The sequence below is a fragment of the Megalobrama amblycephala genome, linkage group LG19 (genome assembly GCF_018812025.1).
Source record: "Megalobrama amblycephala isolate DHTTF-2021 linkage group LG19, ASM1881202v1, whole genome shotgun sequence".
Taxonomy (NCBI): Eukaryota; Metazoa; Chordata; class Actinopteri; order Cypriniformes; family Xenocyprididae; genus Megalobrama; species Megalobrama amblycephala.
The window spans coordinates 9,191,363-9,248,438 of NC_063062.1; the positions used below are offsets into that span (position 1 = coordinate 9,191,363).

General features: G+C 37.2%; 2 protein-coding genes across 9 annotated transcripts; both read right to left on the minus strand.

Moving 5' to 3' along the window:
- Positions 1-10,053: 10,053 nt before the first annotated feature.
- On the minus strand, positions 10,054-41,105 carry mtss1la (MTSS I-BAR domain containing 2a). 8 transcript variants are annotated; one of them, XM_048168537.1, is made up of 16 exons: positions 40,583-41,105; positions 35,585-35,646; positions 35,089-35,162; positions 19,863-19,947; positions 18,090-18,181; positions 17,925-17,999; positions 17,420-17,428; positions 16,243-16,400; positions 15,491-15,598; positions 15,290-15,387; positions 14,782-14,914; positions 14,609-14,683; positions 14,085-14,234; positions 13,633-13,794; positions 13,366-13,534; positions 10,054-11,407 (listed from the first exon to the last, which is right to left on the minus strand). In XM_048168537.1, the coding sequence occupies exons 1-16, from the start codon at positions 40,652-40,654 to the stop codon at positions 10,638-10,640; spliced, it is 2,292 nt and encodes a 763-aa protein (XP_048024494.1). In that variant the 5' UTR covers positions 40,655-41,105; the 3' UTR covers positions 10,054-10,637. The 8 variants fall into 8 exon arrangements, with proteins under 8 accessions (XP_048024494.1, XP_048024492.1, XP_048024491.1 ...); XM_048168535.1 differs by having other exon boundaries at positions 13,633-13,791; positions 16,243-16,424; XM_048168534.1 differs by having other exon boundaries at positions 16,243-16,424.
- Positions 41,106-49,478: 8,373 nt separating this feature from the next.
- Positions 49,479-55,288, minus strand: mapk12a (mitogen-activated protein kinase 12a). Its single transcript, XM_048168476.1, has 12 exons — positions 55,026-55,288; positions 53,572-53,701; positions 53,395-53,453; positions 53,167-53,278; positions 53,060-53,089; positions 52,926-52,973; positions 52,717-52,831; positions 52,456-52,527; positions 52,250-52,329; positions 52,048-52,126; positions 51,262-51,435; positions 49,479-50,073 (listed from the first exon to the last, which is right to left on the minus strand). Exons 1-12 carry the CDS (start codon positions 55,142-55,144, stop codon positions 50,000-50,002), a joined length of 1,092 nt encoding a protein of 363 aa, XP_048024433.1. The 5' UTR covers positions 55,145-55,288; the 3' UTR covers positions 49,479-49,999.
- Positions 55,289-57,076: the final 1,788 nt, after the last annotated feature.

A 57,076-nucleotide genomic window follows, 5' to 3' on the forward strand; every position in this document is an offset into this window, starting at 1 on the left:
AGAGCCACATTGGGGAAAAGCCTTAAAGGGTTAGTTCACCCAAAAATTAAAATAATGTCATTTATTACTCTCATGTCGTTCTACACCCGTAAGGCCTTCGTTCTTCTTCAGAACACAAATTAAAGGGATAGTTCACCCAAAAATGAAAATTTGATGTTTATCTGCTTACCCCCAGGGCATCCAAGATGTAGGTGACTTTGTTTCTTCAGTAGAACACAAATGATGATTTTTAACACTGGATGTGGAGGGCAGTTGGACATAGTGGTGTTTTAGAGGTAAAAAATTATATAAATACGGTTGGGTTTCTCGCACAAACCGATCGTTTCGTGTCTTAGGACATCAATGTGCCGTCAGGAGCCGCGGTGTTTAATTTGGATTTGTCTGTGCATGTTTTTTTTTACTCTTATAGACAAAGTTCCCATTGACACGCATTATACGACTGACAGACCGCAACGGTTGGAGTTAAAAATCATCATTTGTGTTCTACTGAAGAAACAAAGTCACCTACATCTTGGATGCCCTGGGGGTAAGCAGATAAACATCGAATTTTCATTTTTGGGTGAACTATCCCTTTAAGTTATTTTTGATGAAATCCAATGGCTCAGTGAGGCCTTTATAGACATTAATGCCATTTAACTTCTCAAGATCCAGAAAGGTACTCAAAACATATTTAAAACAGTTCAAACTTAATATTATAAAGCGACGAGAAAACTTTTTGTGCGCCAAAAAAACAAAATAACGACTTTTAATGATATCTAGTGATGGCTGATTTCAAAACCAGTGGTTTGGAGCACCAAAGTCAGCAGTTTGGCATTTTGACACACGATCCGAATCACTGATTAGAAACAAAAGATTCGAAGCAGTGTTTTAAAAATTGCCATCACTAGATATCGTTGAAAAGTCATTATTTTGTTATTTTTTTTGGTGCACAAAAAGTTTTCTTGTCGCTTTATAATATTAAGATTGAACCACTGAACTCACATGAAATGTTTTGAGTACCTTTCTGGATCTTGAGAAGTTCAATGGCATTGCTGTCTATGCAGGCCTCACTGAGCCATCAGATTTCATCAAAAATAACTTAATTTGTGTTCCAAAGATGAACGAAGGCCTTACGGGTGTAGAACGACATGAGGGTGAGAAATAAATGACATTATTTTAATTTTTGGGTGAACTAACCCTTTAACCTTGCCATTTGATCGGAATGGAACGATATTATTTTGCAACGAGAATCGCTTGATGCTTGATGATGATTTTTTTTCTAAGTAATAACAGTGGAAATGTTCAAGAGACTTTTGGAAGCCAATACTTTTAAGGTTCCTATAGATATAAAATAAATATTCAGTAAAAAGTGTAACAATATGCCCCGGTCTCACAAGACATTTAATTAATGCAGTTATCACTGAGAAATCACCACGTTCACATCCACTAATCCAACTTCCTCTCTAGGATGACAGCAGAGGCTCGGTCATAGGCCGCTCTGAATAGATAATTAAGTCTTGATCTTAAAATATAAATGTACAGATGGGGCTTATGACAAAAATGGAAATTTTTCACCTTTAACCACCATTAGTTTGACAGTGACGCAGTTTCCCCTTAGCTCGAGAATACAGTGGGCCGAGTTCAGTCAGGTGAGAGGTGACAGGGCCGTATGGTGGATCTCCTGCCAGTGACAGGCTGTCATTTGGAGATGTGTGCCATGTGGCTGTCTCTCAGCCTGTCTTTGAGCTGAAGGATGACCCCTCCTGCTCACTGGGGCTTCACCGGCCATGCCATTCCTGTCTCTCAGCTTACACGTCTGACAGGAGACATGACGTCCGAGACACATCGACTCCATCTTCAGGTAGGCCTGTCCTGCGTTTTCTCTGATAGTTCAGGCAGGGAGAGAAAATGAGAGAAAGTGTATGTGTGTCTCATTCTTCCTGTAAGTAGCCTATAAAAGAGGTTATATAAAATGGCATTATTCTTAGAAATGTACAGGTATTGTATGTCTTTAAAACCCGGCTGAAGATTGAGAGAAGGCTCAAGGTTGAGTGTTTTGATTGAGGTGAAAGGTGTACTTATTATGATTTGGAGGGTATTTTCACCAAAAATACATCATCTCTGACATAAATGCATTTTTGCAATTAACTGTCCTTCCTGATGGAGTAATTTAACTTGATTTGTGGCTGTCGGGAGGAGGACAAAATGGGTATCAATTCTCCAATAACAAACAAATGCATCACAAACATCATTTGCTCACACACAGTTGAGCAAACCCTAAAAAGCAGGGCCAAGGACACGCATGGACATCTTTTTTTTTTATCATAATTACATGTAATGTACACTCTTAGAACAAAGGTTTAATGGGGTTCTATATAAAACAATAGGGTTCTTGACTCAATTTTAAAGAACAACTTAAGCCAAAAAGGTACAAGGAGAAATGTATTAAATGATTGCATACTACTTTCATGTTTAATGGTTTATCTTTTCTAGTGATAATGTATGTTTACAAGCTGTTTAATTCATAAAATTTAATCAAAACAAAAAATAAATTAAAACTAAATCCATAAAATGACCCCCTGAAGGGTTATATAAGTGTCTGACTGAACCCTTTCTATATAGAACCGTTTATTCTAAGAATGTATACTTGGGCATATGACTTGGCATATACTTGGGTATTGGTCAATACAATAGAACATAATAATAAAAGATTGGAAAGATTCAAGTGACATTCCAAGTTACCTATCTTCGAATAAATAGGCCTACCCATATCAAACTCAATCTACCCGCCCAGTAATTGAGAACTTCCTGAGAGCATTCTGACCTGCTGCATCACAGTCTGGTATGACAGCTGCACATCCTCAGACCGGAAAGCCCTTCAGCGGGTAGTCAAAACTGCCCAGCGCGTCACTGGACTCGGCTACTTGCCATCGAAGACCTCAACAACCGTCGCTGCCGGCAAAGAGCTCTCCAGATCATCAGGGATTCCATCCACCGCAGCTACAGTCTGTTTTCTTCCCTGCCATCTGGAAGCCACATAGACACATACAAAACACAGACCACAAGGCTAAAGAACATTTTCTTCCCTTGAGGTGTTGCATAAGCTAAACTCTGATCTCTCTTTCATTGTCATCTGACTTGCACTACAAATCCCCCATACAAACCCAATATCAAACTGCTGAATACAAATGATTTATTTCACTACTATTGCAAAACTAAAGTTTTTATACTGTGTGTTGGCTGTATAACTGATATTGTCATGAGACCGAACCCTTGAATTTTCTATAGAGTGTACTTGCAAGGGTTAAAAGTAAAGAAATAACAAAGAGTTTTTGTTGGGAAAAAAAAATTGTTGCTAAATGCTTTTGAAATGGAATTAATCATTTTAGTGACAAAAGTGGATCTGTTTTTGCTTTGCATATGGCCCTAGAGCAACAGCCATTTTACAGCAATGAAAAAACTGAGGAAGTGCTCTTCATTGGATAATCTGTCTCTAAAATGAAGTGCTTTTTAAACTATGTTCTAGACTATATTCATTGATGACAGACACAAAAGCAAATGGGTTAAGAAGGGTAATAATAAACAGGAAAAGAAGATCATACAGGAAATGTCAGCCTGTAAGCCTACAAATTAGCCTAACAATCACTGTTACAAAGTGCAATGCAATAGAATTATATTCTATACTATATATCTATCTATATATATATATATATCCTAATAACATACATGAAGCACTATATACATGAAGCACATGGTAAATTAAACTTTAATGAGACAAATTATTAATCATCATGAACAAAATTAATGCAGAGTGAGATAGTCTAACAGGGTGTCTTTTTTTTAAAGATGTAAGCACATTGTCCTCCCCTGCTGCAATATCAGAGTGTAGCTGGACATATTTGCATGCTCAGCGCTGTGTGTCTGCAGTAATTCATCATTGGTCTCTGAGGTATTGAAAGCATCAGCATCCGTCAGCAAGCTTATGTCAATGGCTTTGTTTTTAAAAGAACAAAAGAATTATTTCTCATCAGTAGACCACTTATTTTTAAATAGCTTGTGTTATGTGTGTCCAAAAATATCAACTGCAGTAGAGAAAAAAAAAGCCACACCTAATGGCCTGTATCACAATATTGACAAAATAATTAGAAAATTAATCAATGGCTAAACTGTGAAACTGTTTAATGAGATTGTAGCCTATGTCCGGTACAGCAATAAATAAATAAATAAATTAAATAAAACCTACAAAACATCTGCTCTCCTAACCATAATACAATCAAAATATTATAGAAATAAATAAACTGATGCCAATGCCAATTATATACACTGCACTTATAATGTATAGGCTTCAAGGCTGCATAATATATGCTCTACAACCCTAACCAAAGAGTTATAAATATAAACAAACATTCTAATATCAATGCATGTTTCAGCCAGTCATTGTATATAAATGACAACTGTATCTGCTTAAAAGCCTGCAAATCAGTTTTAAAGGCTACAAGCGCACTGAAACAGCATGTACTGTTACTGTAGTAGGCCTAGATACTGCTATCTTATAGGATTAGTTCACCCAAAAATGAAAATTGTCATTTATTACTAATGACATTCGTTCCTATTCGAACACAAATTAAGATCTTTTTGATGAAGTCTGAGAGGTTTCTGTCCCTCCATAGAGATCCAACACAACTACCACTCCAAGGTCCAGAAAGGTAGGAAAGACATCATTAAAGCACTCCATGTGACTCCAGTGGTTCAAAACATAATTTACCACTATACTTACAAAAATATTGATCTGCAACGCGCGTTCACAAGTTTCATGAGGCATGTATGCTGTGTTCAGACTTGCGCGTCAACTCAACAACATGCGTTTTGTGTTCACAAGAGCATCACAACGCATGTTTTTTGTGTTCACGCAAGAGCTGACATTGTTAAAAATTGAGTTTAAGCCACTGGAGTCATATGGAGTACTTTAATGATGTTTTTCCTACCTTTCTGGATCTTGGAGTGGTAGTTGCGTTGGATCTCTATGTATGCTATACAATTCATAATACCAAAGAGTTATAGGCCTATATAGTATAAACATGTTCACACGTTCATGTTCACAAATGTTCTTAATGTTCCTCTCGGGCAACTGATTTTTTTGGCGCCTATAGAGCAGTCAACTAACTTCAACTGTTCAGTGAACTTCATTTTGTTGTGGCTATGACATAATAACTCGTGGGAACGTGATAATGTGTCGAGTTTGAGGTAATGACATCCTTATGTTGTGGCCAAGCGATGTGAAGTCGTGGCCTTGAGATCCCATGTTGAGGAAACGACATCTATTTCTCATACAATGCATGTATACATGTATACAATTTGTGTGTGTGTGTGGATTAAGTGATGTGTAAGAGATGTTGATTTTTGTAAACATAGAAACATACTGTTATGCAAGAAAAATTTCAGACTGGTTCTGACAATAAAGTATCATATCATATCACTTTCAAATTAAATTTCCTGCTAATTTACTCACCCCTATGTCATCCAAGATGTTCATGTCTTTCTTTCTTCAGTCGAAAAGAAATTAAGGTTTTTGATGAAAACTTTCCAGGATTTTTCTCCATATAGTGGACTTCAATGGCCTCCAAACAGTTGAAGGTCAAAATTACAGTTTCATTGCAGCTTCAAAGTGTTCTACACGATCCCAGACGAGAAATAAGGGTCTTATCTAGAGAAACCATCGCTCATTTTCGAAAATATAAATTATATACGTTTTAACCATAAATGCTCATCTTGAACTAGCTCTCTTCTTCTTCTCTATTAGAATTCAGGCAGTATAGACACTGCTAAGTGTATTACTGCCCTCCTCAGGTCAATGTTTGAACTAATTGTTATATACTTGCACTAGCAAATTGTATATAATATTTAGTTCAAATTTTGACCTGTGGAGGGCAGTAATACACTTAACAGTGTCTACACTGCTGGAATTCTAATAGAGAAGAAGAAGAGAGCTAGTTCAAGATGAGCATTTGTGGTTAAAATGTTTAAAATTTTAATTTTTTTTAGAAAATGAGTGATGGTTTCTCTATATAAGACCCTTATTTCTCGTCTGGTATCGTTTAAAGCCTTTTGAAGCTGCACTGAAACTGTAATTTTGACCTTCATCTGTTTGGGCTCCACTGAAGTCCACTATAAGGAGAATAATCCTGGAATGTTTTCATCAAAAACCTTAATTTCTTTTCGACTGAAGAAAGAAAGACATGAACATCTTGGATGACATGGGGGTGAGTAAATTATCAGGAAATTTTCATTTGAAAGTGAACTAATCCTTTAAGCACTGTCCCAATCACCCAAAATCATGCTGTGTTTGGGTGGATGGGACAAAATAAAAACAACCTAATTCTGAAAAAAAAAATGTGACATTAACACATTTTTGACTGATTTTGTTGCTGTAGTACATTATATTCATATTTCCATCAAAGGTTTGTGGAAGCTATGACGATTTTATATAACCTTTTTCTCAGTTCATGCATTTCAGGGTCAACTTCCTGTCTAATGATTGCACCGCCCACCTACATGACGTTACACCAATGATGGCATCCAATTTTGATTAAGAGGTCTCTCAGCTAGAGCTCAGCAAAAAGTTTTTGATTTTCACTCATCAGGCGAATAAATAAACTCTGTATAGGCTAGTAATACTGTTCCATTTGACCTTACGTCCCAATCAATCACCCTTAATTAACTTTCTGTATTATCTAATAGTCATAAGTAGGCCTATAGGCTGTTTTGGCCATGTCGTGGCCATGACCGCCCCTCCCCCCTTATGTAAATATAATACTACCATAAATATATACACCCTGTGCAATCACTGTGCATTTCTAAAACCATAATTATAATTATAATATAGTCTAGCTATACATAAATTCTCATCCCAAAAGTTTTGCAGATAAGGGAAAACAAACAAACAAAGCTTTTAGTGTCCCTGTGCGCAAGTGCTTTCCTCTGCTGTCCCTGTCTAAACACCCCCCTATACTCCAGATCAGATCGCATTGCTCAAGATGTGTTTATTTCTGCTGCGCTGTCTTGTTTGCGACGTGGCTCCATCAGTATACAGTCATGTCTCGCATTTGCAGCGGAGGAACGTGGATAGGCAGACGAGCGCGTCTGTCAGTGAAAATGACACGCGTGCCACTTTGCTGCGCGACTGACGGCGGGATGCGCACCAGTGTCACATCCCTGTATGTGTAGCCCGGAGCGGAGTGTGGGGGTCCCGTCCATCAGGAAGAGGGGATGACGCGGCGACGGGGATGTGATGAGTGAGTGAGTGAATGAGTGACTGGAGCCGAGGCTTTTGCATCTCCTCATTCTCACGATCTCCAGCTGCCACATCAAACGCCTCCTTCAGCCCACGTCCGGCTCTTTATCCCATCAATTAGATTTAATCGCAGGGATGGGTCACATAAAGCCCACATACGGGTAATCTCGGGCCCTGCTGAACAAAGTACAAAAGATCAAAAGAGCCATCATAATCTGTAAAAGAGTAAATGAGATCACACACCTTACCATACTTGGGCCAGTTCTGACATAAAAGTAAGTGTTCATTGTTAATGAACTAAGTACAGGTACAGTACACTGAAAGTACAGTACACTTAAAACAAAGTAGCTTACTGTGGTAGTAACAGTACTTATACCACAGTGCTATGATTTGCATATTCATATTCACTGGTATTACATGGAATTCCAAAGCAAGGAATACTATGCTATCATCATGGTAATGCATAAAAATGATAAACGATATGACATTTGTTATGGCACTGTATGATTGTACCAATTGTATTTACATGGTACTCCACTGGCCTTCAAACACTCTAAAAAATGGTGTTAAAAATAACCCAAATTGGGTTGAAAATGGACAAACCCAGCGAATGGGTTAAATGTTTGCCCAGCCTGCTGGGTAGTTTTATTTAACTCAACTAATGTTTAAAAATTACTGTATTGCTTGCTTAAAATGAACCCAAAATATGTTGGAAATTAACATTTATTAATATGTTTAATAAATGAATATTTATTAATAAGTTTAATGAATAATTAAACAATAAACATTTATTAAATTGCTTACTAATAAATGTTCACCTTTTTATTATTATTGTTGCCTCTAATAATTATGTCTGTTTTTTAATTTCCAACCTATTTTGGGTTCATTTTAAGATAGCCATATAGTAATTTTTTAACAATATTTGGGTTAAATAAAACTGCCCAGCACATTAGGCAAACATTTAACCCAACCGCTGAGTTTGTCCATTTTCAACCAACTTGGGCTGAATTACAGCCCAGCATTTTTTAGAATCAAGCATACCAAAGTATCACTCAAAAACTGCATCCAAAAAACATGGTAATATGATACTTTGATATATATCATAGTATGTATGACTGCATATTTATATTAAATAATATTTACATGGCACTCTAATCATTGTAATGTCCAACAAATATTCCAGTACCATGATACAGTGTGCAAAACAAACATGGTATTTATCATGTTTGCTAAATAAGTCCTGAGCACATCTGCTAGGAACTCACACCACCTGCTGGACAATTCCTATAAAAAAATGGATGGCACATTTCTAAAATGTATTTAAAGGATTAGTTTGCCCAAAAATTAAAATAATGTCATTTATTACTCACCCTCATGTCGTTCCACACCCGTAAGACCTTCATTCATCTTCGGAACACAAATTAAGATATTTTGATTGAATCCGATGGCTCAGAGTTAGTGAGGCCTGCATTCACAGCAATGACATTTCCTCTCTCAAGATCCATAAAGGTACTAAAAACATGTTTAAAACAGGTCATGCGAGTTCAGTAGTTCTACCTTAATATTATAAAGCGACAAGAATATTTTTGTGCGCCAAAAAAACAAAATAAGGACTTTTCAACAATAAGGTGATGGCCGATTTCAAAACACTGCATCGGAGTTTTGCGAATCGAATCAGACTCGGAGCGCCAAAGTCACGTGATTTCATCAGTTTAGCGGTTTGATAGGCGATCAGAGTCTCTGATTCGATTCGTAAAGCTCCGAAGCAGTGTTATGAAATCGGCCCATCACTATATTGTTGAAAAGTCGTTATTTTGTTTTTTTTGGCAAAAATATTCTCGTCGCTTTGTAATATAGAGTGCCCCAGGGATTTTTGTAGGCAAAACCCGGAAGCGAGTTAGCATTTTAGGACTTCCGGTTCCAATGCCGTAAAGTCTATGGGTTTTTGCTAAATCGCCTGAAATAAGGTCTGTGGTTAACAAAGCCTCTAAATACTTTCACGTTTTGATCTATGACATAAAACACACCAGTTATAACCTGCTTGTGATTTTTTAAACTTTTACTGTGTCTTAAAATCGGCGGTTGCTAACAAAATTATTATTATTATTATTATTTTTTGCAGAACTTTATTGAACAAAGAATTTGCGGTTGCTAACAAATTGCTAAAAGGGACTACTTCCTTTGGCGCGGACTTTAGACGTCATCGTGACAAACAGGACCTTTGGACAGCATTTGTCATGAAAAAGTGGATAAGTATTCATACACAGAGCAGATCATAATCAGTGAGCATGTTTTTAAATAGAGTTGTTTTCTATATACAGTTTGAGGAAGCTTGATGATGACGACGTTGATCCGCGACCATGGTGTGCTGTAGTCCGTTTATAGCCTGCTGTTAGCCTTTTATATCTGACGACTTTATTTAGGCTTCAAAATCTATAAATGTTGTTTTCACTTGTAAAGAGTATCTTGATAGACAAAACGTGTAAGTGTCATAACCCTTTGTTAAACACAGAGCTTATTTTCTGCGATTTTCCAAAAGTCTATGGGAAAAAATGAATAGGCTTTCAGTCGAGGGAACCCGTGCGCCGCTAACTTCCGGGTTGGCCTACAAAAACGCGTCATCCCTGGGGCACTCTGAACTCATGAACTGTTTTAAATATGTTTTTAGTACCTTTATGGATCTTGAGAGAGGAAATTTTCACTTTTGGGTGAACTAACCCTTTGAACTGTTTTTTTGTTCATCAACATCAACAACAACAACAACAACAATCTTTACTCTGGTCTAGTACAACAGATGTGCTTTATTTGGCAGTTTACAGCATGTGCGGTGATTCGATTGTGTGGTCCATCTGAGACTGGGCTGCGGTAGAAGCCGTTTTGTGCAGCTTTTCAGTTGAAAACAAGACTTTGGCTTTTTACAATAGTTACTTGTGGGAAGAGAAATGTATTTTTTTTTTTAAACATAGCATTTACATAGAAGTAACATGAAGAACATAGTCATTACAAATTGTGACTCCAAAAAGGAACAACCGACATAACTAGTATGTTAATACACATTTTAAACATTACATTCTCATCCTTCAGGCCATATTATGTCCATCATAATAATATGCCTGTCAAAGAGATATTAGTCCAAATCTGGTCAATATAACTACAGCAATAGTCCAGATGAGTATTGTGTCAATACACAATCAACATGTAACATTGATACTGGCCTATTAGTTGTTAGATGCCAGATTATAACACTGATTTCTTTTTTTTTCTTCCTTTTTTTAAATCGCCATCTTCTCATATCTCACAAAATATACTGTTCCTCTTCATTTGGAGAGTCTATAGCAATAGACTTGGCAGGATACACAGTACTGGACTATCGCATGATCCTTGGTGCTGATCTGTCATTGCAGGCTGCTTTTCTGAGACGCACCCCTCTACGGATTGTCTTCAACATATCTTCTCCATCCTTCTCATGCTCTTGATCCTGCTGGTGGCTGGCCTGAGGGTCTGTGGGGAACGGGAACTGGCCCTCACCGAGAGCATGAGCATTAGCGACCAGCTCTCCAATCTTCTCCACCAGACTGTGGCGATTGGCGGCAAGCATCTGGTCTTCTTCTGAAGCGAAGCCTGCAGCTCCAGGTTGCTGGGCATAGACAGTTCCACCACCAGCTCCTCCCCACGATGGCAGGCTCATTCGCTTGGGAGAGGCTTTGTAGTCTAAAATTTCCAACGTTTCATCATTGTACAGACTTTCCTCACTTCCATTGTGCTCAGGAGGGGGGCTGGGGAATCCAGGTGAGTCTGGGACAGTGGGGGTCTTTACAGGGACGATAGGTGGTCGGATAGGGATCGGACCCACACTAGACGGGGTGCGTCTCACGTTTGTTTTAGAAGAAGGGGTTCTACGAATGGTGGCTGTTCCTGAGGCTATGACACCACTTCCTTTCCCATTGGTTGTTGGGGCTCCCTGGGCACCCAGTGCTCCGTGCAGTCCTGCGGTGCTGGCGGGCCTCTTGGTCTGGATCATACGGCGGTAGTTCTGAGCCAGGTTGCTGTGGCGAGGGACAGTGGAGGACTTGTCGAAGTCTGTCTGTGTGTCGTTGTCACCATCGCCATTCATGGAATAACAATCATATTCAGATCCTGCAAAGAGAAAATGGCAGAGAAGATGTTATTGAACTCTCTTAGCCTAAACAAACATCAAACTGACTTCAAGCAATGAATCATATTTGTCTTTTTGGTCTGTTAGCAAAAGGTTTATAATCAAATACAGTTTATTAAATACAGTTTATCATTAGATTATGAGAACAAATTCGTTAAATTATGAGAAAAAAATCGTTAAATTACGTGAACAAATTCGTTACGAATTTTTTCTCATAATCTAACGACTTTTTTCTCGTAATTTAATGACTTTATTCTCATCATTTTATCTCGACTTTTTTCTTGAAATTTAACGATTTTTTTCTCGTAATTTAATGAGTTTATTCTCAACATTTTATCTCGACTTTTTTCTTGAAATTTAACAAGTTTTTTCTCAACATTTTATCTCGACCTTTTTCTCGAAATTTAACGAGTTTTTTCTCGTAATTTAATGAGTTTATTCTCAACATTTTATCTCGACTTTTTCCTCGAAATTTAACAAGTTTTTTCTCGTAATTTAACGAGTTTTTTCTCAACATTTTATCTCGACTTTTTTCTCGAAATTTAACGAGTTTTTTCTCGTAATTTAATGAGTTTATTCTCAACATTTTATTTAGACTTTTTTCTCGAAATTTATCGAGTTTTTTCTCGAAATTTTATGAGTTTATTCTCAACATTTTATCTCGACTTTTTCCTTGAAATTTAACAAGTTTTTTCTCGTAATTTAACGAGTTTATTCTCAACATTTTATCTCGACTTTTTTCTCGAAATTTAATGAGTTTATTCTCAACATTTTATTTCGACTTTTTTCTCGAAATTTAACGAGTTTTTTCTCGTAATTTAATGAGTTTATTCTCAACATTTTATTTCGACTTTTTTCTCGAAATTTAACGATTTTTTTCTCGAAATTTAATGACTTTATTCTCAACATTTTATCTCGAATTTTTCCTCGAAATTTAACGAGTTTTTTCTCGTAATTTAACGAGTTTATTCTCAACATTTTATCTCGACTTTTTCCTCGAAATTTAACGAGTTTTTTCTCGAAATTTAACAACTTTAACTCGAGATGGTTTTATTTTTTTATTATTGCTTGGCCCTATTCCTCTTCCATAAATATTACTGTAATTTATAATAATTTAAAATAACGCTTTTCTATTTTAACATATTTTAAAACTCCTGTGATGGAAAAGCTGAATTTTCAGCATCATTACTCCAGTCTTCAGTGTCACATGATCCTTCAGAAATCATTCTAATATGTTGATATGGTGCTCAAGAAACATGTATTATTATTATTAAAAACAGTTGCTGCTTAATATTTTTGTTAAACCCGTTGTAAAAAAAAAAAAAAAAAAAATCAGGATTCTTTGATAAGTAGAAAGTTCAAAAGAACAGCATTTATTTGAAATGGAAATCTTTTGTAACATTATACATTTCGTTGCTGTCACTTTTGATCAGTTCAGTGCATCCTTGGTGAATAAAAGTATTCATTTATTTAAATAAAGTACCAAACTCAAACTTTTAGTGTACAAATGATAGTGTACTTACATAAATTTGTAGTTCATTCAACTCAGAAAATTAACAATAGAAACTATTACATCTGTTTATTTTATTTATATTGGTTACATCATTTCTACATTATACTATTTCTATGCATTTTAAGTTCAGTTTCGTTAGCTTAGCAAGAGTCTGTTGAGTCTACAATTCGCATCCAGTGAAGGACATTATTTGCAAGCTGCACTGAATTGTTGCCTTTGTAAAGCAATCCAAATTGGTCGTTTTTGTTATTGTTTTACAGGTAGCTACCTATGCAAAACAGCATAGGTACTTACTAGTTTTCGAAAAAGACTTGTCAATCTTTGCGTGTGTAAATACATACTATTCTCTGAATGAAAAGTTTTAAAGGCTGTACCAACTGTACATGTGCACTTGTACTAAAGTTTATGTTTGTCTGTGTATATTACCCTGGGAAGGGATAGTGTCCTCTGAACATGATGGTGTAGTGTTCTGTGTGCTGTATCCACTGGAGTACTGCAGAGAGTCACAGCTGCTCTTCTGCTGCTGTTCTATACTAAGCCCCCGAGTCAGAACCATAGCCAGCTCACTAGCGGCGGATGACATCGGCCTACCATGCTATGAGAAAAGGAAAAGGAGAGAAAATTATATATCTCTCTCTCTATCTTTATAAAATCATTAGTTTCCAGTTTTATTAAAAAATAAATTCTCAGAACCTTGGCAGCGACATCTTTAGAATTCATCCTAGCTAGCCTATAAGGATCCTCAGGGTGAATTATTCCATTTCCTCCCAGTCCACTAGAGGGCTCTGCAGCCTCAGTCCTGCGCTGTTGGGTTACAGCCGTCTGCTCATAGTGACTTGCCTTTGACCAGTCCTGCTGCAAGAGGAAATTGTTTTCAGGGTCATGGAAATATAACCAGAATAGGACAGGACCTGTGCATGGGTCTGCAATTTCATTTGACTTATTTAGTGGATGTTCATTTTAATCAACAAAAATAGCCAGAAAGCCTGAGCCGGATGTTGGTTAATAATGAAAAGCTGATGATAAAGAAATTAAATGGGATGAGATAAAGGTGAAAACAAATTAAAACTAATATTGATTTGCAAAGAATAACAGAACATAAAAGCAAACAATGGCCGACCGAATGGTCAAAATGAAAAACAAACCTTCCAGTAAGGAACCTTTGATGTGGGTGAAGGGGAGTTTGATCCTGGGGACTGATTATAGGAAGGGGACGCAGGAAGTATGTAAGAGTGAGGCCTGATGGAGTCATTAAAACAGTGAGCAGGGCGAAAGGTAGCAAAGGATGAGCCGAACTGTGGAAACGGAATGACAGGATGGCCCAATCAAATACGGAGAACAACACAATAGTGAATACCCCACACCAAATAACAGCGTAATAATATACAAATATAATTCTAATTGCTAGCTTAACCCTCATCAAATATATACAAACAGTTACAACTGGTTTGAATGCTTTTTAACAGGGCGGGGGGTGGGGGTGGGATTATCCATTAGGATTTTTTTAGCCCTCATATAGTTTATGGGCAATGTGCTTGAAAGTTTTAAATCAAAGAAACATGATAACTTAAGAAAATAAACAAATAATCACAACAGAATTCTGTCAATTAAAAGAAATTTAAGTGTAAGGTGCTAGATGCTAAATTCCCAGACATAAAATAATACTTACTATTGTGGGAGAGCCGCACTCACTGACTGACTGACAGGTTTCTGAAGCCTCTGAGGACGCAGAACTGGATGACTTCTGTTTGCCAGAGATAGATAAAGATAGGTCAGTGAAATAGATTAAACAGCATTAAACATAACAGACGAAAACAAGACACCAGATGAACTGGTAAAGACCTGGCTAGTGATGTCAGACGGCATGGGGGAGGGTGGTTTGGAGTGCATATTTGCATCTTGAGAGACAAATCCAGAATCATGAGAGGAGACGCTGCTCAGGCGGTGGGCGCCACCTGGTGGCAGATGCACCAAACTGAGAGGAACACAGAGAAATCATTAATGTTATTCCCAAAACTAGCAAATAACCTAATAAGAATATCTAAATGCAACTGAGAATGGTTCAGACATATACACTATTAAAAATAAAAATTCTTTATTTTCATCTATGGTTCCATGAAAAATCTTTAACATTTATGGAACCTTTTCATTCTACAAAAGTAAGGAAAAATTCTTCTTTTAAGAGCTGTTCACTGAAAGGTTCTTTGGGGAACCAAAAATGGTACTTCTGTGGCATCACTACGAAAGCTTTATTTATCATTATAAAACTGTAGCCGACAAATGAATTACACAATTAAACTTTGCACTGATGGGAATTCTTAATTGTGATAAAAACGATAAAGACAAGCACCTGCAAAGGCTGCTCTTCCTGGATCCAACACTACTCGGAGAAGAAGGCGGGGTCTGGTAGGACCAGTTGTAGTCAGACCCCTTAAGATCCAAAATCACCTAGTGGAATTAATTAATTTTTAGTCAAATTAACATTTCTTTATTATTATTATCTCTCTGTGTGTATGTTTGATAAATGATTTTCATATGTATGTTTAAGCACCTGTTCACTGGCCTCTGGTAGTTTATGTGGGTCAGTGGTCAATACAGTGAGGTCATCAATAATGGCCTGGAGGTGAGTGGCCTCTCCCAGCATCGCAATTTCACCAATCTGAGGATAGAGGTTGTGTTAATTAATTAAATATTTGATTAGTTAAATTAGATTTTGCTGTTTAATTTTAAATAGCAGCAAGCACTCCTTTCATACTTTTTAAATATTGCTGGAAAGTATATATTAGGATTTTTAATGGCAGGCTGGCAAGCATCTAGTAGTATTGGGGCATGTTGCCACAACAGATTACTTTTTTGTCATAGGCAATAATGTAACAAAGATTTATTTTTAATTTCTTTCTTCTGCTGAACACAAAATATATATATATATATATATATATATATATATATATATATATATATATATATATATATATATATATACTATGAAAGTCAATGGGGCCTATCAACTGTTTGGTTACCTTTATTCTTCAACATATTTTCTTTTGTGTTCAGCAGAAGAAAGTAATTCATACAGGTTTGGAACAAATTGAGGGTGAGTAAAAGATGAGAGAATTTTCATTTTTGGGTGAACTATCCCTTTAAGACATATTCACTGGAGAAAAAAGTGTGACAACTAGCCATAATCTTGCTTACATTTTCAATCCTCTGTCAAAAAATTACAATATATTATTCACAAAAAAGAAAAAATAATCTTGCTAGACCTCTAGAAGTAACATTAAACCCAAAGCCTTCCATTCTCACCACTACAGGCTGCAGGAAGTTGATGAAAGTGCAGTAGCGCCCCCTTTCCTCCAGGAGGGCTCGGCGCACTGCCTGCTTCTCGGTCTCCTCCATCAGCAGGTACATGTCACTCACATCCTGCATGGCACTGTCCAGCTGTGGCTGTAGTCCTCCTCGACCTGAGATGATGGGAAAGAGAGATACTGTGAGAGAGGAGAGATAAAAGGCAATAAAGTCATGGGCGAATAAGCAATCCATGAATGGAAAATTACACTACTGCTCAAAAGTTTGGGGTAAGAAAGAGTTTTTTTGGGGGGAAATAAATTAATTAAATCAGCAAGTATGCTTTAAATTGATCAAAAATGACAGTAAAGACTTCCAAAAGTTGATTTAAAATAAATACTGTTATTTTAAACTTTCTATTCTTCAAAGAATCTTGAATAAAATATATCACGGTTTCCACAAAAAAATTATACAACATTATTATATCAACAGTGATAATAAGAAGAAATGTTACTTGATCAAATCAGAATGATTTCTGAAGGATCATTTGACACTGAAGACTAAAGTAATGATGCTGAAAATTCAGCTTTTCCAATACAGGAAAAAAATTAATTTCTCAACATAAAAAAATATTTCACAATATTAATGTTTTTAATGTAATTTAGATTAAATAAAGTGTGCATAAAAGACTTGTTTTAAAAATCTTACCAAGCCCAAACTTACTAACGGTAGTGTACACCAAGATGCACTGAAAAAGCACATTTTAGCATTTTTAACACATGAAATGTTTGATGTAGATGTCAACACAGATGTCCCATGGGTCAGCACAATGAAGACAGAATAGGGTGGATAATGTCAACACAGCAACCAAGCATTGTCAGGCTTCATGCAAGAAAACCTTCATGACCATATAATGAAAATAAATGACATAAGAGTTGATGCTCTGAATCTAAACACTCAAATACTGCATGATTGTACATTGTGATTTACTTTCACAACACAGATGCTTATTATGTCTGGCAGAAAGAATGACAATGAGATGAGCACGCTTCGCAAACAATGGAACAGCGTGGGGCGTTCGCAAAGGACACTAAAACATTCTTATGAAATGCACACAAAATACCCCGAATGAAATGAAATCAATGTTAGTCATGCTAAACGTGATGAACTATGAAGGAACTGCCTGAATACATACCTGATAGTTCTACAGTTAATAAGCAGAAGCCAAGCCAATCACAGTATGAAAGACAGAGAGAAAAAGAGCATTGCCGTGAAGAGATTGCAAAGGTTTGTTGCCTCATGTGATACAAGAAAGTCATACAGGTTTGGAACAACATGAAGGTGAGTAAATAAGGACTTCAATAAAATCAATATTCTTATTTGAGTGAACTATCCCTTTAAAATCAAGCGAACAAAAATAAAGCTAGATGGTGGTATGGTTTACTGGTCATCTGATTCAATAGGGCTACTGACCTACTGACCTTTTGACCTGACTTGAACTTTATAATCTGTCTTTGACCTAATTAATCTTGCCATCAGAATTAGTTAGCATGCAAGAGAGGGAAAAGACCCCAGCACGAGACATATTCACTGATTCTTTAACATACTGAATGCAGTAATCCGCTAAAAACAAAGCACAGAGAGAGTGTGAGCGAGAGGGGAAATCATTGTGCTGACAGAAGGGGAAAAAAGAGACTGACCTTTTCTGGCTTTCTTTTGCAGCTTTATTGTGTCAGATGACTTCTTCTTGATCTCCTGCCTTGAGCGCTTGTACTCTGGTGAACAGAAAGAAGGTGTAAATTCATGACAGAGACATTAGTATTGCAGAAAAAATAAGTTTGAGACAACTAATGAGTCAGTCCCACCTTTGGCGTGGTCTTTATCAAGCAGGGCAGCAGTTTTCTTCCACTCCTCTATCTTGTCTTGGAGTGGGGCGATCATTTTTTCCATTAGAGCACTTAGTATGAAGAAAAAAAAAATGGCAAAAATGAAACAACAGAAATAATACAGTGGCCAGCAAATGTTCGTAGTAATCTGGACACATCTGCAGTTCTCATGCCTCCCTGCAGCAGGACTACGGCATGTTCACACAGGTGATCAGGGACCCTAGGTGTCTTTTTAGTGCCCTAAGTTATTGTAACTATGAACTTAAAGGTGCTAAAGAGGATCTTTTCGTCGACTGAGAAACCAAAGACTGTTAGTGAGTTTTTGAAATGAGCGCATGCGTAAGAACAACCCCCCTCCTTCACAGCTCATTTCGAGGGAACGCCTCCCAAAACTCATGCACGAGTATTGGAACACGAGTGTTTACCACCGGCATTCGCTGTGTCGTGTTAGTGGATTCATTATGTCGGACTCACCGCAGGTAACTCATAATCTGCAGTTGTTACTCCTGTCTCCTGACAAAAACATTGCATGCGGTGCCTTTGGAGTGTGGAAAGTTACTGGAGCGCGCAGCTGCGCACGTCTCTCACAAGGAACGTCATGGCAGTGATTGACAAGCCAGAGGGCCAATCGTTTACGCGATTGGCTGATGTTTTTAAGGCCCTACCTCGTGCACAGATGATGTATATTAATATTATTCCTTTCAGTGCACCTAATAAATAGTCTTTTATCAGTTAGTAAAGACAGTTTCAAGTAATATTGCAAAAATGTATAAAACAAAACATCCTCTTTAGCACCTTTAATCAAAGTCCCTTTAAGACAAGTGATTTCACTCGGCGGCCATCTTTGAAACGCCTCTCGGGCATCCAAGTGAAGCTCCTATCTCTTTGAATGGGGAAACATCAAATTCTCTAAACCTGTTTGCCAAGCTTTTGATTAAATTTCATATTTGAAATCACCAATGAAATCTAACAACAACTGTCTCATAAATTCGTTCACTGTTCACTGTTCACTTTTCACCCGTTCACTGCCATTATAAAGCTTGGATGCGTCAGGATATTTATGAATATAACTCTGATTGTGTTCATCAGAAAGAAGAAAGTCATATACACCTAGGATGGCTTGAGGGTGAGTAAATCTTGGGGTTATTTTCATTTTAAAGTGAACTAATCCTTTAAAGACTTTTCCATAGCCGCATGTGCAGTAAGTCTTTATGGTTTATTGAACAAGCATGAAAACACTGTTTAAACCCTTTCCAATAAAGATCTGTAAAGCTTATTTGGATTTTACAAAGCTATCTTTAAAATATAATATCCTGAAAAACAAATGTTTCTTTTTTTGCTGAGTTTATATATACTGAGATATATATAATATATACACTGGCTTGACAGCCAATGGTTATTGTATGAAATCAAGGTATGGAAAGAAGCAGAGTGAACATTCTGTCTGACTCTTTTGTGTTCATGAGTAGTTTGGAATGATATGAGGATGTGTAAATAATGAGAACATGTTCATTTTTGGGTGAACTATTCCTTTAAGGTCAGCATTTGAAATCTTCAAGCTGTGAGCTAATTTGGTCTCTCTGAAGACAGCACATTAAAGCCTTAGAGCAGGCTGATTGATCTATGGATGTTTGCTTATCTCCACAGTGGAAAATCAATGCTTGGCACAGACATAAAATCCTGTCAGTGCAGTCTGACTGGCGGGGAGCAAGGCATGAAAGTAATCATGCCATGGATGGGTCGATCACTCACTTGGTGAAGTGGCGCAGTTTGGCCTCGATGCTGCGGTGTCGCATGCACATCCGGGTCAAAGCGGAGCCAATATCCCTGGTGGCACCTGACAACAAGACAAATGAAAGTTAAATAAAGAGATAAATATGACATGTGAACAGCTTGAAAAATGTTTGTAGTCTTAAATTGTGTGGCAGCAGATGAAGGCAGCAATGACAACTTTGTTTTTCAAATTTAATCGCAAATATAAAAATGGCCACAAGGGGGCAGACTAATCAGAAGCATGAAAGCAGGTCTATTAAAGGAAAAAAAACATGTGCTTAGTCGGTGAAAATACAAGATAATTGCACTATATTCACAAGAGACAGAACTTCAAAGACCACAAACAGAACACTTCCCAAACGGCATGGCTCTGATCCATCAAGAAGTGCTCACTCGCTTGGTGACCTTGAACACAATTACTTAGCGGTGTTAACTTTCCTCTCCAGCCAAGTGTAATTAAAATGGGGTCTTAAGCTATAAAGCCCAGCCTGCCTGGGCCTTAACACAACCAGCTCATCCAAGATTTCCCCCAATCTCGCAGCCAGATCTGATGAGATTGAACTCTGCTGGTATGAGGGCCAGTAGGTTACACAGGCCAGAAGGGCCAAAGTCTCTACTTACAGAGTTCAAAGGGCCAGTGGATATAAGGGAACATCTGATTGATTATAATAACTAGACATGGGAATTGTAAATAATTTTTTAATAATTAATTAATAATTAATAATAACTGTGCCAATGATATATATATATATCATTGCAGGTTTTTGCATATTATTGCAGGTTTGCATAATAGTCTATACATTTTGCATTTTACTGTTTTTATTAATTTTGAGGAATACTGGATCTGTTTTGGTGCAAGTGCAATGAGTAAATGCAGGCTCACATTTAGTCTAGAACTACAATAACCATCATGTTTACTCAGTGCACACAGCGCCTCTGCTCCTTACTCCCGATTTCTCTTAACATGAGGACAAGAGAGCTGTCAGTCAATAAATGGGAAAACAAAGTAACATGCATTATTTATTAGAAAAAGTAACTTGGATATTTTGTTGTAAATTTAAAGGTAATGTGTTACTTTACTAGTTACTTTAATAAAAGTAATCTGATTACATAACTCACACTGCTCGTAATGCATTAACCCCAACACTGACCGGCTCATTAGAGTTATTTGTTCAGGAGTCGAATTACACTGGATGCGCCGTATGTTTTTGATTCAATAAAAAAAAACTGGCTCATTGGAGTCATTTGTTCAGGATTTGGACTACAGAGTTATGGTACCTCTGAATAAGCATTGCAGAAAACTCTGTCTCCATATTTTACTAGTGTATTTTGTCTGCAATGGCAGAAGAATACAAATGGTAATGTAAAAATGTTCTGAAAAAGGACTGATTGTCAACTTCACAAAGTTTTAATAGAAGTGAATATGTTGGTGTTTGTTGGTTTTATACACCAAATATAAATTTGTGTGTGTGTGTGCAATAAGAAATTGGAGTAGCCCAGAAGAACAGCACTGCCGCACTCTCCATCTCTCCATCCAGGTCCAAAGGGAAAAGGAGGGAACCCGGTAAAGGGATATCCCTCCATTCTTCCACTCTGTATCTGCCTTTCCTGTCTGCTCATGTTTCCTAAACACCATTATTACAGGAGAGAATGGGAGAGGCCGGCAATAACCTGCCCTCCTATAACCACACACACACACACAGTGAAGCACACACACAACTACTGAAACACCAGAACTAAAAACCCTCAAAACAAACAGCCTCCAACATGGGAGCTAATCACAAAGAGGCATGACTTCAAATACAAATAAAGTAAAGATTTGAAGATTTCTAAGCTTTTAAAATTCTTCAAACCAGTGTTTTTCACAGTTTGTCCCACTGGGTGGGACACTGACAGATTGAATGGTAGCCAAACCAGGTGACAGTAAGAAGAAAAGGAAGGTTAGAGATCAGCCATCTGAATCCTCGGTCTGAAGAGCTGTACTCAGGAAATGATATTGCAAAAAAAAAAAAAAAATATATATATATATATATATATATATATATATATATATATATATATATATATATATATATATATATATATATATATATCCCTGTGTATCCCAATTGGCACAGACCCAAATGTCCACCCCATAGTGTCTGTCTGCTGAGAGAAAGGCCTGCTGTCAGTACACAGTGTGCTTGTCCAAGAGCACGCACGTCTCACATCCTATTCTTAAAGGTCTTCAGCAAGGCAAATCAAGTTCAACGCCACTGGTGTTGAGACATAACAGAGCTCTCCCTGAGTTGATTTGCACACACACGAACACACATCCACTTACATGGCTCAGTGCAAAGTTCACAGCTGCACTTTAGCTCAAAAACGAAGGCTTTTTTATCTCAAAAACAGACCTTCTCAACGTCACTGCTACAGTCAAGATGATATGCTACACAAACACACACCTGCCAGCATCCTCTTCCCTTCCCTTGAGGGATCAGCTGACAGCTCCATCCTGAAAGCGTTCAGAGACTTCCTGTATCCAGGAGTCCCCTGGCCTCCCACCCTGACCGGACACACACGACTCCCACAACCTTTCTTCAGATCACGTGAGCCAGAGGCTTCAGATGCTCCATTCAGTCAGACTCTCCATTCAGTCCCTCCAACACCTGCCCACGGCTGGGAAGCTATTTAGCAGATCTGTGAACCCTTGAGGAACTACTCATGTGATCAACAGCTATTTAAAGGGATAGTTCACCCAAATATGAACATTTTATCATCATGTACTCGCCCTCATGTCGTTACAAACCTGTATGGCTTGCTGTTTTCAGTGGAATACAAAAGAAGGCTGTTTTTGTCCATACAATGAAAGTCAACGAGGTTCAAAACAACATTGGACCACAGTGACTTTCAATTTTTGGACAAAAAACACATTTTTTTTAAATATCTTGTTTTGTTTTGCAGAAGAAAGTCATACACTGAAAAAACAAATACAAACACTGAATTAAATGTGAAATTTTGATATAGAAAAACTGAAATAGTATTTTCTAGTAAAACATACTCCAATAATCTTTGTTTTATGCAACTTACAAAATTCTCACTTTTGACCTTGCTGGTTCACTGGTGACCTCAGCTGAGAATTAAAAATTATTTTATAGGCACAACTACAAATATGATTTTTTGTCTTAAAGGTGCCCTAGAACTTCTTTTTAAAATATGTAATATAAGTCTAAGGTGTCCCCTGAATGTGTCTGAAGTTTCAGCTCAAAATACCCCATAGATTTTTTTTAATTCATTTTTTTAACTGCCTTTTTTTAACATCATTAACTATGCACCGATATATAGGTTGCGGCCCCTTTAATTCTCGTGCTCCCCCTCCCCCGGAGCTGGCGCTTGCCTTGAACAGCATAAACACAGTTTACACAGCTAATGTAACCCTCAAAATGGATCTTTACAAGATGTTCGTCATGCATGCTGCTTGCATACTGTACATCGGATCATGTAAGTATAGTATTTATTTGGATGTTTACATTTGATACTGAATGAGTTTGAGGCTATGCTGCGTGGCTAAAGTTAACATTACACACTGTTGGAGAGATTTATAAAGAATGAAGTTGTGTTTATGAATTATACAGACTGCAAGTGTTTAAAAATGAAAATAGCGACGGCTCTCTTGTCTCCGTGAATACAGTAATAAACGATGGTAACTTTAACCACATTTAACAGTACATTAGCAACATGCTAACGAAACATTTAGAAAGACAATTCACAAATATCACTAAAAATATCATGTTATCATGGATCATGTCAGTTATTATTGCTCCATCTGCCATTTTTCGCTATTGTTCTTGCTTGCTTACCTAGTCTGATGATTCAGCTGTGCACATCCAGATGTCCTGCCCTTGTCTAATGGCTTGATCATGGGCTGGCATATGCAAATATTGGGGCGTTACGTAACAGTCGGTGTTATGTTGAGATTCACCTGTTCTTCGGAGGTCTTTTAAACAAATGAGATTTATATAAGAAGGAGGAAACAATGGAGTTTGAAACTCACTGTATGTCTTTTCCATGTACTGAACTCTTGTTATTCAACTATGCCAATATAAATTCAATATTTAATTCTAGGGCACCTTTAAAGAATAACATTCATGGATTAATTGCTCATATTAACATGAAGAATGTGCATTAAGAAACTAAATAGAGTTTCACCTCAACAACTACACAAAACCTTAACGGCCTTCACTGCCATCTGAACTGAGAAGCAGTGGCCACGGGCCACTCAGATGTGCCCTCTCTCTCTCTCTCTCTCTCTCTCTCTCTCTCTCTGAATGGATACATGTGCAGGTGCAGAAGTGGTTGGCAGACACTCTTAACAGAGCCTGTGAATGGCTGGCATTGCAACAGTTGTCATGAGAGAGTCAAACAAGATTATTCATGGTCTTCTCTCTCCTTGGTCTCACCAACAGCTCACTGTGAATGTTCTGCTTTATGCAAACTGCAGACAAAACAACTGAGATATAGGTAACACTTTACAATAAGATCCCATTTGTTAAGGTTTTTATTTTAATACTGTAGTAAATGTTGAAATTAACAAATTAATAAATGCTTTAGACATTTTTCATTGGTAGTTCATGTTAACTAATGTAGCTAACTAATGGAACTTTATAGGGGTTATGCGCAATGTAACTTCCGTATTCTGTAAAACAGATCAGATCACTTCCGGTTTAGGTCTTTTGTATGTGCTTCATGAAAAAATTAGCTGTTTTATCCAAGATAACTTAAAAGGAGAGAGCAAAAATGAGCATAACTGATGTCCCCCATATTTTTCTTCTTCACACTAACGTTTAGATATTTAATAGAATAAAACACCTATAACTATGAACTAGGTAGTTATGCTGATTACCTTAAAAGTCCATAGATATGCTGTCAGTTCACACTGCTGTTAACACTTTCTCTGACAAGCGGATGCAATGAGACCAGTATTTCGGTTTGGTCATGTGACGTTCGACATGTACCCTATTGTAAATTGTTAACTGCATCAAACATTATCACCAGATCATTTGAAATGTCACACATTGTGGGAAGGCAAAGTAATTTGCTAAGCAACATTAAAGTGAACATGAACTCAAAATGGACCAGTATTTATTTGTGATAATGCACATTCTTAGTAAATAATTATTATTACACATAATCTTTAATTACAAAAAAAAAAAAAAAAAGATTTTCTCATGAAAAGTCTTTCATTTTCCACTAATGTCACTTATAATTTGTATATATAAAATTTATATATATATATATATATATATATATATATATATATATATATATATATATAAAATAAGAATTATTATAAAATACTAATAATTTGTTACAACCAAAATGATTACTTTATCTCAAATTATATTCATGGTTTTAGGTCAATATAATATTTTTCAGCATTCTTACAACTTAATTATATAATTACATTAGCTATAATATAACAGTAGAATTCTGTTATTCAATATTTCATATAGTTTACTTACTTTAAATAAGGCCAAATTCAAAAGACCTTAATATTTATTGTGATGTTTTTTTAAAATATGTACTAAGAAAAAAAAAAACAAGAAAAAAAAAATAAAATAAAATAAAAAAATAATTTCTGCAGTTAGTAAAGCTAGCCAGAAAGTGTTCTGCACATCAACACTGTGATGTCAAGTGAAAATACTATTTAAATCTAAATCTAAATACTATTTATCTTTCCCTACATTTTTTCTCACTAAATATCTAGTTTCACTCAGAAATGCACCACATTAGAAAACTACACTGGTTTACGAATGAGGATTCACTTTACATTTAAGAAACATCTCTTTGGGACCACTATAGTGTAAAATCACATACTCAATGCTTCATATAAACACATCCATGTAACCCAGCGGTAACCTCAAACATAAATACACATGAGTAAAACAAACATGTGCACAGCTTTTTCCCCTCTTCTCACGTTTTTAGACGTCTGAGAAAGTTTCTGAGGGTTACATAATGGTCTAATAAACCAGCAGACCAATGTCAAAGTCGCTCTCACACGTTCAATCTAACACGAGTGCATGGAACAAGACAAGAGACAGGAAGACCAATGACAGCAAAGCTGAATTTGGCCCCCTGCCTTCACTCTATCTGTTCTCAATTACTCCAGACTTCCCAAGACTCTCTCCTGGCATGAGGAGGGGACATTAAGGATGCCCATGTGTGTGTATGGCTTAGTGTGAGTGTGTGCATGTGTGTTTACAGCCTGTATAAGACTTCCTGTCTGGGGGATAGAGCACTGCTGCTAAAAATACTCCGCAGTCCTCCCTGTCCAGATGTGCTTCACATTATAGCTCCAGCAAAAACACAGTCACACATTTTACTAAAACAGACATAATAGGGACCCCTCCTCTCTGTCTGTCTCTCTCCCTTTCTCTTTGTCCATCTGTCACTCTATTAAGGTTGACAGTAGTTCAGTCAGGCGTGAGCTGGAGATAACAACATCAGTTACTTTTCCCAGCTGCTATTTCTTGTCTTCTTTTCCTTTTCCTTTTTTCCCCATAGCTGATTCCCAACCAGAGGTACGTGTTCCTGAGGTACTTCTGGGGCGCTTAAACACATTTTGCTTTGCCGAACCCATATATTGTACAGGAATGTACAAATTTAAAAGTATATATTTAATTAGTTACTAATACTACTAATAATAATTTATTTTAATTAATCATAAATAACAGAAACATATACAGTATGTATGTATATACACTATATTGCCAAAAGTTTTGGGACACCTGAATTTACGTGCACATGAACTTTAATGACATCCCATTCTTAATCCGTAGGGTTTAATATGAAGTTGGCCCACCCTTTGCAGCTATAACAGCCTCAACTCTTCTGGGAAGGCTTTCCACAAGGTTTAGGAGTGTGTTTATGGGAATTTTTGACCATTCTTCTAGAAGCGCATTTGTGAGGTCAGGCAGTGATGTTGGCGAGAAGGCCTGGCTCGCAGTCTCCGCTCTAATTCATCCCAAAGTTGTTCTATCGGGTTGAGGCCAGGACTCTGTGCAGGCCAGTCAAGTTCCTCCACACCAAACTCGCTCATCCATGTCTTTATGGACCTTGCTTTGTGCACTGGTGTGAAGTCATGTTGGAACAGGAAGTGGCCATCCCCAAACTGTTCCCACTAAGTTGGGAGCATGAAATTGTCCAAAATGTCTTGGTATGCTGAAGCATTAAGAGTTCCTTTCACTGGAACTAAGGAGCCAACCCCAACCCCTGAAAAACAACCCCACACCATAATCCCGCCTCCACCAAACTTTACACTTGGCACAATGCAGTCAGGCAAGTACCGTTCTCCTTGCAACCGCCAAACCCAGACTCGTCCATTGGATTGCCAGACAGAGAAGCGTGATTCGTCACTCCAGAGAACACGTCTCCACTGCTCTAGAGTCCAGCTGTGGCATGTTTTACACCACTGCATCCAACGCTTTGCATTGCACTTGGTGAAGTAAGGCTTGGATGCAGCTGCTCGGCCTTGGAAACCCATTCCATGAAGCTCTCTAAGCACGGTTCTTGAGCTAATCTGAAGGCCACACGAAGTTTGGAGGTCTGTAGCTATTGACTCTGCAGAAAGTTGGCGACTTCTGCACACTGTGTGCCTCAGCATGTGCTGACCCCGCTCTGTGATTTTACGTGGCCCGCTACTTTGTGGCTGAGTTGCTGTTGTTCCCAATTGCTTACACTTTGTTATGATAACACTAACAGTTGACCGTGGAATATTTAGTAGTGAGGAAATTTCACGAATGGACTTATTGCACAGGTGGCAACCTATCACAGTACCTTGCTTGAATTCACGGAGCTCCTGAGAGCGACCCATTCTTTCACAAATGTTTGTAGAAGCAGTCTGCATGCCTAGGTGCTTGATTTTATACACCTGTGGCAATAAAAGTGATTGGAACACCTTACCACAAATTTTGCTCACAAGGCTACATTTATTTTATTTTTGATCATATAACACCAATTTTATCATCTCTACACTGGTTGCCTATTAAGTTCCGTATCGATTATAAAGTATTGCTAATGACCTATAAGGCTCTAAATGGTTTAGCTCCTGTGTACTTAACTGATCTTCTATCGCCCTACAATCCTTCACGCTCTTTAAGATCACAAAACTCTGGACTTCTGGTTGTACCTAGGATAGCTAAGTCCACTAAAGGAGGGAGAGCGTTTGCACATTTGGCTCCGAAACTCTGGAATAGCCTTCCTGATAATGTTCTGGGCTCAGACTCGCTCACCCAGTTTAAATCTAGATTAAAGACGCATCTCTTTAGCCAAGCATTCACATAATGCATCTCATATCAGATCAATTGCACATGACTATCTTTGCTTAATGTTATGAACAGCAGCTACGCTAATTATTCTCCATTTGCTTTTCTGTTTTGCCTCGGGACACCTGTCCCGAGGTGACTAGAGAGGACTTCAGCTTCAGTTTGGATCCAGCCCCTTAAGAAGACCTCAGATGACCAACACCTATGAAGAGACGGCGCCAACTCCTGTGAGGACTTCAGAAGACGCAATCATCTGGATCAACATGCACATTACACAATTTCTATATCCTAATTATTGTTAATGTAATTCATAATTCATTTTTCAGGAGCTCAGTGCTTCTACGTTCAGTTAAACTGCTAACAGTATTTGTAAATTAATTGCCTAAATTATTACATTATTTGCTAATCTGCATTCTTTAAATTGTAATTTTGACATGCATTCTCTGTAAAGCTGCTTTGAAATGATATGTATCGTGAAAAGCGCTATACAAATAAATGTGAATTGAATTGAATTTTATCAAAAATACAAAATAGTAATGTTGTGAAATATTTACATTTAAACAGAAAACTTCTGTAACATTATACATTTCTTTACTGTCACTTTTGATCAATAAATCAAATAAATCGTTCAAAAAAATCTTAAATCTAGTGTGTGTGTGTGTGTGTGTGTGTATGTGTGTATATATATATATATATCATAACTTTTTTTTATCTTATATTATATGTTATATTACTAACTTTTTTATTTTCATGCATCTGTGATTGGCTTAAACAGTCGAACATAATTGACTCCAAAATAAATGTGTTGATTATGGAGGCTTCTAAATGCATACCAGGTTTCCTCTGAAAAATATTTGTGGTAAAGACTGTCATAAGAGGCATTCAAGGATGTAAAATGAGTGCTTGCTGTTGGATTTAACATCTGTTGGTTCTTCATTTTTGTCTAACTTTACAGTTTCCCCATTTACCAGGCTTGAAAAACAATATCATCATGGATGGTAGTTTGATATATACCATGATACTGAATGATTTCCATTTTCATGTATCATGATACAATAAAATCATGGTATTACCACCTCAGATGTACAAAAATCAATGCACTAGCAGGTTACATGGTAAGGCATTGATGAATGTCCAAAAAACTGTGGTGTTGCCATAGTACATGGCCAAAAAAACAGGGTAGTTTCATGTGACCATGTCCAAAAAACCATAGCACTTTCTGTAACTGAATAATTATGGTAATCTTAGGGTCAAAATCCATTTTTATACTTACTGTTAATATGCATGCAGCAATGTTTTGTTATATAAATATTATATTCAAAGGGGGAAAATACAAATCACCAGTATATACATAACTAAAACACAGCAAGCCTCTGTTTAGCAAAGATAATGACATGTGTGAACAAAGGACCATTCTAAGTGCTTAATAAAACACTTGGGAGCTGTTTGGGGCCCACAGACCTGATAAAAAGGTGAGTTAATAGAAATGGGTGAAATGTAGCAAGTGTGAATCTGACGGTATAATTTCCGGTGCCAAGTAAGGCAAATTCTTGCCCATGCCCCACACTCCAGATGGCTGGCACGGATACATGCCATCTGCCAGTCCAGAGCTGCAGGGAAGATTAGCAGCCCACTGCGTCCCACTGACACACACTCACACTAACATGCACAAACTTAGTCTGTGTGTCAGAACAAGGTAAAGAGGATTACACGTTTCTGCCTCGCCACTGCAAGCCGGGGGAAATCGCTTCCAAGCTCCTTCCTTGTATAGACATGCACTCATGCAGTATATATACGCTGAGAAGAGCCTGTCATCAGCGTGGATGGAAAACACACAAATACAGACCCAAGAGCCATCATTAAAACACACCTCACTCCAATCCCATGATAAAGAGGTTTGTGACCATCTCCCATGGTGTCTCTCTCACAACATAAGAAATTACCCACAGGACTAACTATACACTTACACAACTAAATCACTATGGGGTGGTGCAATGCAGAGTGCAAGCACTGACATCATATAAACAATAAAGAACTTCTAATAAAAAACTAGATGAACAAAGCATGTATCATTACATTTAACTTGTGTTCCAGTAAACATCCCTCTTCCAGCATTCATCACTGGAAGTGAATGTAAGCAAATGCAGCTATTCTTAGAGGCCAGACGTCCAAATGCAAGTCAAACACAGACATCAAACACTTCCACGCCTGTCTAACACGTGCTCTAATAGACTGCCCACATCTGCTCTATAAAAAACGCTGACCATGACGCCATGACTATAAAGATCACAAACAAGCCAGACTGCTGGACTCCTTTGCTATCAAAGGCAGAGAGTCATAATAGAAGAGAAAGGTATTAGAGAGAGAGAGAGTTGCAGTATGTAATTTCCTTCCATATTGACGTTCCCTGTATTGGTATTCGCAAGCCTACTAACACTCAACTTAAACTGACCTTTACTTGACCAAAACTTCAATCCTAAATGCATGTATGGAACAATAAGTCTCTAGACTGAGTAGAATGGTGATGGAACCTCAATATCCTCCTAAAAACCCAGCATTGCTGCTTACCAACATAGGGTATGTTTTGCATGCTGGGAACAGCATGGGATGCTTTTTTGTTGGTCCAAAGCATGGGAAGCGGGAGAGCTGGTGGACCAGCAAACCAGCTCAGTTTTGCTTGAAAACAGCATGACTATGCTAGTCCACCATACTAGCTCTAACCAACATAAACCAGCCTAGACCAACATGGAATTTATGCTGAATTTTTTTAAGCAGGGTAGTGGTCAAAACTGAGACATCCAGGCAATCATGAAGGTGAATTTGAAAGGTGAACTGGTAACACTGTACAATAAGGTTAGATCATAGTATAGATTGTAAACATATTCAGATTGTTTAAAAAAAATTGCAATTTTTATGCACACAAACAAATTGTTGTTCATTGTTAGTGTTGCATAAACACAATGAACCTTACTGTAAATTGATGGCGATTCACTTATATTCAAACACTTTACATGTTCAGGTCGTTAGTTAATGTGACTGTCCGGACTGTGTGTGATTATGGGCCTGCTAACTGGGGTGATGGGGGGAAGAATGTGTGTCACTGGAAGCCGGTGAGACGAGAATCCGTCTGATGTTAGCGAGATCTCCAGCTGTGCCAGTGCCCCCAGCCTGTCCCTAATTCAAAGAGAACGCATGCCTCTGTTGCTGACACTTAATACCATGGATTATATACTGCCCTCTCATTGGTGTAGACTAAATATGATTTCAATGTGGAGCTACTGGAAACCAAAAAAAAAAAACTAAAGTGAGAAGCTTGTAATGAATTCTTTCCTTTGAAAATAGGGCAAAAATCATTTGATACACTATGGTGCAACTTTTAACTTTTATATCAACAGAAAGTAATAAACAACGTCCAGACAAGGTCAGAGGTGAAAATGCTCCTGTGACAGCAATCTACTGAAAGTATTGACAGTTCACTGAACTCATTTATGGCAGTGCTGTATGCTTGGAGTCCGGTGCAGAACAAAGCGCTCCCGCAGGACAAATGGAATCAATCTGGTTCACTGGCATCTGGTAATGATTCTGAACTGGGCAGAAGGGTGAAGGTGGATAGGTGGGTAGGTTTGCATTTGCCTTTACTAGACTGAAACAAAATAAAATTGGATATAGTCTGTCTCTACAGACTCTAGTCTATAGTGTCCCTTAATTTCTTATCACTGCAAGTGTGCCATTTTTAACCAGCTGCTATATATTCAAAATATATGCTTAAAAAATGCAAAATATTTGTGGCTTAAGAAACATATTTTTTTGGCAAATATATTAATTTCAAATTTTGTACTTCAGTACTTGTTGTAAAATGTAAACAAAATGTAAAATGTTTATTTATTTATTTGCTTAAATGCTTAAAATGTATTTTCCAAAATGTAATGTAATACGAAATGTATTTTTACAAAATATATTTTAAGCAATATATGTTAGATTGAATATATATATAAAAGCAAAAAATATATATCTTCTATATATCTTCAATCCATTAAAGTCCACATATACTAAGCCTGTCTAACCCCAAACCAAAACTATTAATCATAGACCGATGTGTAAAATAAACTATTCTATCATAATTTCTCTCCCACACTAAAGCTCTTTTTTTATATCTGTCTGGTATCTGAGAGGTAGTGCTGTAACCTTGCAGATTTGGTAGCCAATAGCAACCGTGCCTTTTGTCCAATGTGGTTTGTCAGTAAACACACACGCTAATACACACAAACCCACCCATGATATTTTCATTCAGCGCTAGTGTACATATGGTGCAATTTACCAGACAGACTCAAATGAGTAATTCAGCTCTAGGCCGACAGCTATGCCTGACCCACATCCTTTAACTGTGTTGATGAAGACTAGATTTGTTTGGCCTTGTCTGCTCCCTGCAGGCAGTAACTAGAGGATTTTGATGGCACAGGAAGGATTCGGTTTCAGAGATCCAATAGCAGCCAAACTAGAAGCAGAATTAAAGTATGATGAAATATGACTCGCGAGCCATTTCCTAGTTATCAGAACAAACTCATAGTGACCTTTCTGCTGTATTCATATACTGTATTTAAGCATGACTTTCAACTAGGGCTGAACGATTAATTGGAATTAAAACAACAGTGCAATATGTCAGTGCGATTATCAAATCACAGAGCCTGTGATTTAATTAATTTTTAATCTGCATGTTTCAGAGTGAAGCATGGCACTGTGTTCTTACTCGTGAGCAGCTCATGATTTGGTGTTTTGTCATGACAGCTTGGTTCGCAGTAAGGGCTGATTTACACCTCTGCGTCGGACCTACGCCGGAGCCTCAGCGCCATAGGCTATGCGTCTGTTTTCATTTATACTTCTGCGTCGTTGTCCGCGTCGACGTGCATGCAGACCACTAGTAGGCAGTGTCCGTGGTCATGTTGCGTATCAAGGCAAAAGCCGAAGAAGAAGCAGCTTGTCATGTACGTTGTCAGAGAAGCTTACAAATAGAAGTGGCAGAGAAGCGGCAAATAGATAACGACTTTTGTTGCAGTATGACTGCATGTGTCCCCTGAAACAGAGCATTTTTTCATTCCTATGGAAGCTGAAAACGCTCGCTCTTCTCCAAGTGTTCCGTGGCAGTTTTTCGACCTGAGGGAAGGGTTCTAACAGACCAATCACAGCGCTTGCGGTCCACGTAGAATTGACGCATTGTTACATTTTTGAAGAGGTGCACATAGGCTATGCGTGGTACACACAGCCTACGCCGTAGCTACGGCGTACACTCGACGCAGAAGTATAAATCAGCCTTAAATGCTGCTCTACACAAATCTCTGCATCTGATCTGAGTGTGGGTCACTCTAATGAGCATTTGGAAATGCAACATCCCTGACAGCAACAAAGTGTCAGTCCACATCTGATCCGCATGTTATCCGCATGTACCAAATGTGGGCCTGATCTGGGCCACACTATGTTTCTGTCTGGGATACGCCAACCATCGTCTCATCCTTGTAATGATATGTACTAATCAACAAAAGAGAAACCTTAAGGGCTCCCTGCGGTTTTCCGTCAAAATAAAAGTTTGATGGTTTAACATTTGAAAATGAAGAAATAAAGTCTTTATAAACTTTATTATTATATTACTTTTCTTAAACACTCTTTGTTTTTATTGTTTATCTTTTTTGTTTGTGCGTTCACGAGAGAGTCGAGTTCTGGCGGTGACCTCTGACCCGACGTAGGCGTAGCATAAGCTTATGTGAGAATAGACGCCTCTCACGAAAAACCACGTAACTCTCTCGTTAGTGCGCGTATGGCCATTGCCGGAAGCCAGTGATTATATTTTTCTTACAAAAACCCATCAGTTCACTTCAGAAGGCATTTATTAACCCACTGGAGTCATATGGATTACTTTTATGATGGATGGATGCGCTTTTTGGAGCTTCAAAAACTCAGGCCCTATTCAATGCCATTACAAAGTGGGAAGAGCCAGGATATTATTTAATATAATTCTAAATGTGTCGACTGAAAGAGGAAAGTCATATACATCTAGGATGGCTTGAGGGTGAGTAAATTATATGATAATTTTCATTTTTGGGTGAACTATTCCTTTAATAGCCACATTAAATCACAAAATGTTGGCCAAATTGTGCAACCTACAAAGAAGCACAGCAAAGCTGGAAATTTTATCGCATTTGAAAACGCAATCACAATTTTTCCAGAAAAATCGCAATTAGATTTTTCTCTCCAAATTGTGCAACACCAATTCCAACTTCCATCCAATGGCATATTTTGGAATGTAATTGACCCTTCGCAAAGACCCGCCCCCCATAGTTACTGTTGCTTTGTCTGACAAGCCATGGCGCCGTCACGCCACACAGAGTGAAAAATACATTGCGGAGCAAAGAGGACACTGACAACACATCAACAGACGAGACAGAGCAGGTTACTTGTGATATTAAACGAAGTCCCAGCTTTCAAATTGTGAAATTTTTTAAGGAATTTGAACAATAAAAAAACGTTTTGTGGCTCTATAATGTGTCGTGACAGATTGTTGTAGTGCCTCAGCTCAAGCGGCTCGCGAACCGATCATCTCTTCCTACTAGTTCATTTGTAGCATCAAATAAACATGAATGAACATGAGAAGGAATGTTGTTTCAAACACGGAAAGATGTCAGTACACACCATTTTTCAAGTTCAAGTCCACCAAGGTTAATCTTCTAACACCTGATTGCTTTGTCGGACAAAATGGCGGATTCAGCGTTATGACTGGTTAGAACGCTTGTCAATCAAACTCCCTTATGCAAAACTTTGTTATAGTCTCCCAAAACAACGTCAACAAACATCTGCAACCCCAAAATATTGATCATTGTGACCTCAACTTTTTAATTGAAAAAATGTACCTCTCGTGTTGGTTGCCATGTCTGCCACCTTCTGAAAAGCATCAAGGAATGCTGCAGCCGCCAACACTGTGGTTCTGTGAAGGGAGTAAACAGCAAAACATTTATAGTCATCAGCGCCAGTGCTGATTAAGAACAGCAGGCAGACCTGTTGAAAATCACTTGATTCACTTCTTGAGAATGCAGATTAAGGACCGAATGGAGGGCTTGATGTGGACTTACGGTCTCATGGCCTTCGCTCGTGCGAATCCGTGAAGTCCATGAGACCTCAGGGTGTCCCGTTTGTCATTTTATGATTCAGAAGGGTGCGCACGTGGGCTATTCGACTTTTTGTCGATTCCACACTGGTGTGGACTATAACCCAACAGCTCATGCGGCAAAATATAGGCCGCAAAGGGTTGAGGATGACATTTGGGACAGGGCCTATAAGGTGAGGATCAATATCTCCAAAAAGATAAAATAAATAATCAATATAAGGATGTCTGAAGTGTTTAATCACCTTAGCTGGGAATGTAGTTTCGTGGCCTTTGCAATGAAGTCTTCCCACACCGGGTATGAATACTACAGGAAGGAAGAGACACATATAAGAGAGTTAGTCAGGACATAAACCTCAAAACAGAACTGCACACAAACAGGTACCCCAACACACGTTCAGAACTCCATGTACCACAAATAGAGAGCAAAGCACTTCAGATGAGGACCAGATGTCTCGCTGAATACAAACAGTCATGACACTCTTCCATCTGTTTTAGAAGAACATTCTCGACAGAAACACCAGCTAAATTTCATCCAGGTGTGCTGACCCTGTCTGTCATCATAGCTTCCTATGCTGTTTAAAAGACCAGCATATGTTGTGCCCCAACATAGGATGCTGGTGTCCTCACTATAGGCTTCTTAAAGGGATAGTTCACCGAAAATGTATGTCTGTATAGGGTGCGTTCACACTTGTAGTTCGGTTCGTTTGGTTCATTTGGTCCGGACCAAAGAAGAAAAAAAAAAACATTTAGTCCTGGTCCGGTTAGCGTTCAGATTGGCAATTTTATCACCGAACCAAAAGATACCGAACCTTAAGGCGTAGGGATACATTCACAACGTGATTGGTCGGATTTTATGACGTATTGCCTATTTTGAGACGGAACTTACCGAACATCCAAAACAATGCTGTGTGCTGAGGTAAATGTGCTCGTTGTGTGTGCGTAGCGGTGCGTAGCCTGCATGTGATGGTATTTTGGCCAGCTGGGAACTCGTGAAGAGCTTATAAAATGTGTAAAGTAGTCAAAACACCGGCGAGAATCCATCCGTCACACACAAACGATCTGCTGCGTGGAGACGCGCGTCTGATGCCTGTGATGGGCAAACTCGCGACTATGATGAGAAAAACCGACATGCGTGAGGATTCTGTCCTTTTTAGGGTCTCGTCTTCCTGTTTTTGGTTCGGTTACATGTCTTTGGTCCGTGTTGCGTTCATATATCATTCGAACCGCACCAGAGTTCGTTTGGAAGCGTTCACATATGTTCAAATGAACCGCACTAACCGAGCAATCGCACCAGGGTTCGTTTTAATCGAACCAAACATGACAAGTGTGAACGCACCCTTACTTTCTTCTTTGGAACATAAAAGAGGATATTTTGAAAAATGTCTCAGTGTTGTTGTTTTCATACAATTGAGGAAGTCAATGGGCACCAAAACTGTTTGATTACCAGCAATACAGGTTTGGAGGAGACACGAGGGTATGTAAATGATGACAATTCAATTCAATCAATTAAAGAGAAAGTCTGTCTTTAATAAACGAGACAGGAAAGAAGAATCTTTTTAAAATTGTGCTGCCAGCTCTTGTTAAAAAACTGGAGAGGTTGGCATAAGGTTGTTTTGCATGGTCTCTATGTGTCTGAAAATCCTCTGTCTCTATACACATTTGTGTTAAAAACTGCAGAATTCTGGCATCGGGTTTGCTGATACAACCGCTAAAGATGGAAAGACACTAACCACATGGTAGAATACCTAAGACATCTATTGTAAACAGTGGTTTCTTATTATTTCTTTTTTAAAAATTAAAGCAAGGGAGTCTGATTTTTTGTTTGTTGATGTTGGAATCTAGGTTTTCTTGTGTTTTGGAAGAAAACTTAATTCTGCTCTGCTGCCCACTGTGCACCTAAAATTACACCATTAGTTACACACAATCACACACACAATTTTTTTTTAAAGTTTTTGAAAGAAGTCCCTTATGCTCACCTAAGCTGCATTTATTTGATCAACAGTAAAACAGTAACATTGTGAAATATTATTACAACTAAAAAAACTCTTTTGTAATTTATTCCTGTGATGGCAAAGCTACATTTTCAGCATCATTACTCCAGTCTTTAGTGTCACATGATCCTTCAGAAATCATTCTAATATGCTCATTTGATGCAAAACATTTCTTAGCATTATCATTTGGATTATTTAATAAAGAAAAGGTTCAAAAGAATAACATTTATTTTAAATATTTAACAATGTAAAAGTCTTTACTGTCACTTTTTTCATCCATATAATATGTCCTTGCTGAATAAAAGTATTTCATTTAAAAAAATCGTACTAACCCCAAACCTTTGAATGGTAAATGCACACAACAAGAAAAATGATTTCGACTCTCTAACTCCAACTCTTCTAAACAGTCAAAGGCAGTTATATTTAAAACCCACAGGTGGTTAATTAGCTTTCAGGGAACAAGGATGAGAAAGACACAAGGAGATTGAGACTAAAACTGATGAACAAATAAGGTTGCTGCAGGTTAAGAACAGTCTGCAGATACCGTGAACAATTCACTTATAGGCCGTAATTGACAATAGCTTAAGTCAATAATATGATCATCTCATTATATTTACAGAGTTTTAATCAGAAAATAGAGCATCATTTTATAACCGTTTTGCTTTTTAGATTTAAAATATATATATATATTCATTATAATATCAATGCCTTGCTCTTTTTTGATGAAAGAAGAATAGTATTGTGATTGGAATAAGTTACAAAGCCCAGATAAGAATTTGAAGAAAAGCCAAATTTTGTGGTTATTTCCTAGGCTCCATGCAAGTTCCTGTGGCCAATGAACACATTAAACAAGATGACAGAAAGCCCTAACATTTCAACCCAAGAATGAAACTGACCTTAATGATGTTTGTATGGTCAATTTGTCATATCAGCCCTTGAGATTATCTGTACTCATGAAGGCTATCACAGTCACAACTCAAAAGCTAAAATAAACAAACACCAAACGTTTGAAAATCCTAAAAAAATCAATTAAAAATGCGCTTAAAATTTGTGCAGACAGAATTTTTGACACTGGAGGAATTTAAAGTACACAATTACAAAAAAATATACATAACATTTATGAAATGACCTGGGTTACACTTTATTATGATGGTCAACTTTAGTCATTCTACTAACTATAAGTAACTTTGCAACTACATGTCAACTAACTCTCATATTAGTAGACTGTTAGGTTAGGGTTAGGTGTTAGGGTTCGGGTTAGTAAAATACGTTGACGTGGAACCATCAAAATAAAGTGTTAGCAGATATTAAGCAGACAGTCTACTAATACTCTAATGATAGTTAGTTGACATGTAGTTCCAAAGTTACTTAGTAGAATGTTTAAAGTGTTACCATGAACTGTTTTAAACTGAGTAATTATTATTACTTATTTAATTCAATATTAATTTTATTCTATTTAATTTTATTTTGAAAGTGAAAAAAGCCTGTTTCTGTATTTTCATTTCAAATTATTCAAACAAAAATAGCTGTCATAAACCTTTGGCCACAGCTGTAAACTCTTTTATAGACCTTGGTCTGCCAAGTGAAATCACTGAGTAATGAAATGCTACAATATGCTATGCAATATGCAAATTTCTGAAGAGGAGTTTGCCCTACCTACTCACATCATCTCTGACATTACAACACTCTCCGGCTGCACCCTCTTTACAAGTGTTGATATACTGCATGTCAAACAAGCTGAACGTTGCCAGGGTTGGACCTGTGCCAAGTCTGGAGCCGTTCACAATATACGAACTCCAGATCTGGCATCTGGCCACTGAACTTCACTCAAATGCCAACTTTCAGTAATAACATTCACTACTGGAGCCGCATGAGAACATGGAAACCATTTATGGAACAGTACGTACAACCACAGGGTTCTGCTTCAGCAATGCAACAGGCTGGAAAGCACTCCAAAAAAAGAAAAAATTGCAAATAGTTGAAGGAAAAGGAGCTCATATCTGAGAGATGGCCATGTTACAGGGGAACAGATTCAGTTTATTTCACACAAATCTGTGCAAAGACCTGGGATCTTTCAATGACATTTTTATTACCTTATTTTTGTGGGTTTTTAATGACATTTCACACAACAACATAAGATTTTGGCTTGTCTTCATTAAGGAATATCACTACAAATGTCTCTTCGTAAAATATGTGAGTCAAAAAAATAGTGCAAAGTAATGAAATAAATTAATAAGAATAAATAGCGCAAATAAAGAAATCCAATATTTACATGCCATGTAATATTATATCTCTTATTGATATTAGTAAGGTTAGCCACTGTAATATCCCATATTTTAAATAGCCTGAATTGGTTTCTATATTACAAACTTTTCTCTTCTGACATAACTAAATGTAATGCTTTCCTAAATGCATGAATGTCAATATTCTACATAATGTTTTTGATTCTTTTTACTTCACTGAAAATCACAACACGGCTCTGAGCAAGTGAGATTTTAGCTGAGCTCCACATTTAAGCTCACTCTGATGCATTTATATCTCTTTATGAGCCATGCATAATCCCTGCACATTAACATTGCTTTCAGAAATCATCAATATGATAGAGGGTCAACATGAGAGATATGGAGAGACTCGAGTTCAAAATAGTGGTAATGTCTTTTGGTCATTGGACAACTAATAGCTAGGCAGACTTTTAGTGCACCATTTTCAAATCTGTGACTATGTCAAGTAAAATTAATTGGGTTAAAATGGGATTATATGGTTCTTGCAAAATTCAAACTACATATGAGCCTCTCTAAACATGCAATAACAGACAGTAGTGCGATAGGTCACTTGACTATCAAAACATAATTTTACATTTCTGTTAAAGCCGCCTTAAAAGTGGGTGGTGCCCATGCTTCATATAAAACCTCTATATTTTGAAGAAAAATAATTTCTGAAGATTTTTGATCATTTCTAACTAATTAGACCTATATTCTGTGGGGGACAAAATCTCTCTGTCTTTTTACGTAGGCCTATTATTTGTATTTATCTCAAACAGACAGCACAAAAATTTGCTTTAACATTTAAAAATGTTCTACAAAAGGGTTGAATTCTCATTTCACAACAAAGCCCTCCATGCTGAGACCCCCATGTCATTAATCACAGCATCAGTGGTGCAGGCAGCTGGACCCCTAATGAAAACAAAGGCAGTAAAACACAACCATCTTTTTTTGCTAAATATCTGCATCAATAAAACAGTGCTAGTACCTTCATATCATTGACGATCGCCTGAAACAATCCACCCAGAGCGCCGCACTCCTTCTCCACACTCTCCATCATGTCACCAAGCCCTTGATTGTTATACGCGCTCAGTGAATGAACAAAATAGATTAAATCTTCTGATCCAAATAAGCTGATTTCGTCTTCAGGGATTGAGATGAAAGTGTTCCATTACACCCTAATATACAGACCTCTTGTTGCTTCGGATGCAAATGTGAGCAACATGCAGCAGATGTCGGCAAAAAAAGGAAACAACAATTGAGGCTGTCGGGTGGCTCTGTGCCCGTTATCCAGGGAATGATGGCTGGGGTCAAAAGATCTGATTCTCCCCTCCCAACCCCCGGTCTAGGATCCAGAGGACGATTGGTGTATCATACTAACAATCTGTGCTGTCAGATCCGCGAGGTTTCAGCTTAAACACTGCCACTGTAACAGCGAATTTGGGATGAAAGAAGGAGTCGAGTGATGCAGCGAAAGACGGACGTGATATTCGATCCTCCAGGTTGGTGGGCGGGATCTTTGGGGATGGAGGCGGGGCTTATGGGTAGACATATGGCAAGTTGATGTGTGCGTGTATAGGGAGAGGACAATTGAATGGTGGTCCTTTAAAGTAGCTTTAATGTGTCTTTGTGTGGCAGGGACAAAGTTAACAGCACAGCTGCCACTGCAGGCCATTAAATGGACAGTGCACTATTTTTAACCCTTTAACTGTCACTACATGAACAATATTTAAAAATTATAAAACAAATACGTTTTTTCTAGTAAATTAAATAACATTACTGACTTAATAGCCTAATAATGATGATGATTATGATGTGAAAGACCACTTAGTGATAGTGACCATTTTAATCAACTTTCACATAGTCCTGCAGTGTGACAGAAAAAAATAAAAATAAAATACAAATTTACCTGAATATTATTAAATTCTTTTGAAGTCAGCTTGCACGTTAAACTTTCATTTAATATGAAACTGAGCACTAGGCATGGCATTGATATGATTCAGAAAGTAATCGTGAATCTAATATCTTGGGTGTGGAAAACTTTAAAGGTGCCCAAGAATGCGTTTTCACAAGATGTAATATAAGTCTAAGGTGTCCCCTGAATGTGTCTGTGAAGTTTCAGCTCAAAATACCCCATAGATTTTTTTAAATAAATTTTTTTAACTGCCTATTTTGGGGCATCATTAACTATGCACTGATTTTTTCAGCGCGCCGCCCCTTTAATTCGCGTGCTCCTTGCCACACGAGCTCTCGATTATATTACAGCACATTTACAAAGTTCACACAGCTAATATAACCCTCAAATGGATCTTTACAAAATGTTCATCATGCATGCTGTATGCATGCTTCGAATTATATGAGTAAAGTATTTATTTTGATGTTTATATTTGATTCTCTATGAGTTTGAGGCTGTGCTCCGTGGCTAACGGCTAATGCTACACTGTTGGAGAGATTTATAAAGAATGAAGTTGTGTTTATGAATTATACAGACTGCAAGTGTTTAAAAATGAAAATAGCGACGGCTCTTGTCTCCGTGAATTCAGTAAGAAACGATGGTAACTTTAACCTCATTTAACATTACATTAGCAACATGCTAACGAAACATTTAGATAGACAATTTACAAAGATCACTAAAAATATCATGCTATCATGGATCATGTCAGTTATTATTGCTCCATCTGCCATTTTCGCTGTTGTTCTTGCTTACCTAGTCTGTTGATTCACCTGTGCAGATCCAGACGTTACTGGCTGCCCTTGTCTAATGCCTTTCATAATGTTGGGAACATGGGCTGGCATATGCAAATATTGGGGCACACACCCCGACTGTTACGTAACAGTCGGTGTTATGTTGAGATCCGCTTGTTTTCCGGAAGTCTTTTAAACAAATGAGATTTACATAAGAAAGAGAAAGCAATGGAGTTTGAAACTCAATGTATGTCTTTTCCATGTACTGAACTCTTGTTATTCAACTATGCCGAGGTAAATTCAAATTTTGAATCTAGGGCACCTTTAATAAACCTAAATAAACTGTTTAATACAGTATGAAAAATATCTTATGAAAACCTCAGAAAAAAAGCACCTAATTTCAAATAAAAATGATTAGAAATTTTTGTGCATTTGCAATCCTGATGGAATTCCTAAATTGTGATCTAACTGCAAGTGTCTTAAATCTTTACCTTGCTGCCGGACATTGTCCCTCGAGAGCTAAATGAGCAAAGTGGCCACAATGATTCATTACAGCCCTCTCCTGCACAGCATCATATATCCATCTGCCTTTGACCTGCCATCTCCACAAGCATATCTCCTACACAGGGACGTGCACAGGAATTTTGAGGGGCAGTTGCTCTGACCTAAAAAAAGGGCACTCCCCTACCAACACCCCCCCTCACGGGCTATATGAAGGACTGAGAATAACCGTGGTATAAGCGGAATAATTGACTCCGCTTCGAATCACAGCTTAAATAGTGTTTTGACATCGACAACCCAAGTGCATTTTACCTCAAACTTGCGTCTAGTTATCTTTCTAAAGTAGAAATCGCTTCTCAGGTCGACATTAACACACTGACAAAATTATATTCAGAATTAAAAATATTTTTATACCACTTTTTAATGTGTGATTGAGTAAAGGTTTTCACGAGATACCAACCTTTCGCGAACTTGCTTCCAACACTCGTTCTCATGGAGGGGCTGTGCGCGCGCGAGACACGAGTATGTGAGAGACGCGTGAGTGAGAGACGCAGGGAAATGAAATGCAGCTGAACGTTTGCTCTATGAAAGACATTGACAAAGACGAAAACTAAGGACATTTAATCTATAATTTTATTTTATTTTAGTTAGTTTTGCCAAACACACATTACAGTTTTGGTTAGTTATCGTTTTTTTGTAATGCCTCGTTTTTATTTTTATTTCAGTTAACGACGATGTTTTTTCCCACCTAGTTTTCGTTTTTTTCTTTCGTTTTCGTTAACGATTATAACCTTACTCACCTTTCCGACAACGTTAAGTCGTCTCACCCGACAACCGCGACAATCTCCTTCTAGTGCCGCTCATGCAGGCTCAGCTCAGGTGCCGGTCGCGTGCAGCGCTGCAGCCACGTAAACAGAGTTTGCCCTTCCCCTACTGACTTTCACTTTCGGACGGGTGCCCGAATATGGAAGTGAATGAGGCTGTGCGATTTTTTTTTATTTATCTAGGCCTACGTGAAATTCTGCATCCATTGTACAATTATTTATTTATTTTTTTCCCACCTCGGAAGGTCAACTTGAGTCGAGAAGGGCAAATGGGCAGTTGCCCGGGCAACCTGAGCAACCCCCCTGTGCACGTCCCTGCTCCTACATACTGTTGCCATATGCAGGTAACATGGCTATTTGACTATAAAATTCTGATTTACCTTCGCTCCCCAAATTCTGGAAAGGATGTTATGCAAGTACTTATAGTTATGTAACCTTGTGGTTGAGAAATAGGAGGAGAGGGTCCCATATCAAATAAACACTTTCTGACTTTGAGCCACAGTTTTCCATCACAGTTTCTACAAAAGCACTTAACACAGGAAGCAGATAGTTTACAATTAGCATGACCAAAGTGGGATATGATTGTGGCATGATTGGTTTACAAAATGTCTAAAATAAATTTCCAAAATGTAATTTGAAATGATAAGACTGTCCTGATCTTTTATACGCTATTGGTATAGTATAGTATTAGTATATTAGTGTAGTAAGTGCATACAAATTTACTATATGTAATATATATATATATATATATATATATATATATATACATATATATATATATTTCTTTATATATATATATATATATATAATTATTCCTCAGTCTCTTTATTAGAACATAACCAGAAAATACAGTAAATTTCTATGCAGTATTAAAAAACAGAATAATGTAAAAAATAGAAGAAAAAAAAAAACGGCTTCTACAGGCTAAAGTGGTAAGTATTTAGTGACCTCCCTTACACTTGAGCAATAGCAGGAACCAGCTCTCTTAAACCGAAATGGAATGGAAAAGGACTGGAAGGCCAAGAAAACTTTCAAAATCTGATGAGAAGTTTCTCAGATTTCCTTCTTTGATAAACTGGAAGAAATCCAGGTTGTCACACTAAATACTGATTTTTTAACTTAAAGAAGCCATTTTGTTCTTTTTTTATCATTATTATTATTTTTACATATTGTATATATATGTCCTGTATTCTCTGTATGTATCGTAATAAAGACCAAAAAATAAATGTGGATGGTCATTAAAACTGGCTGGTGGTGGCCTAAGACTTTTGCACAGAACTGTGTGTGTGTATATATGTATGTATATATGTGTATACAGTATGTGTGTGTGTGTGTGTGTGTATATATATATATATATATATATATATATATATATATATGAAAATGGTTGTGCTGCTTTATATTGTGAAAACATAGGCCTAATACGCAATTTGATTTTATGTTTCTTTGATGAATATAGCGCTCCAAAGAACAGCATTTATTTGAAACAATCTTACTGACCCAAACTTTTTAACAGTAGTGTGTATGTAGCCCTATAATTATAAATAAAATATTATATTTTAGTGTATTATTCATTTTCAGGGCTCTCTAGGGCCTTTTCGATGATACTACCACACATACAGTCCTCTATTCATGCTTGGACACTGATCATTGGCTCAACAATTCACAAATACAAAAGACACACACACACATACATTTGTTTTTGTGAATTGTGGGCACATTCCATAGGCGTAATGGTTTTTATACTGTATAAACCTTATTTTCTATCGCCTTACACCAACCCTACACCTAAACCTACCCATCACAGGAAACCGAAACTGTGCACATTTTTACTTTCTCAAAAAAACTCATTCTGTATGATTTATAAGCCTTTTGAAAAATGGGGACATGGGGTAATGTCTTCATACGTCACTCTCTCCTTGTAATACCTATGTCAAACCCATGTCATTATACAAATTTGTGTCCTGATATGTCACAAACACACACACACACACACACAAATGTATTCCAAAGCTGAATTTCAGAAATAACAAAGTGATCTCCTGACAAATGAACAAATTTCGGGTAAACCACTGAAAAGCTGTTTTGATATACAGTTATAACAAATGAGCCAACTGCATATAACTGACCACAGTGAATTTGCGACCACAATTTCCTGGAGTAGTGCTAAAGAAATCTAAAAGCCCCCCAGAACTTTTCCAAAGGAGGAGGATGTTGTTGTGTTTCTCTTACATCACTTACAACCAGGAACATTCTGTTCTTTAAAACTAAAAGTAAACTAAAGTCCTCCAAAAAGATAAAGTCAAGGAACCACCTCCGACCTTCACAGTGCTCAGGCAGCTGTAAACCTCATAACTTTGACAGGTTTGGTCAAGCCAGGATGGCGTGCTTGATGTTTTTCAGTCAAGTACAGCTCTTATGTACATGATGGCTCTCTAGGGCCGTTTAGATGATACTACCACACATACAGTCCATCAGAGAACCTCTATGATCCTCACAAATGAAATAGACGGAACAGAGAGCATATTCTGTACTAGATCATGTCTAAAAACAATGCTGATACTTTATAATCTGATGGGAGCACTCTCGCCTTTCCTTTATTATTTTTTGTCATCAACAGAATTTTGATGTGGAATGAAAACAAGCAGCGAATGGCAAGTATGAACTTCTTAAAATCAGGCACATATGTTTTGGGTAACAGTTATTTTTGGGAGCATGGTGATACTTAAAATACCATTCTAACCATAGTCTGTCTCCTGACTGGAGGAGTACCGTCACGTTCATTCCTCCCGGCCCCTCGCTGTCCCAGCAGAGGAGTCGGTGGGTTGCAGGGATTCCGGGTCCTTGATCCACACTGGGGCCTTTTCTGAGAACATTTGAGCCAGAGGAATTTCCTCTTGAGCAGCCCGCTAAGCCAAAGGATTCCTCAAGACCTGCTAAACAACAAGAAGGCACGTGCATCTCCCTGTGCTTGTGAAATAGACAGAGAGATAGTAAAATATGCAGCGAGCATGAAGCAACAGAGTATGATAGACAGTGTTTTACCAAGACTGCTTATGAGAGGTAGATTTTTGAATGCTGAAATATTTAAACATCTACTGAATTTCTTTAAAGGTGCCCTTGATTCAAAAATTGAATTTACCTTGGCATAGTTAAATAACAAGAGTTCAGTACATGGAAAAGACATACAGTGAGTCTCAAACTCCATTGTTTCCTCCTTCTTATATAAATCTCATTTGTTTAAAAGACCTCTGAAGAACAGGCGAATCTCATACATAACACTGTTACGTAACAGTCGGGGTGTACGTCCCAATATTTGCATATGCCAGCCCATGTTCCCAACATTATGAAAGGCATTAGACAAGGGCAGCCAGTATTAACGTCTAGATCTGTGCACAGCCGAATCATCAGACTAGGTAAGCAAGCAATAACAACAGCGAAAAATGGCAGATGGAGCAATAATAACTGACATGATTCATGATGACATGATATTTTTAATGATATTTGTAAATTGTCTTTCTACATGTTTCGTTAGCATGTTGCTAATGTACTGTTAAATGTGGTTAAAGTTACCATCGTTTCTTACTGTATTCACGGAGATAAGAGCCGTCGCTATTTTCATTTTTAAACACTTGCAGTCTGTATAATTCATAAACACAACTTCATTCTCTATAAATCTCTCCAACAGTGTGTAATGTTAGCTTTAGCCACCCAGCATAGCCTCAAACTCATTCATAACCAAATGTAAACATTCAAATAAACACTGTACTTACGCGATTAGACATGCTGCATGACGAACACTTTGTAAAGATCCATTTTGAGGGTTATATTAGCTGTTTGAACTTTTTTTATGTTGTTTAAGGCAAGCGCGAGCTCCGTGGGCGGAGAGCACGAGCAATTAAAGGGCCAGCAGCCCTGAATCGGCTCATTTATAATGATGCCCCAAAATAGGAAGTTAAAAAAATGAATAAAAAAAAATCTATGGGGTATTTTGAGCTGAAACTTCACAGACACATTCAGGGGACACCTTAGACTTATATTACATCTTTTTTAAAAAAGTTCTAGGGCACCTTTAAAAAAAAAAACATTTTTAATGGTAGTGTAGGACACGTTCAATTGATTAAAAGTGACAGTAAAGTCATTTATAATTATACAAAATATTTCTATAAATGCTGTTCTTTTGAACTCTCTATTCATCAAAGAATCCTGAAAAAAATATTAACAGCACAACTGTTTTCAACATTGATAATACATGTTTCTTGAGCACCAAATCAGCACATTAGAATGATTTCTGAAGGATCATGTGACACTGAGGACTGGAGTAATGACTGCTAAAAATGTTGCTTCGCCATTACAGGAATAAATTACATTTTAAAAATATATTTAAATAGAAAACTTTTATTTTTAATTATAATAATATTTCATTTTTATTGTATTTTTCATCAAATAAATGCAGCCTGTTAGTGAGCATAAGACCTATTCTAAGTCACTTATGCAATAGTTCAAGATCTCTAAACTATGTAAATATAAGCAAACAATATAATATTGCGTTTATCCCATTTCAAGAGTGTTGCACAAGACAGGATGTTTGACGGGGACAGCCTACCATAGTTTAATCACTGGACATTGTGTTCTCAGTGTAAAGAGATATCTGTGTAATTGCATATATAAACATGCAGTAGCCTCAAGAAGTATTTGGACACTCAAGTCACTTAAAATGTCTGAATGTCACTGCATAGATATAAAACATCTCTATTATCATACAAATGATGCTAGAGATTTTCTCACAACTAACTTCACTGCAATTAGGTTTAATCAACTGGTGAAGGTGATTTTAGTAGATGTATGAAATTAGACCCTCTCAAGTGAAGACTAGTAGGCACAGAGCTCATCATATAAACTACGGACATCATACACCAGAAAGCGAATGTGAATGTCAAATGTTTTACTTGAAATCTAATGCAATGACATTCAGAATTTTTTAAGTGTGGCTTAAGTGTACATATACTTTTGGGGGCACTGTTTTACCACAAGTTTTAGCACAAAATCAGGTGCTAGATTAAACAGTCCATTTAACTTGAAACGGCTTTAAACTGATTTTTACAAACACCTTTGTGATATTCTGTGCTGTGCAGCTGCTTATTCTAACAAACAAAGAAAGATATTTGTGTCAAGAAATCAGAGAAGTTCTTTAAATAATCTGCGAGAGGAAAAACTTTGCTGGCTTTGCATGCTATCTTCCTCTCTTCCTCTTTCATTCTGTGTCATTACATCTGGCTGCCAAGAAGTAAGCATGACAAATGTATTTTCCCCCTCCTCTGTTTTCTTTCGGGCATAACTTTCTGACCACATGAACCGCACACAAGGACTCTAAACAGAGGCCAAAAAAAGGCCAGGTATCAAAGACAGGCTGCAGAAACAGAGAAAGACTCTCATGGGACAGGGAATTGTGTCCCTAAACTAGAAGTGCAAAGGTCAACTTAAGAACTAACCCGACTATATCCCTTCAGAGACTACTGCAGAGTATTGACATGTAGCAACAATTCTCACGCCTAAATTAATTAGATTTAAAAACACCTAAAAATAAAGGATGAGGATGCCCAGGGACCTCAAGTCTAAATGGAGTTTCTGGTGTAATAATGTAGCTTTCTAAAAACTGTTACTGTGAAATGTTATTGATGAAAGTGCAAAAGAAGTGTAAATGTTGCCCTCTGCTGGATTTCATGACAAATGGTCCAGAATTCCATTGACTTCCATTTTCTGTGTTATATGGAAATACATCGGAATATGCAAAAATATAAATAACTGAGGGTAATAATTAGAAACATCAAAAGCAGAAAAAAAAGTATTTTTAATAAATCATTCTACTTTTCTTTTTCCATAAAACTGATTTTAAAAATATACAACAAAAACTATGATCAATTTAAAAATACATATTTTACAGTACATTGTCATTTTCCTTTGCATAACTGCATTTTTTTTTTTTTTTGGACTCTGCATTCGTAACTGTGGCCGGGTTGACAGTCTGTTTTAGAAGGCAAGTTAATACTCTTGCAGATACTGAAGTATTTGGCTGTGAGGTTTGGCAAAAACCTGAAAAAGAGTTTTTTTTTCTATTTCAGGCCTAAATGTAAACCATACAGAAATTTGCATTGCAGCATTTCAGTGTAATTATGTGTCAGCATTAATGCTGGCAGTGGCAAGTGACTTGTACTTTTCTTGAAAAACAAAAATATAAAAAATAAAAAAAAAAAAATAAAGGTACCATAATCACATACTTGCAAAAGGCAAAAAAATAAAACAGTACACTCACTCAAAAAAAGAAAAGAAAAAAGTTCAGTCTGCATATGACATGGTACAAATGTAAAGGCTTGATGACATAAAAATAAGCAATCTCAAAGAGCCGTCTCTTTCGATTCTGCCACCACTGGTGCCGGATGGAAGGTCAGAATTTCAGTGAAGGTGAGTCCTGGGGTCAAAGAAGGAATAGAAGTGGACAGAGGAAGAGAGAATGGAGGGAAATTGGTTATTTCTTAGCTCTCTGGAATATACTATCAAACCTATAAGACTGAAATACTAGCCAATTAATGCCTTATGCATCTTTTTTTTTAAAAAAAGTGTTATAACTGGTTGCCTCATCCATTACACCAATTATTGTGAATTTAAAGTCACTCATATCAAGCTTTTCAGTCCATACAGTACAGTCCAAAAGTTTGGAACCACTAAGATTTTTAATGTTTTTAAAAGAAGTTTCGTCTGCTCACCAAGGCTACATTTATTTAATTAAAAATACAGTAAAAAACAGTAATATTGTGAAATATTATTACAATTTAAAATAACTGTTTTCTATTTGAATATATTTCACAAAGTAATTTATTCCTGTGATGCAAAGCTGAATTTTCAGCATCGTTACTCCAGTCTTCAGTGTCACATGATCCTTCAGAAATCATTCTAATATGCTGATCTGCTGCTCAAGAAACATTTAATGTGTACAACTGTACAAAATATTTGTGTACAATATTTTTTTTCAGGATTATTTGATGAACAGAAAGTTCAAAAGAACAGTGTTTATCTGAAATCTAATCTTTTGTAACATTATAAATGTCTTTACTGCCACTTTTGATTGATTTAATGCATCCTTGCTGAATAAAAGTATTCATTTCTTTAATTTCTTTTCAAAAAAATAAAAATAAAAATTATTACTGACCCCAAACTTTTGAACGGTAGTGTATAATGCTACAGAAGCTTTGTATTTCAGATAAATGCTGTTCTTTTGAACTTTCTATTCATCAAGGAATCCTGAAAAAAAAAGTACACAACTGTTTTCAACATTGAAAATAATCATAAATCTTTCTTGAGCAGCAAATCAGCATATTAGAATGATTTCTGAAGGATCATGTGACACTGAAGACTGGAGTAACGATGCTGAAAATTCAGCTTTGCATCACAGGAATAAATGACTTTGTCAAATATATTTAAATAGTACACAGTTATTTTAAATTGTAATAATATTTCACAATATTACTGTTTTTTACTGTATTTTTAATTAAATAAATGTAGCCTTGGTGAGCAGACGAAACTTCTTTTAAAAACATTAAAAATCTTAGTGGTTCCAAACTTTTGGACTGTACTGTATGTGGAACACCCCCAAACCTACGTTTCCATTGCTCCACTGACTGATCCGCTTCATCTAGTGAATGGTCATACGGTGGGGCCTCGGTCTCCTCCTCTGGTTCACGAAACTCCGAGAAGAAGGGAAGAGCCAGTCCCTCTGCTGCTGTTATTCTACTTTCAGGGTCCAACAGCAGCATGCTGTCTAACACATTAATTGCTGAAAAGGAGAGCAACATGGAGTCAATATGACAAATAATCAAGTGACATTCAAAATTGTTTTCATCAAATGTATGCATGAAAGGTGTACAAATTGTAGAGAATGGTGCTAACCAGACTTGGGAAAGCTAAAAAGTAACTGATTAGTAGCTACTAATTACATCTTCAACAGTGTGATTAGATTACTGTTACTAATTACTCTCTTTAAAAAGTATTACATTACTTATTACTTTCTAAATCCCATATCAATCTAGACCAGTTGAACAATACAAGGATGGACATGAAACTGTTCTTTTAATTATTTCAAATTAATATAAAAAATATTAAATTGCATAAATCATTCTTTCCTTCAAGTGTTCATTTAAAAGTGATCCTGGTGTGTATCAAATGGATTTATAAAAGTACAAATATTAGAAGTACAAAACTGCATGCATATTAAATGAAAATAATTGCATAATAAAAGTAAATAAAACAATTAGCAAAATGCTTTTTAAAATACTTTCACATAATTATGATATGACTACTATTTATAAATAACAATAATTAAAAACGTATTAAAAACACAAATTCTTCCCCTTTTGCATTGAGCAGAACACTTTCAAAACACTCTTACCTTGTGGGTTAACATTTGGTAACAATATCCGAAGATCTTTCTTTCTAAGTCTTGGTAACTTTGCTACATAGTTTCTAGCCTAGAAAAAAAAAAAAAATGTATATCATGTGACTTTGGATTTTCACATCTCCAAAGTATTCATAATACATCTGGTGAGAGTTCTGCAAACTAATCTTAGTATGAAAATATAAATGAAACACACATCTTCAGACTGTAGTTTGGCCGTGAACTCTTTTGTTGGCGTCCCTGTAATCTTCATGATCTCCATAAGCTGATCCAGGTCTGATGGAAAATGGTCAAGGATTCAAATATAGAGACTTAGGGAAATAATCACCACATTAAAATCACAATTACATATTATCTCTTATATATGTAAATAAAAACCAGTTTTCCTGCGAGGAAGGATACGGTCATTTCCTTTGAACAGTGGTTTCCCTAGCAGCATCTCTGCCATGATGCAACCGACTGACCAGATGTCCACTGAAGGGAAATTTTAATCAAACACAACATGTCTATGAATTATCATCAGTTTAGTTAGCAACTGTGGAATATCTAATTAATCAAGCAATACTTGCAACCACTAATCTATAATAAAAAATATTATATTATTATTATTCATAATATTTAAGAACAACATATAGAGATCAGTGCATTCAACGTGGAACTAACCAGTCTGTGTGTAATGCATCCAGCTAAGAATGACCTCAGGTGCTCTGTACCAGCGTGTCACAACGTAGCCCGTCATTTCACTGTCTGCTTGCCGCGCTAGACCAAAATCCAGGATCTATGATATAAGATATGGAACAATAAGGCTTCAAATAAATATTTTTCTCAACAAGAGCCATACAGCATGAATATACATGCACATGGTGAGATACCTTAAGCTCACACTCTTCATTTATTGCCAGATTGCCTGGTTTGAGATCCTGAAAGGCAACAGATGAGGTTAGTGGATTCGCAGTGAGAAATACATGTGTACATATGTGAATAAGACTGACACAAATGTACTCACCCTATGAATGATTCCAGCAGCATGGATATACTATAAACACAAAGAGAATCATGACAATATATTTGCGAGGGTGTGTGTAAGCATGCATTATTACAATAATGACTCACTTTGAGTCCTCTCAAAATCTGGTAGACGAGATACTGGACCCTGTCCTCTGATAGTCTCTCCATTTTCATTAACTTTCCTAGATCAGTACCCATAAAAGGCATGACCAAGTAACTGTGCAAAAGATGAGGAGAATCAGATAATGACTATGAATCCATACATCCAAAAAAATCTCTCACAATCACAGTTAGACCACATGGTCAAAGCTTGACAGTTTAAGAAATACTCACAAGTCATGGAATCTGTCTAGAGAAAGATCTGCAGTGAAAACATCCACAAGTCCAATAACCTGTACCAATTCATATTGAGAAAGTGGTTGACTAATACAGCATATCATGAGACTGTTAATCTGTTAAATTAACAACAGGGCAGATGAGAGCATGCAATGTCAATCTTTGGTGTCCTACATTATCATGCTTCATGTGTTTGAGCAGCCTGAGCTCCCGATACGCTCTTTTGGCAAACAGGTCAGACTGGAAGGGACGATGGAGTTTCTTGATGGCCACCTTTGCTCCTGTCCTCCGGTCAAGTGAATAGCTGAGGAGTAACTCATCAGTTGTAAATAATTACATGCATTTTGAATTAGAATACAGAAATATAGTAGCATTTACTACAAAAGAAGCTTGCTTTTGTAAAAGAAACGCCTATGCACAAAGAATTAGTAAAGTGTCTTTTGAAGATACATGTATATTTCTGTTTTTCTTAAGTGATATTAATCTATATGAAGATTAGTGATATTATTAGGGGTAGTGAGTGATGTAATATATATTATTATATTTATATAATTTCAAAGTGGAAAGGTTGCTATTTACTAAGTTAATAAATGCTGGATGGCTTGTGTTGATAAATGGCATTCAATTAATTTTATAACGTATTGTATGATGGAGAAAATACTAAAAATAAAGCTGCATCTGATTATGCTATGGTAGCTACTTGACAAAATAGTGTTTTTCTCTGAGGCATGGTAAAGCATGGTACTCGCAAAAAATCAAGAAAATTAGATTTAAACAATAAGACTAAATGTGTTGAGCTATGTAACAATAATTAGTTCTGTCTAGAAACGTAACCAAACAGTTGTTCCCTTGTCTATTAAAACATGTAACGTAATGTATTAGTGTGTCTTTGGTGTTTCCATGGTTTCTACAAAATAAAACAGGAAACCGAGGACAACGCGGGTATGACGCAATTGACAGGCGACTCCTCACAAGTCCCGGAGCCTTGGTTAAAATTGCAATTTTCTCACGATTTACAAATAGTTGCAAACATTTGGGATATTGTAAGTACTCAAGTGAACAAAATTGGCCTAGTGGTGTTTGGATATTTTACTGCAACATTCTTACATATTGCACCTTTAATGACAGAATAAATTGTGGGACGTGTCTCAAAACGCGAACAGTAGTATGTTACTCTGAGATAATCCTCTGGGACTTTTAAAGGAAGTATGGAAACATAATAAACCATCATCACCTGACCACAGGCAGCATTAGTCAACAGCTGCCATCTTACAATTATTAACCTCATAGTAATGCAACGAGTTGTACACAACGTAGACTAGTATTGCAGGCACTTAATTTCGAAACTCATTTTCTGTGTTTGTTTATCTTGTAAATCCCTGTTCACACGCATGGAGAAAACATATAGATATGCTGTATGAATTTGGATCGCATCAAAACATTTTGGGGCATCTTAATCATAAAATAAACTTTAAAAATTTCACTGTGCTCGCCAACCGCCGTCCACAACATTTGTTTTGAACAGATCCCAGATAACGTTACATATTTTTGTGCTACAGTGATAAGTGCATTAAGATATAAATCAAGATTCTTTCTAGGAAGTACAGAAAATGAGAGCAATAACTCACCATACTGTACCATATGCCCCCGTCCCCACCTGTTTCAGATCTTTGTATCTCTCCGGCACCTCCCAAATGGTTTTATTTACTTCCTGGCGATAATATCCAGGTCTTGATCGGACTGACATATTGGTGAATACCCCTTTAAATGTGCTACGCAGAGTCCCGTGGCTGTGATTTACAGAATTACCTGAACACTGATAATGGCAATCTACCTGTCCGCGTTCATAGACTGTGCGTGTGCGCGTGCGCGTAACCGCTCCCTCTCCGGCGTGGCGGTGTGTATGGCAAGCCGTTTTAACATATAGTTATTGCGTAAACCAAACTAACATCCATTTTTATGTTACTTAGTAAGTAAAAAAGAAAGAAAAAAAGGGTAATTAAATAGTGACTAGTCTATTTGTATCTTTTTTTTAATGTCACTATTAGCTATTTTTAGATACTACTTCCAGTAGTGACTAGTATCTATAGGCGCTTTTCCACTGTGTGGTACGACACGGCTTGCTTTACTTTGGCTAGGTTTGCTTTTCCACTGCTGTTTAGTACCGCTTCAAAGTGGGTGGGATTATAGACTAATCGTTATAGTTGAGTTGCGCCGCCACCTCGTCTACTGACCACCATACAGCCATTTCTTTTTTCAAGTCGCACGCAACGGTTATTTAAAGCAAGTCGTTTAAAAAAGTTGTGTGAACAAATGATAATGCAATGGCTGTTTCTGACTATTTAAAGGTGCCCTAGAATTAAAAATTGAATTTATCTTGGCATAGTTAAATAACAAAAGTTCAGTACATGGAAATTACATACAGTGAGTCTCAAACACCATTATTTCCTCCTTCTTATATAAATCTCATTTGTTTAAAAGACCTCCGACGAACAGGCAAATCTCACGTAACAGTCGGGGTGTACGCCCCCAATATTTGCATATGCCAGCTCATGTTCAAGCATTAGATAAGGGCAGGACGTCTGGATGTGCACAGCTGAATCATCAGACTAGGTAAGCAAGCAAGGACAACAGCGAAAAATGGCAGATGGAGCAATAACTGATATGATCCATGATATCATGATATTTTTAGTGATATTTGTAAATTGTCTTTCTAAATGTTTCGTTAGCATGTTGCTAATGTACTGTTAAATGTGGTTAAAGTTACCATCGTTTCTTACTGTATTCACGGAGACAAGACTGTCGTTATTTTCATTTTTAAACACTTGCAGTCTGTATAATTCATAAACACATCTTCATTCTTTATAAATCTCTCCAACAGTGTGTAATGTTAGCTTTAGCCACGGAGCACTATCAAACTCATTCAGAATCAAATGTAAACATCCAAATAAATACCATACTTACACGTTTAGACATGCTGCATGACGAACACTTTGTAAAGATCCATTTTGAGGGTTATATTAGCTGTGTGAACTTTGTTTATGCTGTTAAAGGCAAGCGCGAGCTCCGTGGGCGGGGAGCGTGAGCATTTAAAGGGGCCACAGCCTAAATCGGCTCATATTTAATGATGCCCCAAAATCTATGGGGTATTTTGAGCTGAAACTTCACAGACACATTCAGGGGACACCTTATGCTGCGTTCACACCAAACGCGAATAGAGCGTCAAATTCGCGTCTACTTTGCCGCTTGAACATTTTGAATGTATTCGCGCGTCTAGAGCGAAACAGACGCGCGTAAAAAACAAACAATGCACAAAAAGCACCATTCACGCGAAACGCTCAATTTGCGTCATTCGCGCGAACTAGACGTGCAAATGGGGCGAATTCGCGTCTTCCGCGCCGCGCTAAACGCCTCATTCGCGCCGCGAGACCTCCAGACGCGCGTAAACACATCTTTACATTGACTTAACATTGAAATCATTCGTGCCAGACGCTCTATTCGGGTTTGGTGTGAACACAGCATTAGACTTGTATCTGGTCAATAACTATAGTTGGCATGTCTGTTCTTCCTATGTGGAGTAGCGTATTAAATTAATGATTGTATAAACCCTTTAGTTTAAACATGCTCATGTGAATAGCATTTATAGTTCTGTTGTTTGGTTTATGTTTGTTCTGAGAAT

Bases quoted from the DNA above. Each gene is read 5' to 3' on its own strand.
- mtss1la (XM_048168534.1), bottom strand. From the start codon at position 40,654: ATGATGGAGAGTGTGGAGAAGGAGTGCGGCGCTCTGGGTGGATTGTTT. The intron at 35,163-35,584 runs GTGATTAAACAC...CTCCCTTCACAG, and splicing joins AAACTACATTCCCAGCTAAG to AACCACAGTGTTGGCGGCTG. The intron at 13,535-13,632 runs GTTCTGAGAATT...CTTTTCTCATAG, and splicing joins CTAAAGATGTCGCTGCCAAG to CATGGTAGGCCGATGTCATC.
- mapk12a (XM_048168476.1), bottom strand. From the start codon at position 55,144: ATGTCAGTCCGATCAAGACCTGGATATTATCGCCAGGAAGTAAATAAA. The intron at 52,127-52,249 runs GTGTGTTTCATT...TTTTTTTTCTAG, and splicing joins CCAAACTACAGTCTGAAGAT to GCTAGAAACTATGTAGCAAA. The intron at 51,436-52,047 runs GTAAGAGTGTTT...TCTCCTTTTCAG, and splicing joins ACCAAATGTTAACCCACAAG to CAATTAATGTGTTAGACAGC.